Source organism: Amblyraja radiata, chromosome 9 (genome assembly GCF_010909765.2).
Source record: "Amblyraja radiata isolate CabotCenter1 chromosome 9, sAmbRad1.1.pri, whole genome shotgun sequence".
NCBI lineage: Eukaryota > Metazoa > Chordata > Chondrichthyes > Rajiformes > Rajidae > Amblyraja > Amblyraja radiata.
The window spans coordinates 72,908,849-72,980,937 of NC_045964.1; the positions used below are offsets into that span (position 1 = coordinate 72,908,849).

General features: G+C 43.1%; 1 protein-coding gene across 1 annotated transcript; it reads left to right on the top strand.

Moving 5' to 3' along the window:
* The first annotated feature begins 3,423 nt into the window (after positions 1-3,423).
* Positions 3,424-59,929, top strand: asb2 (ankyrin repeat and SOCS box containing 2). The gene is made up of 10 exons (XM_033027728.1): positions 3,424-3,548; positions 12,206-12,475; positions 14,077-14,175; positions 15,492-15,658; positions 31,187-31,342; positions 32,587-32,832; positions 34,903-35,074; positions 39,686-40,241; positions 55,867-56,020; positions 59,086-59,929. Exons 2-10 carry the CDS (start codon positions 12,225-12,227, stop codon positions 59,229-59,231), a joined length of 1,947 nt encoding a protein of 648 aa, XP_032883619.1. The 5' UTR covers positions 3,424-3,548; positions 12,206-12,224; the 3' UTR covers positions 59,232-59,929.
* Positions 59,930-72,089: the final 12,160 nt, after the last annotated feature.

Here is a 72,089-nt window from a genome sequence, read left to right on the forward strand (position 1 = left end):
CAACTTCAAACTCTAAACATGGCTTAACAAGCTGTCAAACAATTTCTTGTGTTGAGGCTTGTTCTGACTACATGTAGCTGAGAACCCTGCACTGCACTAGGCTTCATTGAATACTTTGCCACATCTGTGAGAAAAAGTGTTTCTCGTCTCCGTTCTAAATGGCTTACCCCTTATTCTTAAACTGTGGCCCCTGGTTCTGGACTCCCCCAACATCGGGAACATGTTTCCTGCCTCTAGCGTGTCCAAACCCTTAACAATCTTATATGTTTCAATGAGATTCCCTCTAAACTCCTTTGCAGATAAAGCTTTATGGTAACGTTTTGGGTCGAGACCCATCTTCAGACTGATGTCAGGGGAGTGGGCGGGACAAAGATGGAATGTAGTCGGAGACAGTAAGACTGGTGGGAGAACTGAGAAGGTGGACGGGATAGAGAGGGAAAGCAAGGGCTATTTCTCTAACTTCCTTGCTTTCCCTCTCCATCCCCTCCCCTTTCCCAGTTCTCCCACAATACATGCATAGAAGCTTTTGTCTCTCTTGCCTGAAGGGAGAGGGAGAAGAGAAGATTGGTGAATTATACTTGATTATGTTGGCTACTGTCCTGAGGCAGCATGAAATGTAGATGGAATTGAAATGGAGGAAGGTGGTTGGCCTGATGGACTGGGGTTCATACAATACAATACACTTTATTTGTCATTTGAACCCCATTGAGGTTCAAACGAAATGTTGTTTCTGCAGTCATACACACAAAAAAGAACCAAGACACAACACAATTTACACAAACATCCATCACAGTGAATCTCCACCTCGCTGTGATGGAAGGCAAAGACTTATCTCTCCCCTGCACTCCCCATTCTCCTCCCGATGTCAGAGTCAAAGCCCCCGGCGGGCGATGGTAATTGTCCCGCGGCCATTTAAGCCACGCCGGGTGATGCAAGGCCGCGCTCCGGGTCTTGTTGTTGGAGCCCCCAGCGGGCGCTAGCAAAGTCCCACAGCCATTCCAAGCCGCGCCGGGCGATGTAAGGCCCCGCTCCAGGTACTTTTCAACCCCGCAACGCGGGCGGGTGAAGTCGCCGTTGCGGAAGCCCCGAAAAGCGGTCTCCCAGCAGGGACCCGCGGGCTCCCGGTGTTACTGTCCACCAGACCTGCGGTTGGAGCCTCCGAACTCCGGGGTCAGGTCGCAGCAGCGCGCCACCACCGCTCCTCCCGCTCCGGACTCGGCCAGCTCCATGATGGTGAGTAGGTCCGTAGGCTCCGCGACTGGAGCCCCAGGTCGTTCCTGCTGGAGGCCACTCCACGGTGCTCGGCCCCAACGACAACGGAGACCCGACAGAGAAAAGGTCGGGTTCTCCATGCAGGGGATAGATTTTAAAAGTTCCCCCCACCCCCCGCCCCCCACACACATACCCACACACATACACAACAAAAAATAATAAAAACTACATTCAAACGAGACAAAAAATAATAAAAAGACAGACGGACTGCAGAAGCCGCTGCGACGTGAGTCCTGCCGCCCACGGTTTCATCCACAACTTTGTGCAAATTCACATGGTCTTGGGCAGACACGTTGCTATACCATTTAGCAGGATGCATCACGACATGGTTTGCATTTGGGAACAGCTTCAAGACCATGAGAAATTGAAGAGAATGGTGGATGCAGCCCAGATCATCACACAAACCAACCTCCCTTCCATTGACGTCATCGACACTTCACGCTGCCTAAGCAAGACCACCAGCATAATCAAGGATGAGTCTCACCATGTTCACACCCTTTTCTCCTCTCTCACATCAGGCAAGAGGTACAGAAGTGTGAAAATGCAGACTTCCCGATTCAAGGACAGTTTCTTCCCAGCTGTTATCAGGTAACTGGGCCAACCTAACCCCAACTAGAGAGCGGTTCTGCGCTACTATCTACCTCACTGGAGACCCTCAGATAGTTCGAGGGTCAAACTTTATCTTGCACTGAACGTTATTCCCTTTATCATGTATCTGTAAACTGTGGATGGGCTCGATTGTAACCACGTAGTCTTTCCGCTGACTGGATTGCATGCAACAAAAAAGTGTTCACTCTACCTTGGTACACGGGACAATAAACTAAACTAAGCTAAAGCTATGATTATTCCATATAGAAACATAGAAAAGAAACATAGAAAAATAGGTCCCATTCGGCCCTTCGAGCCAGCACTGTCATTCAATATGATCATCTAAAATCAGTATCCCATTTCCCCATATCCCTTGATTGCTCTAGCCTAAGCCCCTGTCCCACTTCGGAGACATAAACAGCAACCTCTGGTGACCTTGCCCGCCACCCAAGGTTTCCATGAGGTGACAGGAGGTTTTGGTCACTCTCCCTAATGGTCGAAAGTGGTTTCCGCATGGTCGAGGCTTCATCTAGGTTGCTGCTATTTTTTCATTGTGATTAAAACCGGCCTCGACTAAAAATAGGTTGCCGTTTTAAACATAGATAATTTTTTTGTCGCAGGTCTAGTTGAAGCCGGTTTTCTTCATAGTCGAGGAAGGTTTTCACCATATGTGTGGGAGGTGGGAGGAGGTTGCGGGTCACCTCGACCTTGATTTTTTTTTTTGGGTGGCGGGCAAGGTCACCAGAGGTTGCTGTTTAGGTCTCCTAAGTGGGACAGTGGCAGAGCTAAATTTAACTCCCTCTTGTGTGTCTGTAGAAAGTTGTGAGTTCCTTTGCAGAAATGCTGAATTTCCGCGTCTTCTGAGGAAGTAATGGAAACATCTCAACATTTACCCTCAGAAACATAATGCTTCAGTAAGATCACCATATCAAAGGCTACTTCAAGAAGTGAGGGTAGAGACACTGACCACAGCCTTCCAATGTTCCTTCATCTGGCGATGACTCAGTTCAGTTCAATTTAGTTTATTGTCTCGTGCAAAGATCTTATAGCTCCGCTATAGGATCTTTGGTCTCGTGTACCGGGGTGCGGTGAAAAGCCGGTTGCCTGCTAACCAGTCAGCAGAAAGACAATACATGATTACAATGATTTCTCCAGCATTTTTGTCTACATGATTACAATTGATTCATCTACATGATACATGTAAATAGATACATGATGGAATAACTTGTTGTGTTTAGTGCAAGGTAAAGGCAGCAAAATCCGATCAAGGATAGTCCGAAGGTCATCAAAGAGGTGGATAGTAGCTTCTGGAGGTCTGGAGAATTGCAAATTTTTCACCCTTGTTCGAAAAGAGTGCAAGTAGCCAGATCGAATCCACTGCATGAGATTCCCGGACGGGAGGGGTCTAATTAGCTAAACGCGGCCAGAATATACATCCCACTCCACTCCACTCCAGCTGGCTGAAGCGCCTACTTATGTCGCTTTTTACGATTGGACACGCACTTGTCCCGAAATAGAGCAGCTTTTTTTTTTTTTACCGCCCTCTAACCTCACACGGAGGGCAGAGAGAGGGGACAAGCGGACAAGGCAGGACCCACCACCCAAGCGAGCTCCAGAAAAAGGCTCCGGCATTGAAGGTCAAAGGCGGGCTTTGTTGGTGGTGAGAAGCGCCGTGACACTGACAGCCGGTAAGGTCAGGATTCGGGCTGGGGTGAGGATCCCTGCAAACATTGCGTTGCATTGCGCCCACCGCGTACTTGTAATGGGTGAAACTAAATTGTAATGCTAATAACAAAAAGAAAATCAGGCGAGACGGCAAAGATGACAATTTAGATATTATGTACATACAGAGAAGTAAGCAGCATTTCGAGATACAGCAACATTCCCTCATTTTAGCACCGGCTATCATTTCTGACCGGTCTAACTCGAGTGCGATTCACCGCTATCACAGGGCGAGTTTGTCTGGTCCACTGTAAGAGGCAAACTGTGTGGGGCAAACCCATGTGAACAGGCTGGCTCTGTTTACATGGACTTGTACAGAGGGGTCAGAGCCGGAGCTTCACAGCTGTAGGTTTCCATCAGCTTCTGTTTTCATAATCACGCTGGAAAGCCAAGTTGGTCACAGGATAGCCCAGAGGGAATATTCCAGCAATAATATACATCTGAAGCAATTTGTTTGAGTTTCATGGGAACCCGCGTTGCCATCTGCCTTCATCCGGCGGCGCGAACGGTCATTGAACTATTTCATGTAAAATCTCCCTGCTGGGACAGACTTCTTTTTCGCTTCATCGACCTTGTTTACAAGCGTCCCCATCACGTGGCACAAGCACGGTTACATCTTGAAACCCGAGGCAAGAGATGAAGTGCTGACAGAAATGAAGCTTCTGGTTCAAGGAAGAGCCACGTGGTATTTTTGTCGTACTGTATTTCCTTGAGGTATGTCTATCCTCCACTTATTTACGAGGTAATCTTCCAGGACTCCTGCCCCATCCCTGCCGCTAATAAGTACCAGAGAGTCGTAGTGTGAGCCTCAACCCTTCACAAAGCCACATAAGGGACGTCCCATGTTAGTAGGGTGGCTGTTCCAATTTGACTGATAAATTGTACCTTTTAAGTACAGCTCACTCTGAAAGTAAAAAAATTGCAGTAATTGAAATCAGACCTTCCTATTAAGAATCACTATAAGAACTTTCTCTTATTTTACCGAGGTACAGTGAAAAGCTTTTTGTTGCGTGCTAACCAGTCAGCGGATAGCCTATACACGATTACAATCGAGCCGTCCACAGTGTACAGATACATGATAAAGAGAGTCATGTTTAGTGCAAGATAAAATCCAGCAAAGTCCGATTAAAGATAGTCGGAAGGTACACAAAAATGCTGGAGAAACTCAGCGGGTGCAGCAGCATCTATGGAGCGAAGGAAATATGTGACGTTTCGGCCGGAAACCCTTCTTCAGAACGTGAAATTCAGTCTGAAGAAGGGTTTCGGCCCGAAACGTCACCTATTTCCTTCGCTCCATAGATGCTGCTGCACCCGCTGAGTTTCTCCAGCATTTTTGTCTACCTTCGATCTTCCAGCATCTGCAGTTCCTTCTTGAACAAAGATACTCGGAAGGTCTCCGATGAGCTAGATAGCAGCTCAGGACCGCCTTCCAGTTGTTGATAGGATGGTTCAGTTGCCTGATAACAGCTGAAAAGAAACTGTCCCTGAATCTGGAGGTGTCCGTCCATTTTTGTAAAATGAGGTTCTGTAAAATAGTAGGTGGACAAAAATGCTGGAGGATCTCAGCGGGTTAGGCAGCATCTAAGGAGCGAAGGAAATAGGCAACGTTTCGGGCCGAAACCCTTCTTTCGCCTGATTCTGTATAATAGTCTTTCCTTTGTTCTTTTGTTCCTCACTTGAATAAAAATCGGAAAACTCGTGTGCTAATATGGAACTCAAGAATTGTTTTCAAGCGAAATTTCTAAAGGCAGGATAACCATTCCCTTGGCCGTGGTCACCAAGGACGAGCTTGCAGAATTTAGACACGTTGATTTGAGCAATTAGAGGTGGAGGTAAGTCAAGAGGACTTTTGATTAGGAAGAAATCAACTTAAAGTGGACATTCATGGTGATCGGCCAGTGAGACTTTATGGGTGGAACTAGGAAATAAAAAGGGATGATCACGTTGATGGGCCCCCAATAGACAGCGGGAATTGGAGGAAGAAACATGTAGGGAGCTCACGAAAAGCTGCAAGAATAGGATTGTATCGAGGGGGATTTTTTTTTTTTTAATATTGACACGGACTGCAGCATTGCTGCGGCTTGGAAAGGGTGGAATTTATTAAGTATTTCAGGAAATTTTCTCAATCAACATGTAGATTACCCTACTAGAGAAAGAGTAAAACTCAACCTCCTCTTGGGAAATACGGCAGGGCTTGGGAAGGGTGGAATTTATTAAGTATTTCAGGAAATTTTCTCAATCAACATGTAGATTACCCTACTAGAGAAAGAGTAAAACTCAACCTCCTCTTGGGAAATACGGCAGGGCAGGTGACTGAAGTGTTGGTGGGGGAGCACTTTGGGACCAGTGACCTTAATTCTATTTGTTTATAATAATTATGGCCAAGTTCTAAATTGGGGCAAGGCCAATTTTGATGATATTAGACGGGAACTTTGAAAAGTTCATTGGGGAAGACTAGAGGTAAAGGGATGACTGATAAATTGGATCTAAGGGACAACCTTGTCACACAGAGGGTGGTGCGGAAATTAAACAAGCTGCTGGAGGAAATGGCAGAGGCAGGTACAACTACGACATTTAAAACACCTTGGACAGGTACGTGGATAGGAAAGGTTCGGAGGGATATGGGTCAGGCACAAACAACCTCAACATCTCTAGAGGATATGGACAGGCAAGATTTCGGATCGAAGGGGCCGTCTTCACCCTGAAGAAGAATCCCGACCCAAAATCCCATCTGACCATGTCTTCCAGAGAAGCTGAGGCAATCTAGCGCTTTGTGTTTTACTCAATATTCCAGCATTTGCAGTTCCTTGTGTCTCCACCATGGCCTTGTGTACTTTCACTATTTTTTAACATCAGTGACAATTAAATTACATTAAATACTGTATTTAGATATAGAAATACAAAGTAAAGAAAGGAAAATTACACAAAAAACAACCTCAAGTTAACTTTATATTGCAAGCTGTCATAACTATTTAGGCCAGTGAGATTACAGCTTGTGTATTAGCCTTTGCAGGGGGGGGGGGGGGGGGGGGGGGTGAGGTTGGCAGATCAGATACAAGATGTATCTAGTCCCTTGTCTCAACACGATCAAGAACTGCAAATGGACCCAGCACTGAGTCCCGCAGCAGAATGTGAAGTCAGATGCATTGGCATTGAAGTCAAAAACACACAGAACATCAGAGGATGGTGGGTGATGCTGCTCCAGGAAGCTTGATATAGCCAAACATGCTTTCACAGTGTAGTTAATGATGTGGGAGTACACAAAACACTAGTGCTGGTTAGGCTTTCTTCTCCCTCCTAGTTTCGCTGTCAAATCAAAATTAAGAAAACTGAAACTTTTGCAGTCATTATCAAAACCATTAACCCCATTCACCTGCAAGTACATTATCTTAAAAAAACTTCCACTTTTGACTATGCTTGAAGCAAACCAGCTTTATTTTAGTATTAAAATCTGATTTAATAAGTTCCAACTGTTGGTACCACTTTCTTTTATCTTGTCTCAGTGTTGCCATTTTCACCAGTTGGATAGTTATGATCTCAAGTGTTCTTCCTGATCCCGAGTAAATAACATCGTCTGACAGTTTTATGGGGTATGGCAGCATTGTCGGGGGTGTTCACGTGTGCATGATGTGTTAAATTGCGGCTTTGTCCAGATGGGTGTAAGCAATCTCATGTAACTGTCTGAAGTGTTGGGGATCATGACTGGATGTCTCCATTCTTCAACATGTACACATTATCTGGTAATTTAATTCACTGCTGATTATGGTACCTTTTGACGACATTACTAGCCATAGTATATTTTAACAAAATTAAGTGCATTTAGAAACTAATTTATTGAAGTAAAATGCTTTGAGTCATCCTGAGGATGGAGACAGCTATTTAAATGTGCAATTCTTCCACATACAGACAAAATAATTTACCCTGACATCCAGCGGCAACCAATGAATTCATGTACTGTTACAAAGAGATAAACATATAAAAATACACTGAACTCGTTTCACCCTAAGCATATGATTGATGAAGTCACTGAGATATGATATCTCAACTGCATTGAATATCCTCGTATTGCCAATGGTTTTTTATAGTTACAAAATACTCAACAGTCAACCATGGCCAATTGCCACACAGTGAAGTGAAAGATCATGCTGAGGTCATCATTATAAACCAATAAGAAGAAACAAAGCAACTTGTTGTTATAGTTGAGCTGCTTGTTTATTATAATGCAACTCGTCACTTCTCAATTTCCTGCTTCATCAGAACCTTCAAATCTGGTTTCAAATGTCTGCATGCTGCTTATTTTGTGATGTGTAGAGAGAAAGGGGGTAATGCACATTGAAATATCTTTAAAATCATGTATTTAGCAATATGATAGGTTGCAAATTTCCTGGGTTACGTTGTAACAATTGAAATGCTAGGGTTGGACACAAAATGTAGGAAGGAATGGGTGTTGTATTGGCAATGGCAATAGACATAGCAGGAAAGGCATGGTGTCACAGAATCATATAACACAAAAGCAGGCATCATCTCCCGCAGGCAATTCATTCCATCCACCGGTCGCACTCTGGGTGAAATCATATATAACCATATAACAATTACAGCACGGAAACAGGCCATCTCGGCCCTTCTAGTCCGTGCCGAACACTTACTCTCACCTAGTCCCATCTACCTGCACTCAGACCATAACCCTCCATTCCTTTCCTGTCCATATACCTATCCAATTTATTTTTAAATTATAAAAATGAACCTGCCTTCACCACTTCCACTGGAAGCTCATTCCACACAGCTACCACTCTCTAGGTAAAGAAGTTCCCCCTGTGCATGACAATCATTGTGACAATCGATTGTCCTCTGATATTCTCTACATCTCCTCTCCCTTATTGCAAAATAAAAGCATGTATAATTTACTATGAAGGTTCTCATCACCAACGAGCGCTTGCATTAATGCAGTGGTTTGTGATGATGTTATCAAACCAATAAGACCACAATCACAATACAAACTGCTTAAGGATATAGTAAAGGACACGGCTGCAACTTAGTTCACGAATCAGGTTTTGAACGAAGGAAGAAAAAATCAAGAGGCAGATGCGTTAGTGGTAAATTTCCAAAGCTTAGAAATTTACCACAAGTGGAGGCATGCTTGTGAGCAGTGGAATTATTAAAGTTGGAGATATTTAAGGGGCCAGGACCATAAGAATACAGGTCCCTCATCGCACTGTAGAGTTAAGGATAATACAGTGAAAGGGACATGCAAGACCTTGGGTTCCAGCATATTTCAGGATAATTGTAAGTAAAATGAAGATAACTGCTGCAGGAATTCAACAGTTCAAGCAGCATCTTGAAGACTCTTGATGTGGACAATGATCTAAAAACTGGTGCATTGTTTAAATGGTGACCGTGTAGTTCAGCAAGCACAGGTTCAATATTAGAACATCATGCACTCCAGAGTTTTGGATGACTTTCAATTCAGAGAGGGTAGAATATAGAAGACTGAGAATAGCCCACCCTGGAGATAACAAAAGGTCTGTTGGAGGGTTTCATCAGCAGATGAACTGAAGGACAGATGAAATGTAGAAACAAAAGGACTGCAGATGTTGGTTTATACCAAGATGGGCACAAAGTGCTAGAGTGACTGGTCAGGCAGTATGTCTGGAGAAAAAGGATATTTGATGTTTCGGATCGGGACCCTACTTCAGGCTGAAGTCGGGTTTTTATACCTAAAATCAAAATAGACACTAATCATATGTGTGTGGCGTAAAGCTAATCTTGGGGTCAAATATGATGTCTAGTTTGCAGTTTAATTCACCCTCAACTAAGGTGAGAGATAGCATTTGTAGCTATAGATGGGAACTTGTGACAGGGCCAAAGACAATGGCTTCAATCTTCCCAGTGTACTGTTCGAGCAAATCTCTCCTTGCCCTCTTATTCCTTTATCATGTATCAATACACTGTAAATGGCTCGATTGTAATCACGTATTGTCTTTCTGCTGACTGGATAGCACGCAACAAAAGCTTTTCACTGTACCTCTGTACATGTGACAATAAACCAAAATAAATAAACTAATGTTTGGCAAGCAGTATAACAATTAACATCAGCTCCAGTGATTACAGATCCTGATATGTTATTTTTCTATGTCCGGATAGTATGTGTGATTCTGGAGGAGTTGTGAGCAGGGAGGGACTGCAGATGCTGGTTTAAACCGAAGACAGATACGAAAAACTGGAGTAACTCAGCGGGTCAGACAGCATCTCTGGAGAAAAGGAATAGGTGATATTTCAGGTTGAGATCCTACTTCAGAGTGTTTAATCCCCGGCATTGGTCGGCAAACTGGCCAGTCTGCAGACCTGGAGGAGAGGGTGTTTGTGACCCAGGAAGATTCGAGCCCAAAACTCATACAATCAAGCCGAAACTGGTTTATGCACAACCAACTACAGGTACAATGAAAAGCCTCCTTGCAGCAACGTCACAGGCACATAGACAGCTCAGTTGGGACTGAGTCATAATTTACACATATATTCTACAAGACAATAACAAGGAAAAGACTGCAAAAAAAACAAAACGTTAGTGCAAAACACAAATAGAAAACAAATTCATGGTAGTCAAAGAGGTGGCCTGTAGTGTTCCTCTGCTAAGGTAAGATCAGGGTTGTGCAGGTTGGTTCAAGAGTTGTAGCTGCTCCTGATGTGGGGTTTCTGAACCTGGTAGTGTGTACCTCCTGCTCAATGGTAGTGGTGAGAAGAGAACATGGTGACTATTATTGATGATAGATGCAGTTCTTGAGGCAGAGCCTCATGTGGATGCTTTATGATTGGGAGGGGGAGTTCTGCCTGTAATGGACTGGGTTGAGTCTCTCTGCAGCCACTTGCATTCCTGTGCATTGGAATTTCTATGCCAAGCCATGATGCAACCAGTCAGAAGGTACACAAAAATGCTGGAGAAACTCAGCGGGTGCAGCAGTATCTATGGAGCGAAGGAAATAGGCGACGTTTCGGGCCGAAACCCTTCTTCAGACTGCAACCAGTCAGGGTACTTTCTTCAGTGCATCTGTAGAAGATTGTGGAGTATCTGGTGACATGCTGAGTCTCTTTAAATTTCTAAGTCAGTGGAGGTGCTGGCATGCGGTCTTCATGATGACATCAATATGCTGGTTCCATGACAGGTAATCTGAGATGTTAACTTGTTTACCATCAGACTGACTCAGATAGTGCCTGACATGCTGCGTGTTACCAGCATTTTCTGTTCTTATTTCAGAAGGCTGTGGGTTCAGGCTTACTACAGAGACTTACTTTAGATTAAAATCAATTGGGTTTAATTGTCATATGCCCCGGGTATGAACCGGGACAATTAAATTCCTATTTGCTGCACCTTTCAAGGCATGTCAGAAGCATTAGCACAAGGGACTGCTGTGCCATTAGTAATGTCATATTTTGCACCAGATGTTATTCTGCCATTAAAGATCACAACATATCGTTCTAACTAAGACCACCTTCATAAACATGTTTGTTTAATTTCTCAGCAAACATCACCGAAAAAAAATTTCTGGTCCTTATCACACTTGTACGGTCTTGTTATGTTAAAACTGGCTGCAGTATTTTTAAAACTTAAAACTGCAACTATTGCAGGATGAATTTGGGGGAAAAACCTGCAACGAGGTTTTGTGAACAAGTCAAACAGAAACAAGTACCACGTTTACTTTTAGTAATTGCGGTAATTTGCAAAAATAATCAGCAAGCATGGAGGGAGACACTTTAAACTGCATCCCCTACTTCGGTTAATTTTAGAGATACAGGTAGAAACAGGCCCTTCGGCCCACCAAGTCCGCGCCAACTAACGATCACTCGTACATTAGTCCGAAGAAGGGTGTCGGCCCGAAACGTTGCCTATTTCCTTCGCTCCATAGATGCTGCTGCACCCGCTGAGTTTCTCAAGCATTTTTGTGTACCTTAGATTTTCCAGCATCTGCAGTTCCTTTTTGAACACTCGTACATTAGTTCTATCCTACTGGGGACAAGTTACAGAAGCCAATTAACCTACGTCTTTGGAGTGTGGGAGGAAACCGGAGCACCCGGAGAAAACCCACGCGGTCACGGGGCCAACACAAAAAGTCTGTGCAGGCAGCACCCGTAGTCAGGATCGAACCAGGGTATCTGGCGCTGCAGGCAGCAACTCTACCGCTGCGCCGCTGTCTCTATGACATAGCTCTAAATGCGAGATTACAATGGGACTCGTTCCATCCCCTTTCTCTTCTCATTAATTTTTGACTGCCTATTCGCACGGTCTCCGTGGAGTCAGATGTCACGTTTTTTTAAGCAATCGGGGCAAAATATCATAACGTGGTTACATTATCTAACCGAGCGCGCCTGGCAAATGTCTCAGCTCAGCTCAGCTCTGCAAACGGTACAAATTCGCCCAATTGCGACCCAAAAGTAATCACATGCGCGCATCAGACAAATTAGATCGCGTTAATTCCTCTAGAACCTCCCAGATTTTCTGTTTAAACAGAACTGCTCATAAATGGCAAGGAATGCAACGGAACTCTGCTCCTATCACTTATGAAAAAACACCACAAAAACGTTGGCAGGCGGTGTTGTGTTTTTCAAAGCCTGGTTATTTCTTCACCCGCAGCCCCTGGCGCCGCGGGAGGATGGCGATACGAGTCACTGCCAGCCGCGACTCGGGGCGGACATTCGGCCAGGAGGAGTACAGTCTGTACAGTGGCCTGAGCGAGGATGAGCTCATTCAGATGGCGATCGAGCAGAGCCTGGCGGTGGCGCCTTCTTCCTCCGGCCAGCCCCCCAGCTCCACGGTGCAAGCTCACCCCAGAGGCCGAGCCCAGGCTCAGGTGAACCGGCCAGCAGCACAGGGATCTGCAGCCCAGCCATGTCCCAAGAACAGGTGGGTGCAAGTGTGTTGCACTGACGGGGTCAATGGTCTACCACGCACACACACACACACACACACACGCGCGCACACACTCACACACACTCACACACACACACACGCACACACGCGCGCACACACACGCACGCACTCACACACACACACACACGCGCGCGCACACACACGCGCGCACACACGCACACACACGCACACGCACACACACGCACGCACACGCACACACGCACACACGCACACACACACACACACAGGACAGACACCAATTCATTCAACGCTATCCCGCCTCCAGCTAAACCCCCAGAGAGCAACTCAGAAGGGAATGACAGCGAGAACCAAAGGGCATGTGATTGACCAGACCGCTCCGTGTATGGGAGAGATGTATTCTCAGTACAAGCGCCTTATTTCAAGGCAAGTAGGCAACCAACCTCAGTAAAGTCATACTCAGTAGGCAGAACATAAAGAGCCGGCGAGCATTGTTAATAACACTCACCAGGTTCAACCCAATCTCTGAAGAAAGGTCCCGACCCCCAGCAATGTCGCCTATCCATGTTCTCCAGGGATGCTAAGGACACAAGTGCTGAAGTAACCCAGCGGGCCAGGCAGCATCTCTGGAGAACATGGATAGGTGACGGGTTGCGGGTCGGGACCTTTCTCTAAAACGTACGTAGTAGGGTCTATTTTATCATCCAACATTCTTTCCACAAATGGAGGGGTCCAAATCCGACACGTCCCCTATCCATGTTCTCCGGAGATGCTGCCTGACCCTCTGAGTTACTCCAGCACTTTGTATCTTCATTTTTAGAGACGCACCGAGTCTGATCCGACCAGCGATCACCAGAACATCAGTTCTATTCTACACACTAGAGACAATTTACAGAAACCATGAATGTGGGGGAATTTTGGAGGTGGAGGGAAACCGGAGAAAACCCACGCGGTCACAGGGAGAACGTACAAACTCGTACAGCCTTTACCCCTAGTCAGGATTGAACCCGGGTCTTTGGCGGTTGTAAGGCAGCAACTCTACCGCTGCCCCCACTGTGTTCTTTTGTGTAAGGCAGCATCTGCAGTTCCTTCCTACATATTCTAATCTGCCCCACGTGTTGCTGTTGGTGGGTCCATGAGATAATATCAGGCATCTTCTAACGCCCTCTTACCTGTTCCACTCATCTTCCAATCAAACCCACTCACCTGTATCCATTTGCCACTTACCAACTTGCCATGGTTAGTCTCTCTTTGACTTGTTGGTTTATGGTCCACGGATCCGTATCAGTAATGATTAGGTGGGTTGCAAACAGCTTCAGGATGCTGCCATCAATCAAATCCGCTTGGAAGTGACAGGGATCATTTGCCGGTTGCTTGCTCCTGCCCCAGACGTTGTTCGGCACCGCAATGATTGTCCACCATCCATTTGACACAGCTTACAATCCATTGTCTTATATGGTCAAACAGTCTCCCGGCGTTTCCAAGCCAAAAATAAACACGTGCGAGCGCAGAGTGCAGCCCGGGCGCCGGGCAAAAACACTGCCGGGGGATTCAAACATGACGGACTTCTCTTATTCCCAGTACTTCTCGCTCTTTCACCCCCGACCCCCTCTCAGGGCATCTCTGGCCAGTGCTGCTCCCACAGCGAACCCTCCGAGAACAAGCCACTTCAGAAGATACGACGGCAGGCTCTTCCCAGTCTCCAAGCCGGCAGCGTAAGTGTGTCTTTGTTCCCAGCTGGGGTGGGGATCAGAGACAAAAATAAACAGCTCTCCCCACCACCTTTTTGTTTTTCAAAAAAGAACGGGGGGGGGGGGGGGGGTCGAGGGGGAGGGGAGGGGAGGGGGGGGGGGGGGGAGACATAGAACAGCTGGTGTTTAAGCGCTGTGAACGTAGATGAGAATGCATTTGCCTCTGTTAATACAAGTCGTATTGTGGTCGGCATCAGCTTTACTTACAGCACGATCACTTTGGCTTGAGACCCAATACAATTATCCCTCAACCTCATAAAATTGACCTATATCCCGTCCTTCCCATTAAACGAGGAACACCGGGAAACCGTGGAGCAGAAGGATGATGCTTCACAGCTCACTGGCCCAGTGGGTGGGTGGAGGGTGAGACTAACATCCTGGCATTACAGCACAAAGCGACAGTAGGAGAGGGGGAAGTGTGGCGTTATTTGTCAGCAATTGTTTGAATTTCCCTCGGTTTTATTTGTGGAGTTTCACTCAATCTCACTGCAGGTAACAACCTTCCCGGGAGAGCGGGGGGAGGAGGGTAATGGGGAAGAGGGTGCCCGTGAACCAAGCAGAAGTCACCGCGAGGTGTTTCTACAGTTTAACACAAGAGACTACCCGGGCTGCAGTGAAACTTACCCATTGCTGCAGGGGGGCTAGTCTGTGTAATATGGCGACTTTTCTCACGTAGTTATGTAGCTGCTGGTTAAGTTTGAACAAACTAACATTTGTTTTGAAGTTTGACACAAAACGCCGGAGTAACTCAGCGGGTCAGACAACGTCTCTGGAGAAAAGGAGTAGGTGACGTTTCAGGTCGAGACCTATCTTCAGACTGCAGAAGGGTTTTCACACTGCAGTCTGGAGAATGGCCTGGACCCGAAACGCCTGTTCTTCTCTCCAGAGATGCTGCCTGACCGGCTGAGTTACTCCAGCGTTTTGTGTTGATCTTCGGTATAACCCAGCATCTGCCGTTCCTTCCTTCACATTGTTTGAAGTTTGCACACTTACAGCTGTCGAATGACCATCAGGTTATTCAACACTGCGAACTCCAACTAAACTCCGGACTACAAACTGTCTTGATTGCTTTAGGGACTCGGCCGGGGTATTATTTTTGTCTTAGTTTGTTCGTGTTTTTATATATTGAACTTCCCTTAGTTTGTTGTTTATGATGGGGTCTACCGAGTTTATATACGTTTACATATCTGTTGTGCTGCTGCAAGAAAGAATTTCATTTCGAGACACATGACAATAAACCACACTCTCTTGACTCTTGATCTGATCGGTTTATATTCTAGGGAGCCCGATCCTGTCGTCGCTGCGGTAAGTAACGGCGATGAAGAAGCCTTGAAAAAAATGATGCAGTCGGGGAAGAAACTTTCCGTGCCAAATCGGGAAGGCTGGATCCCTCTGCACGAAGCTGTCTATTACAACAAGCCAGGCTGTGTGAAATTGCTGCTGAGAGGTCAGTGAGCGACAGGGCGGGTGACTGTAGGAAGACAGGGTAGTCTGTGACGGAACCTTGTGAAGGAATTGAAAGGTGTATGATTTGGGGGAAATTGCTGTACAACAGCGCGGAACCTACAGTGGACAGTTCAGATAATTCATTATGTATCTGTATCTCATTGTTTCGTGGATGCTTGTTAGGTTGGGAAGTCCTGGACTTTGTTCCAGCTGATGATTGTCAGAATTGAATTGCACAGATTTTCCCTCAAAACGACAATCTTGTATGGTACATATTGATATCCTGTTATATCTTTAGACATGCAATCACATCACTTTGAATTTAGTTTTGACAGTTTTGTCATCAGTTCAAGCTGTTCCCTTAGTAATTTAAAGATAAGGACAGCAATCAGTTTGAAAAGGCTTATCTGAAAATACTGGAGGAACTCAGCGGGCTAGGAGATGGAGGGAATGGAGGGAATGGACAGATCAATGGGCATAATGTTGAGGAAATGTGTAAGAAGGAACTGCAGATGCTGGTGGGACAATGGCCGCGGGACTTTGCTAGCGCCCGCCGGGGGCTCCAACACCAAGACCCGGCCTTGCATTACCCGGTGCGGCGTAAATGGCCGCGGGACAATTACTATCGCCCGCCGGGGACTTTGACTCTGACATCGGGAGGGGAATGGGGAGTGCAGGGGAAAGATACGTTTTTTTGCTTTCCATCACAGCGAGGAGGAGATGCGCTGTGATGGATATCTGTGTAAATTGTGTTGTGCCTTGGGTCTTTTTCTTGTGTGTATGACTGCAGAAACAACATTTCATTTGAACCTCAATGAGGTTCAAATGACAAATAAAATTGTATTGTATTATTGTATTGTATTGTATTACACTGAAGATAGACACAAAATGCTGGAGTAACACGGCGGGTCAGGCAGCATCTCTGGAGAAAAGGTGACATTAGTTCCTCCAGAACGTTGTGTTCTGCTCAAGATTCCATCATTTGCAGTTTGTTGTATCTCCTTTTTATTTTCAATAGAGTAAGGCTTATACCCGTGAGAGTTTAAACGTTTGGGAGGGGATCACATAGCAACCCACAAAATGCTAACAGGACTGGGCAGATTAGAGGCAGGAAGGATTTTCCTGAGGAAGTGAGGCCAGGATCTTGGGTCATTGTCTAAGGATAATGGGTAGACAGAGATGAGGAGAACAGTCTTCTCCCAGAAAGTGGTGAACTTGTGCAATTCTCTGTCACAGAAAGTAGTTGAAGCCAAATCACCACATACGTTTAAAGAAGGAGTTGGATATCGTTCCAAGGGATAGAGGGATCAAGGGATATGGGGAGTAAGCTGGAACAAGATACTAAATTTGGATCAAAAACAAAGTGTGGAGGGAACTCAGCAGGTCAGCAATTGTGATGGAGAAGGACAGGTGACGTTTCCTGTCACGAAGGGAACCTTTGTGCTTTATACTAAATTTGGATGATGAGCCATGATGATATTAAATAATAGAGCAGGCTCGAAGGGTCAAAAGGCCTCTTCATACTCCCTTGTTTAACATTTCAATGTTTACATTTTGTGTGGACCCCATCGTAGATTTTGTTGCCGTGAGTTAGCTTTCTCTTCCCATTGCTCCTGCTGTTGAACATTTCAGAAGAACCTACACTGGACACTCATGGTAATTCATTATTTACCTCATTGCTTCAAGGATGCTTAGCAGGTTGCAAAGTCCTGGTTCAGCTGACGAGAGTCAGAACAATAGCGTAGATAGACCAGGGAAGTCAAAAGCTTTGCCAGATTCATTCCCTTTTGGAAAGAATGTGTTGAAATATATCTTTAAATTTAGGTAAAAGAAAGGGGAAGCTGGCATGAGATCAGTTAAATAGATAATAACAGAATGGCTCAAGTGACAAGGGCATCACTGGCATTTATCCCCAAACACTCATTGCCCTGAACCCAGTGTTTTGCCCAGGCCGTTTTAAAGGGAAGTTTTGTCCTGTTTATACTGGACCAAATCTATATGTGATTCCAGACCACTACATTGCGAGTGATGTAGTCAGGTAATGACTTGGTTTACTTTTCTAAAGGACCTTCAGTAATACTTGGACAGGTACATGGATAGGAAACACTTAGAGAGATATGGACCAAATCCTGGCAAATGGGACTAACTTAGATAAGGCATCTTGGTTGGCATGGATGTGTTGGGCCGAAGGGCCTGTTTCCGTGCTTTGTCTCTATGAACCAAATGGGCTGGTTCAATAACCTGACAACTGCTGTAGTCACCATCACTGATGCTCACTTTTTATTTCAGTTAGGTTTAATTTATTTATTTATTTAGCGAATGCAAAGTCCTTTAGCCAAGCAGTTGCCTCTTGATCTGCTGTATAAAGGGTGACAAGTCCTCCTTTGAGTCTTTGTTGAGGGCATGCTTCAATGATGTGTTGCATTGTTTGCTGCTCTCCACAAGCACACCATGGGGTTGGACTGCTGCCCCATTTGTGAAGGCTGGCCAAGCAGGGGCCATGTCCAGTCCTGAATCTATTCAGCGTCGTCCACTGCTTCCTTGGGAGATTGGTGCCAGGGACCGGTAGGGTGGGGTCTGACACCAGATGTTTATTTGGGACGTCCTTGGACTCCCATTCCTTTTTCCAAGCTGATTGGATGGTGAAATCAGCTGGTGGTGGGTTCTTCCAAATTGGTCGTCTAGATGGAAGTCGAGCAGTGGGTGGGTTGAAGATGTCCATGTGAATTGGCAGGTGAGGGGAGTTTTTGGTCTTTTGGAGCATCCTTTGAGTGAGGACTACTCGCCGGATGTGTGGAGGGGCTATGTTGGATAGGACAGGGAGCCAGGGGAGTGGTGTTGAGCGGATTGTTCCTGTGATGATCCTCATTGTTGAGTTCAATTGGGTGTCCACATGGTGTGTGTGGGATGACCTGGACCAAACAGGGGCACAATATTTGGCTGAAGAAAATGCAAGGGCTAGTGCTGAAATGCGCAGTGTGGGGGCTGCTGCCCCCCACTTTGAGCCAGCAAGCTTACTGAGGAGATTGTTTCTGGACTAGTTAGGTTTAATTAGTTGACTTGATATTCCCCAGCTACTATTATGGAATTTGAACTCATGGGCCAAGGCCTATGGACACCAGTCCATAACATGATCACTTTGTGACTATCATGATGTGCAATTGTCCTAAGCACACAAAAATAACAAATGCTCTTGGTGTATTTCATAAAGAATAACGGGTAAGCCATTCAGAACGGAGACGAGGAAACACTTTTTCTCACAGAGAGTGGTGAGTCTGTGGAATTCTCTGCTTCAGAGGGCGGTGGAGGCCGGTTCTCTGGATACTTTCAAGAGAGAGCTAGATAGGGCTCTTAAAGATGGAGGAGTCAGGGGATATGGGGAGAAGGCAGGAACGGGGTACTGATTAGGGATGATCAGCCATGATCACACTGAATGGCCGTGCTGGCTTGAGGGGCTGAATGGCCTACTCCTGCACCTATTGTCTAATGTCTATTGTCTAGAAAATGTTTGTAACCTGAACCCACTTGTGAACAAGAAGGATGGAGGTCGGAGAATATTGTCCTATTCACATGTTCATAAACAGTACAGTGAAGGAGGCCACTTGATCCATCAAGTCAACGTTTTTAAATGGAATCTGTTAGGGTCACTTCACAAATTATATGAACTTTCTTCAATGCTTTTATACTTGATACAATGACACTATCCTACACACAGAGGCTCGGCCGCGGGCCAGTGGACGACATCATCGGGAGCTCGAGTTCTGTTTTCCGGAGCTCCCGCAACTACAGCTGCGTCCGCTGGACTGGAGGACGGCAGCTTCGGCAGCTTCGACCGCCCCGGGCCGCGGAGTTTGAACCGGCCCGTTTGCGGAGCTCGGATTCAGCCGCGGGACTTACCTGCCATCACCCGGTGGGGTCGCGGCGTCGGAGGCTTGGATTGCCTCAGCGCAGGGGGAGAGCAAGGAGGGAAGGGACAGTGACTTTGGGACTTTAAACTGTGTTGAGTGTTTGTTATTTATTCTATGTTATGACTGCAGGCTAAACCATATTGTTTGTTTTATTTTGTTTTTGTCTTTTGTTTTGTCTCTTTTCTTATTGATTGATTGTGTTGTGATGTGCTTACCTTGTTTACCAGAGGGACTAAAGATGGAAATTAGCTACTGGCTACAATCTTGCGTATTACATGTAAATGTTTATTAATATGCACTGTCCCTATACAAATAAAACTTAAACTAAACTAAAACTAAACAGAGAGTGGTGAATCTCTAGAATTCTCTGCCAACAGAAGGTAGTTGAGGCCAGTTCATTGGCTATATTTAAGAGGGAGTTAGATGTGGCTCTTGTGGCTAAAGGGATCAGGGGGTATGGAGAGAAGGCAGGTACAGGATACTGAGTTGGATGATCAGCCATGATCATATTGAATGGCGGTGCAGGCTCGAAGGGCCGAATGGCCTACTCCTGCACCTATTTTCTATGTATCTAAACCACACTTCAGGACATGAGCGCATCATTTGGCTTGGCAGATGTTAGGGCTTGCTACGTGTTTTTTGTGCATTTGATTAGATAGATGGATTTGAAGGATGAAATGGCTCTTTTGTTTAAAGCAAAGTAGGAACATTGTCAAGCTTCTGGATGTTGTTTATCCCACAACAAACCTCAAAAATAGACTAATTAGTCATTCATTTCAAGAGTGTTCTTTTATGAAACTTGGCCATAACTGTTTTCTGCAAAATTGTTTATTTAGACAAATTGGACAATGAATATTCAGAGTGGAAAGACTTTAATGGGATAGCGGAAGTTTTATTGACATTACACAATGACGATTCAGAGCGGAAAGACTTTAATGGGGATCTCAGAGGCAGATGCAAAGGGTCATGTCAAAAATCTTGAGCAAATATAAGGACTATTTTTACAGATAGATTTAAACCAGCTAAATCAAGGGTATTAATACACATTGCTGTCGTACATGACTTCCTTCAGTCCAAATTTATTATTGTATTCTGCATTATTATCTCAACTAAGATGATACACTTTCCCACCCCCTACTGGATCTCTATGCAACTACAAATTGAGCTCTGATTCTGCAAAGGTTGCACAGAATTGTTCATGGAATCTCATAATTAGTTATTGCATTCTCCACCCTCAGGCTGACATTAAACTAGCAATCGCATCTAAATTAAATTTAACATTGCAGACCCCATTTTGCAGAGTCCATCATGGCACAATACTATTTCAGTCAGGACTGGCACTATTTTTGGACCCTGGATATTTTTGAGATAGACAGGCTTGGTTTTGTGTTCTCTCATCCAAATCTGGTTTACAGATGTTATCTTCACAGGGGACGGTTTGGTGTAATCTTTCAGCTCTTTTGTATATGACTGCCTTTCAATTACTAACATCTTCATGTGATAAGTACTAATGGTGGCACCGGCGTGAGGGCCTGAACATCGGGCCACCCGGGGCGTGACTGCGGGTGCTAGGAAGGCCTAGACCACGAGTGAACATCTGGGAAGAACGGAGTGGAGGCTGGCTGGACTATGTTGCCTTCCTCACCTTGGTGCCACTGTGTTATGTTGTGTCGTGGACTTTCACTGTTTGTGCTTTTTTTTAAATTCTATTTTATTTTTAATATGTTTTATTATTTATTATTATTTATTTATTTATTTATTTTTATTTTTATTTTTATGATACTGCCTGTAAGGGAAATTCATTTCGTTGTCTCTAACTGAGACAATGACAATAAATTTGAATACAATACAATACAATACAATACAATTACTGTTCAGTTGATGGCTGCATTAAAAGATCATACAACTACACACTTCCCTCTTGATTTCCTCATAGTTCATACATACATACATACATATCCATATAGTCAGTGTGTACTAAAGTCAGAAAATAGTGTTGCAATGTATAAAATTTCAGTTAACTACCTCTTCTAATATCTAATACTCCCCAATCCTGGCCATGTTCTGCTAAACCTCTTCTGCACATTTGTGTACAGTTCTAGTTGCAAGACTACAGGAAGGATTGTGGAGATTTTGGAGAAGGTTACCAGGACATTGCCAGGATTGGAGAATATTAGATATTTTTCGGAGAGGTTGGACAAGCATGGATTATTCTTGCTATAACATTGCAGGTTAAGAAGCGATCTGATAGAAGTATAAAAAATTATGTGAGGCATAGATAGAGTAGACAGTCAGAACGTTTTCTTAAGGTGAAAATGTCAAAGAGTGTACAAGTTTAATGTCAGAGGGGGAAAGTTTAAAGCAGATTTGTTAAGCAGGTTTTTCCACTGAGAGTGGTGCATGCCTGGAACATGCTGCCTGAGAAGGTGGTAGAAACAGATACGATAGCAATGTTTAATAGGCAGTTAGATGGACACAATGACAAGTAGGGAATGGAGGGAAGCAAATAGGATCAATTAAACTGGCATTGTGGTCGCCACAGACATGGTAGACTGAAAGACTTGTTCTTGTACTATACCGTACTATGTTCCATATGATTACTAACTTCAATCTGTATGAACTACAAAATGTAGCTGATTCATATTCTTATTTTGTATTCTTAATCCTATATGGAAATTGGGTACAAAATTGGTAGAAATATTGCAAATTATAAAACTTCAGTTAAACTACCTCTCCTCTTGGTTCTCTGGTGACAGCCCAAACTGTGCTCAAACATCTGTTTTTACATGAATCTGTAAAGGATTGGAAGGATCACATGGACCACTGTATCTGAGCTGTTTATTTCCCTTCTTTCCCCACCCTCCTGTCCCCTTCCACCCACATCCCTCCATCTGGCTTTGCATTCCATTCCTTCTCCTCTACATTTCTGTAAAGGGAGTCCCTTTGTCTCCTTTTCCCCTCTAGCCTTTGTCACTTACTCCATCCATCTGCCAAGCACTCCCTCGCACCTGCATCCGCCCATCACTTGCCTGATCACCTCCTTCCTTTACCCATTTTCTCCCTCCCCTCCCCCACATCTGAGTATAGAAGTTGGGATGTAATGTTAAAATTGTACAAGGCATTGGTGAGGCCAATTCTGGAGTATGGTGTACAATTTTGGTCGCCTAATTATAGGAAGGATGTCAACAAAATAGAGAGAGTACAGAGGAGATTTACTAGAATGTTGCCTGGGTTTCAGCAACTAAGTTACAGAGAAAGGTTGAACAAGTTAGGGCTTTATTCTTTGGAGCGCAGAAGGTTAAGGGGGGACTTGATAGAGGTTTTTAAAATGATGAGAGGGATAGACAGAGTTGACGTGGAAAAGCTTTTCCCACTGAGAGTAGGGAAGATTCAAACAAGGGGACATGACTTGAGAATTAAGGGACTGAAGTTTAGGGGTAACATGAGGGGGAACTTCTTTACTCAGAGAGTGGTAGCTGTGTGGAATGAGCTTCCAGTGAAGGTGGTGGAGGCAGGTTCGTTTTTATCATTTAAAAATAAATTGGATAGTTATATGGATGGGAAAGGAATGGAGGGTTATGGTCTGAGCGCAGGTATATGGGACTAGGGGAGATTATGTGTTCGGCATGGACTAGAAGGGTCGAGATGGCCTGTTTCCATGCTGTAATTGTTATATGGTTATATGGTTATCTCCATCAGTGTGAAGAAAGGTCCCAGGCCAAACCATCGTCCATCCATTCCTTCCGCAGATGTGGGCTGAACCGCTGAGGTTCTCCAGCACTTTGTTTTTTGAGCAACAGAATTAAATGGTGCTTTGACATAAAATAATTAACATAAAATAACATTTTGACTTACTCAAACAGAATCATTTTCTTAACTGCAGCCAAATTGTAAGAAAATACTTTTTCAAGTTTGATTGCTTCAAAACCAGAAAATGTAACTTAGAATATAGGCTTCAAGGCCACACCTTATCTCTAAAGTTTTTAATTCTTCACAGCTGTCAAGAAGTTCATTGTTAAAAGAAAACATTCCAATGTCTGAAGTTGAAACTTTAATCTTTAACTCAGTTTTTTTCTCAAAATGGCACATACTAAATTTGAACAAATTAAGACAAAACAAAACATGTCCCTTCATAGAGTTTACAAGCATTGATCCTTGACATGGGTTAGGAGCTCAAAAGTTTGCCAATTTGTAAGGTACATACTGAGATGATGAGTCCACGAACATATTCATTTCTTTCATATCAATTCAAAACCAAAAACACGAGGGAGAAAGAGTTTAAAGTTGGGTATTCTTTTTTCGATCAGCCACAGGATCTGGTTGTCACAAGTAAGACCACTTTCATTGTTCATCTCCAATTAAGTAACTTATTGGGTCATTTCAAGGGCTGTCAGTTCCATTGTTGTAAGTCTGGAGTTACGTATAGCCATTTGGATAAGGACAACAGACTTCCTTCCCTCATGGACATGAATAAACCAGATAGTTTGCAGTTACCACGACTGATACCAGCTTCATATTCCACATTTGTTCAATTAATTAAATGTAGATTTCCTTGGAGGAACTTAAATTTGTGTGTCGGGCTTTTAGACCAGCTATCAGGGTTACGAATCTAGCAATGTAATCATTACGCTACTCTTCCCCTTTTGCTAACATACACCTACACTTATTCGCACCACGTCCTCTGATGGTGGGAAAGAGCTTTAAAAATGGACAGCAGGTTAGGTGTTGTGACCTTATCATTCCAATAATATGGAAATATTCCAGCTACTCAGGATAAATAATAGATAATGAATATTCAGTATCAGTGCCCCAAACAAACACACACACACACACACACACAAAACATTTAGTGTACTTATATTAGTTCAGTCTTATATGTGCATTTATGAATGAAATGAGAGTGTGAACCAGATACTCTGTGTAGGAAGGAACTGCAGATACGGATTTAAACTGAAGATAGACACAAAAAGCTGGAGTAACTCAGCGGGACAGGCAGCACCTCTGAAGAGAAGGAATGGGTGACGTTTTGGGTCGAGACAGAAGGGTCTCGACATGAAACCTCATCCATTCCTTCTCTGCAGAGATGCTGCCAGCTTTTTGTGTCTATCTTCGAGCCAGATTCTATGACGCTTTGAAACTGATTGATTGTGGTTAACATGGTTTGTGTACTTTATACACTTAAATTATTATTTTTTTTTAAAAAAGACTGGCGTTTCTCTTTACTGGACCTTGAGTTTCATCGAAAAATGAGATGATGAGAGGAAAAAAAATAGTGGAGAGGTAGGAAGGCGGTTGCAGGAATTGTGATATTTTGGTACTTTTGCAGGCTACCACAATGCAAACTCTAATCTTTCAACCTCTGCTTGTGCCTCCAGTGTTAAAAAATAATCAACATGCCAAATAGCTAGAATGTTTCAGAATTAATATTCTTAGCACTCTAAGAAGTCAGCCAAATGTTTCTAAATAAAGCAGGGTATAATTGAAGCCCCTGACTGACAGAGCATCGATTTGGTGGGGGGAACTCACTATGCAATCCCCAGGAGACAACAAGGGAACATTCCCATGGCGATGCCATTACCAACTGAAAATTATAACATGAGCAGATGTTTGCTATTTTGTCACATTGTTTGTTTTGGGATATTGTGTGATAATTGTCAAAGTTATTTAAAGTTGGCCCTCGCTTTAAGATCTGTTGGAACGGAGGAGTCCACATTCTCATGCAATAGTTGTCTTCTTTTAAGTAAACAAGCCTTGAAAGAATGAAGCGATTGAAAATGTAGCCGGGAAAAAAAGAAGGAATCTGAAATAATATTAACTCACTAAAACTCCTAGCCATTTATCAGTCTCTGATAGATTTGTTTGTTTAGTCAAAGAATGAAGGGGCAAACTCCCCAAATCATTTGTTCTATATCCCTCTATATCACCATCTATAATGTCTTGTTTCCCTTTCCCCTGACTCTCAGTCTGAAGAAGAGTCTCGACCCGAATCGTCATCTATTCCTTTTCTCCAGAGATGCTGCCTGACCAGCTGAGTTACTCCAGCTTTTTGTGTCTATCTCAAAATCAGTAGACTGGGTTAAGGCATAGAGCGATTACAGTGTAATTAAATGGTGGCACAGCTAAAGGAGGTGAAATATTTACTTATATTACTAAAAGTCCAAGCATAGTGCACCAGAATTGATCAGGCTGGAGAAGATGAGAAAATTCAGCACGGATAGAGATCGGCGGTTAAATGGTCTGATAGCCAAACAGATTATCGAGCAGAGGTGGCCATATTGGCCAGGGTTCAGAGGTCATATAAGGTCATAAGTGAGTAGAATTAGGCTGTTCGGCCCATCAAGTCAACTCCGCCATTCAATCCTGGCTGATCTATCTCTCCCTCCTAACCCCATTCTCCTGCCTTCTCCCCATAACCTCTGACACCTGTACTAATCAAGAATCCCTAATCAAGAATGTACTAATTAATGTCAGGGTTACGAACCTTTGGGAAGATAGAGCAATGAGTCATACATCTCTCAAAGAGTGGCAGGGTAGACATTGGAAATAGGGTGGTACACAAAAATGCTGAAGAAACTCAGTGGGTGCAGCAGCATCTATGGAACGAAGGAAATAGGCAACGTTTCGGGCCAAACCCCTTCTTCAGACTGATGGGGGGTGGGGGTGGGGGGGGGGGGGGGCAGGGAGAAGAAAGGAAAAAGGCGGAGCCCGAGGGCTGAGGGATGGGAGGAGACAGCAAGGGCTAACAAAATTGGGAGAATTCAATGTTCATGCCCCCAGGATGCAGATTCCCCAAGCGAGAGAGGGTGAAAACAGTTGAAAAGTAGAAGCCAAGCACAGGCAGACTTTACTCAGAACTGCTGTAGGTTTGGGAGCAACAGCAGGAGGAGATTATCAAGAGATCAGACTGATTGGCTCTAGCCCGAGTGGGAGGAGAGAAGTGAGTCAGTGCCGGAAAAACAGTTGAAAACTGAGGAATTTGGTTTGTAAATTGGTAAATCAGGCAATTTATCAGTCAATTTAAGCAAGACTGCTCTTGGGGAGCGGCAGTGAGGGAAGTGCCCTGTGAGTAAAGTGTGAGTCTTTGGCTCGAGAGTCTTCAGAGAGGAGGCTGAGGAGAGGAGACCACGCAATACCACGCTTGAGAGGTAGAGACGAAAGAAGATGTCAGGCAAGCTGATTCAGTGCGATGCTTGCAGTATGTGGGAGGTCAAGGACACCGCTGGTGCCTCTGGCTGCTACAAATGCGAGAAGTGCATCCAGGTAGAGCTCCTGAAGGACCGTGTTGGGGAACTGGAGAAGCAAGTGGATGACCTCCGGTTCGTCCGAGAAACTGAGTCGTTCCTCGACAAGTCCTACAGTACGATTGTTACACCTAAGGTACTGGAAGAGAGAAGGTGGGAGACAGTGAGAAAAGGAGGGAAGCATGGAATACCAACGTCCCCGGGTGTTGTACCTCTTGCGAACAGGTTCACCCACTTAGAAGCTGTCGGGACAGAAGACGTGTTTACACTGAGCGGCGGACTGGCTTGCGATGCGAATAGGGCTGTTGAGCCAAAACCAAAAAGGCCTAAGGCAGGCAACGCCATTGTAGTGGGAGACTCCATTGTGAGAGGTACGGACAGGGGTTTCTGCGGCAACAGACGGGATGCGAGGATGGTGTGCTGCCTTCCTGGTGCCAGGATCCAGGATGTCATGGACAGAGTGCAGAAAATCCTCAAGGGCGAAGGTGAACAGCCGGAAGTAGTAGTGCATGTCGGCACAAACGATGTCGGAAAGAAGGGGATGAATATTCTGCAGCGTGACTTTAGAGAGCTCGGAAAAATGCTGAAAAGCAGGACCTCCAGGGTTGTTATCTCCGGTTTGCTTCCAGTTCCTCGTGCTGGCGAGAGCAGGAACAGGGAGATACGGGACCTGAACGTGTGGCTGAGGAACTGGTGCACGGGGCAGGGATTTAGATTCTTATATCACTGGGATCTGTTTTGGGGTAAGGGGGAACTGTACAAAAGGGACGGATTGCATCTTAACAGGTGTGGGACCAGCATTCTGGCAGGCAGGTTTGCCACTGCTACACGGGTGGTTTTAAACTGAATAAGGGGGGTGGGGTGTCGAATGGGATGGTGGAGGATGGAGTTAAAGGGAAAGGGTTTCTTAAATGTGTGAGCGTAGAGACAGAGGGGTGTAAAATGAGGGTAGAAGCAATAGGTAGCAAGGTGAAAAGTAAAAGTGGCAGGCCGGCAAATCCAGGGCAAAAATCAAAAAGGGCCACTTTTCAGCATGATAGTATAAGGGGTAAGAGTGTTGTAAAAACAAGCCTGAAGGCTTTGTGTCTCAATGCAAGGAGCATTCGTAATAAGGTGGATGAGTTGAATGTGCAGATAGCTATTAATGACTATGATATAGTTGGGATCACGGAGACATGGCTCCAGGGTGACCAAGGTTGGGAGCTGAACATCCAGGGATATTCAATATTCAGGAGGGATAGACAGAAAGGGAAAGGAGGTGGGGTAGCGTTGCTGGTTAGAGAGCAGATTAACGCAATAGAAAGGAAGGACATTAGCTTTGAGGATGTGGAATCGATATGGGTAGAGCTGCGAAACACTAAGGGGCAGAAAACGCTAGTGGGAGTTGTGTACAGGCCACCTAACAGTAGTAGTGGAGTTGGGGATGGCATCAAACAGGAAATTAGAAATGCGTGCAACAAAGGTAAAACAGTTATAATGGGTGACTTCAATCTACATATAGATTGGGTGACTCAAATTGGCAAGGGTGCTGAGGAAGAGGATTTCTTGGAATGTATGCGGGATAGTTTTCTAAACCAACATGTAGAGGAACCAACGAGAGAGCAGGCTATTCTAGACTGGGTATTGAGTAATGAGGAAGGGTTAGTTAGCAGTCTTGTTGTGCGTGGCCCCTTGGGCAAGAGTGACCATAATATGGTTGAGTTCTTCATTAGGATGGAGAGTGACATCGTTAATTCAGAAACAAGGGTCCTGAACTTAAAGAAAGGTAACTTTGAGGGTATGAGACGTGAATTGGCCAAGATAGACTGGCGATTGATTCTTAATGGGTTGACGGTGGATATGCAATGGAAGGCATTTAAAGACTGCATGGATGAGCTACAACAATTGTTCATCCCAGTTTGGCAAAAAAATAAATCAGGGAAGGTAGTGCATCCGTGGATAACAAGGGAAATCAGGGATAGTATCAAAACAAAAGATGAAGCGTACAAATTAGCCAGAAAAAGCAGCCTACCAGAGGACTGGGAGAAATTCAGAGACCAGCAGAGGAGGACAAAGGGCTTAATTAGGAAAGGGAAAATAGATTATGAAAGAAAACTGGCAGGGAACATAAAAACTGACTGCAAAAGCTTTTATAGATATGTGAAGAGAAAAAGATTAGTTAAAACAAATGTAGGTCCCTTGCAGTCAGAAACGGGTGAATTGATCATGGGGAACAAGGACATGGCAGACCAATTGAATAACTACTTTGGTTCTGTCATCACTAAGGAAGACATAAAAAATCTGCCGGAAATAGCAGGGGAACCGGGGGTCAAATGAGATGGAGGAACTGAGTGAAATCCAGGTTAGCCGGGAAGTGGTGTTAGGTAAATTGAATGGATTAAAGGCCGATAAATCCCCAGGGCCAGATAGGCTGCATCCCAGAGTACTTAAGGAAGTAGCCCCAGAAATAGTGGATGCATTAGTGATAATTTTTCAAAACTCTTTAGATTCTGGAGTAGTTCCTGAGGTTTGGAGGGTAGCTAATGTAACACCACTTTTTAAAAAGGGAGGGAGAGAGAAAACGGGGAATTACAGACCAGTTAGTCTAACGTCGGTAGTGGGGAAACTGCTAGAATCAGTTATTAAAGATGGGATAGCAGCACATTTGGAAAGTGGTGAAATCATTGGACAAAGTCAGCATGGATTTATGAAGGGTAAATCATGTCTGACGAATCTTATAGAATTTTTCGAGGATGTAACTAGTAGAGTGGATAAGGGAGAACCAGTGGATGTGTTATATCTGGACTTTCAGAAGGCTTTCGACAAGGTCCCACATAAGAGATTATATACAAACTTAAAGCACACGGTATTGGGGGTTCAGTATTGATGTGGATAGAGAACTGGTTGGCAGACAGGAAGCAAAGAGTAGGAGTAAACGGGTCCTTTTCACAATGGCAGGCAGTGACTAGTGGGGTACCGCAAGGCTCAGTTCTGGGACCCCAGCTATTTACGATATATATTAATGATTTGGACGAGGGAATTGAATGCAACATCTCCAAGTTTGCGGATGACACGAAGCTGGGGGGCAGTGTTAGCTGTGAGGAGGATGCTAGGAGGCTGCAAGGTGACTTGGATAGGCTGGGTGAGTGGGCAAATGCATGGCAGATGCAGTATAATGTGGATAAATGTGAGGTTATCCACTTTGGTGGCAAAAACAGGAAAGTAGATTATTATCTGAATGGTGGCCGATTAGGAAAGGGGGAGATGCAACGAGACCTGGGTGTCATGGTACACCAGTCATTAAAAGTAGGCATGCAGGTGCAGCAGGCAGTGAAGAAGGCGAATGGTATGTTAGCATTCATAGCAAAAGGATTTGAGTATAGGAGCAGGGAGGTTCTACTGCAGTTGTACTTGGTGAGACCACACCTGGAGTATTGCGTACAGTTTTGGTCTCCTAATCTGAGGAAAGACATTCTTGCCATAGAGGGAGTACAGAGAAGGTTCACCAGACTGATTCCTGGGATGTCAGGACTTTCATATGAAGAAAGACTGGATAGACTCGGTTTGTACTCGCTAGAGTTTAGAAGATTGAGGGGGGATCTTATAGAAACTTACAAAATTCTTAAGGGGTTGGACAGGCTAGATGCAGGAAGATTGTTCCCGATGTTGGGGAAGTCCAGAACAAGGGGTCACAGTTTAAGGATAAGGGGGAAATCTTTTAGGACCGAGATGAGGAAAACTTTTTTCACACAGAGAGTGGTGAATCTCTGGAATTAACTGCCGCAGAAGGTAGTTGAGGCCAGTTCATTGGCTATATTTAAGAGGGAGTTAGATGTGGCCCTTGTGGCTAAAGGGATCAGGGGGTATGGAGAGAAGGCAGGTACAGGATACTGAGTTGGATGATCAGCCATGATCATATTGAATGGCGGTGCAGGCTCGAAGGGCCGAATGGCCTACTCCTGCACCTATTTTCTATGTTTCTATGTTTCTAATATGAGGTGCTGTTCCTCCAATTTCCGGTGTTGCTCACTCTGGTAATGGAGGAGACCCAGAACAGAGAGGTCGGATACGGAATGGGAGGGGGAGTTGAAGAGCTGAGCCACCAGGAGATCAGGTTGGTTATTGCGGACCGAGCGGAGGTGTTCGGCGAAACGATTGCCAAGCCTCTGCTTGGTCTCACCGATGTAGATCAGCTGACATCTAGAGCAGCCGATGCAATAGATGAGGTTGGAGGAGATGCAGGTGAACCTCTGTCGCAACTGGAAATAGGGTGATGGGAGAAGGAGCACAATATGGATTTGAGTTAACTTCTACATTGATTGAACACAGAATGACCAAATTGAAAATGAGGAACAGTTATGCAACTCGAAATGAAATGTTGATCTCAATGTCTTTAAATAGCTTATCCTGGAACTGTCGACTGTCGGACACTGGCAGAGGAGACTGCTTTGATTTTAGCAACCGCCAGAGGATACCTGGAGTGTATGCATTGTCTGTTGGAAGCAGGAGCAGAATGTGACATCACTAATAAGGCAAAAGAAACTGCACTCTACAAAGGTAAGCAACACCGATGAGGTGGATCTGTTTCAGTTGGTTCCTTGCGTGTGCCTCTACAAAACATTCCCATATCGAGATCACGGCTGATAAAATGGTAAGTGCCCAAACACCATGTGGTTAATGTTGAGAGGAAGGCCGAGACTTCAAATTCGACGGCGGCATATCTCTGAAGATCAGTCCTGAACCCCAGCAATCATAAAGAAGTCTCATCAATGCCTCTAGTTTATTGTCACATGCACCGAAATACAGAAAAGCTTTATGTTGCGTGCCATCTAGTCAGTGGAAGACAGTACATGATTACAATTGAACCATCCGCAGTGTACAGATACAGGATAAAGGGAATAACATTTAGTGCAAGATAAAATCCAGTAAAGTCCGATTAAAGATAGCCACAAGGTCTCCAATGAGGTAGATGGCAGCTCAGGACCACTCTCTAGTTGGTGATAGGATGGTTCTGTTGAATGAGGAGATTTGGTATGTTGACCAATACACGCTTGAACCTTAGATAGACACAAAATGCTGGGGTAACTCAGCGGGAGAGGCAGCATCTCTGGGGTGACGTTTCGGGTCAAGACCCTTCTTCAGACTTCTTCATGGCTAGCCATGCTCTCATTTCACTCCTGCCACCGGGAAGAAGGTATACGAGAAAACTAAGGTCCAGGTTCAGGAACAGCTGCTTCCTTTCATCCATCAGCATATTGAACACCACATTTTCCAACTAAACTCCAAACCACAAACTGCCTTGATTGCACTGGGGACTTGGGGCTTTGATTTTGTCTTTGCATAATCAAGATTGTTTTTGTATATTAAACTTCTTTTTGTTGGTGTCTACTGAGTACTGTGTTTACACATCTGTAAGAATGTTTATTGTTCTGTTTTGGAACATATGACAATAAAACACTCTTGACTTGACATACAACTTCACAATGTGTACCACTGAAACTATCTTTAATCGGACTTTACTGGACTTTGTCTTGCACAAAACGTTATTCCGTTCATCATGTATCTGTACACTGTGGATGGCTTGAATGCAATCATGTATTGTCTTTCCACTGACTGGTTAGCACGCAACAAAAGCTTTTCACCGCACCTCGGTACACGTGAATCTAAACTAAACTAAACTAAGTAGGATTTTAACATGGAAACCAGATGACAGTATAAATTGCTCACGAACCACTAAAACAATACTCCAGATTTTCTCGGTAAATACTAATTTAACTTTGAAACGTCTTTTTTTTTAACAGCATGTGAAAATAAAAGCGCGGAGGTTGTGAAGCTTCTCGTAAAATTCAACGCCAACGTTAATCACCGCTGCAACCTCGGATGGACTGCACTCCACGAGGCCGTCGTACGAAATGATCTGGACATCATTGAAGCTCTTGTCACTGCCGGCGCCAAGATCGAGTCCACAAACTCTTACGGAATCACTCCGTTATTTGTAGCAGCTCAGAGCGGACAAATGGAGGCTGTACGCTTTCTTGTAAAGTGTGGTAAGCCGAACTATCTCTCGATACTGGTTATGTGGAAGTGGTGGTACTGCTGGATTATGAGGGCTTTCTCGTGGTTTGGCAATCACAAGTTGGGAGGCAGGGTGGCACGGTGGCGCAGCGATAGAGATGCTGCCTTACAGCGGCAGAGACTCGTGTTCGATCCTGTCCTCGGGTGCTGTCTGTACGGAGTTTGTCCGTTCTCCTCGTGATTGCGTGGGTTTTCTCTGGATGCTCCGGTTTCCTCCCACACTCCAAAGACGTACAGGTTTGTAGGTAAATTGGCTTCGGTAAAAATTTATAAATTGTCCCTAGTGTAGGATAGTGCTAGTGATAGCTGGTCTGGTGGACACGTTAGGCTGTTTCCACTGAATCTCTAAAGTCTAAAGTTGATGAAAGAACCAGAGGTGAGATGAGAAGAGAGTTTATAATCAGCGATACGTTGCCTGAAAAGCTGGTGGACGCAGATTTTAAAGGGAATTATGTAAATACTGGAGAAGTAAGAACATTCGCTGCTTTGGAAAATTACACAAGCGAGTGGGATTAATTGGAGCTGGTGCAGATGAAATATTCCACATGTCCTTCCCAAATTACAGCAGGGTTACATTCTTGTGAACTATTCATAACCCAAACAGCTCACGTTGGTAATCTGGCCACGAACCGAGTTCCCAGGTGGCAGAAGATGTCTGTGGCCCCACAACAGCCGGCAAATCCATTCCATCGGTCTCCCAAACAGTCGCACGTACACCCAGGCTGTACAAAGATTGCTGTTCGTGACCTGAGAACATTCTGTACAAATTGACCAATGGATCCATGCTCTGCAATGCATTGTTATTTTTACATTATCTGGTGTAAGGGGAATTTTGAAGAATTGCACAGGAAAATATTGTGATCAAGGAAGACCTTCATCATGCATTCCTTCTGTAAACATAGGACCATGCATGAACACAGGGGATATCCTATATGCCGATAACGTCTGGGGCTGGTGGGACAGCTTAATGATGATGATGGAATTAGATGAGGACCTTTTCTCCACAACTTTCTCCTACTCACAACTGCAGGATTTCCCTCATATTAGGCCTCATTTTTGGAGCAGGACTATAGAAGGGCAAGGGCCAACTACACCTGGTCAGATGGCAACATCCACATATCGAGGATCTAATATAGTAACAAGCGTTTTTTAAATATAATTTGATACCAAGTCACCTCAGGAGATATTAGGACAGATGATCAAAATCCAGCCAAGCAGCAGATTTAGAGGGATGATATTAGAGAGGAAAGAGGTGGGACATGGAGGTTTGGAGAAAGAATTCCAGAGTTCTGGAACCAAGGAGCCTGAGGTATGGAGTCATACAGCCATTTTGGACACACTAACAGCATCATGGCGCAGCGGTAGATTTGCTGCCTAACAGCGCCAGAGATCCTGGTTCGATCCTGACTATGGGTGCTGTCTGTACAGAGATCGTACGTTCCCCCATGACCTGCGTGGGTTTTTCCTGGGATCTCCAGTTTCCTCCCATATTCCAAAGACATACAGGTTTGTATTGGCTTAGTATAATTGTAAATTGTCCCTAGTGTGTGCAGGATAGTGTTAGTATGCGGGGATTGCTGGTTGTGGGCCAAAGGGCCTATTTCCGCACTGTATCTCTAAACGAAACTAAAGACTGTCTAAGGTACACAAAATTGCTGGGGAAACTCAGCGGGTGCAGCAGCATCTATGGAGCGAAGGAAATAGGCGACGTTTCGGGCCGAAACCCTTCTTCAGACTCAATTTATTCTCACACTTTCCTATCATCTGTGGCCCCACCTACTTCTGTTGCTATATCAGGGCAACTTACAGTTCCAACTAGTCTATTAACTGGCATGTCTGTGGAATGTGGGAGGAAATCTTACTTGAGAGATGTCACAGGTGGAACAAGAAAATCCCAGATAGACACCAACCATGATGTGGATCCAATCCGTTACATTGTCAACACGATGGGCCGTCAATTTCTACGGTCAATTTTTCAAAGTAATATTGGTCCATGATAGCTGTATTGATGGTATTATGCTGTGCTTACTATCTATCCTCAGGTGCCAACATCAACACCCAGGCCAGTGATAATGCCTCAGCGTTATATGAAGCCTGTAAAAATGAGCATGTAGACATCGTGGAGTTCCTCCTGTCACAAAACGCTGATGCTAACAAGGGAAACAAGGATGGCTGGCTGCCTCTTCACATCGCAGCTGCAAAAGGCAACTCGGAGTAAGTTTGTGACATGCTGAGTTGAAAATAATGTGAAGGATTTAATTACTGTGGTCTTGCGCTCTGAAATTTGAGTTGAACAATTAATATTGAAAGGAGAAATTAGATGGGGAGAGACTTGCTGTGGATCTGTTTAGCAACAGTGCTCATTTATGAACATAACTGCTTGTAATAATTTCAGAATTTATTTTTTTTAGTTTTAGAGATACAACATGGAAACGGTCCCGTCAGCCCATCGAGTCTACACTGACTATCGATCACCCATTCACAATAGTTCCATGTTATCCCTACTTTCGCATCTACTCTCTACACACTGGGGATAATTTATAGGGCAATTAATCTACAATCCTTAATGTTTTTGGAATGTGGGAGGAAAGCAGAACACCCAGAGGAAACCCACGCGGTCACAGGGAAAACTTGCAAACTCCGCACAGATAGCACCGGAGGTCAGGATCAAACCCGGGTCTGTGACAATGTGATGCAGCAACTCTACCAGCTGCACCACTGTACAACCCCTTTGAAAATATTTTTATATCAAAATATTTAATATGACCTTTAAGAACACCCAATATATATATAAAGGCACTATGTTATAAGATGGTGAACTAGGTCAGGTATATTAATTGTGTAGATGATGCTTATGCAATTAAATTATCATGCAGCATTATTACTCAATCCTGGAGACGTCTATGATAGAGCGGGCACTGGAGCACAAACATTACCAATCCAAAGAATTACCACCACATCAATGCAAAATGCCTCATAGTAAAGACTTCCAGATGTTAAAAAAAAAAGCCAAATGCTTACCTATTTACATTGTGCATGCCAGCTGCTTGTTTAATATCTGGGAAATAGATCAACTGCATAGTTAAGGGAATCTCAGCGGGACAGGCAGAATCCCTGGAGAGAAGGAATGCTGCCTGTCCTGCTGAGTTACTCCAGCATTTAGTGTCTACCTTCATTTTAAACCAGCATCTGCAGTTCTTTCCTACACATAGTTAGGGAATCTTATTTATGCCAACCTAGAACCAACTTTGGATTAAACCTTCCTCCTCACTGTCCCCTCCATCTCGGTAGTCGGTGAGCATCGGTGCAGAAGTGCAAGAAATGGAGCTCCAGGATTAATCCATCAGCTGCCTCCCCCACCATGTACTCATTTTGTGAGTTTAAAAGTCCTTTGATCCCTGCATGACCGACGAGAGAATTAAAAAGTGCCCTGAGAGGCAGTCAATTTGAAAGAGGAGCCGAGAAATATTTTCACACAGTACAATAGTTTTGTGTGCTAAGTGGAGGAATTCCATTAAAAACCCCAAAATGGACCTACTGTGTGATTCCCACAAGATGCTGAATTGCCTTAGGGCTTCTGCAGAGATGCCCCTTTGTGCATAGAGACATCAAATGGCATTTAATTTGGATACCATTATTTTAAAATTCGTTTGAGCATATGGAGACAATGATAAGGCCTGCTTCAGCATCAGTTAAGAGGAATTGGGCAGCACAGTGGTGCAGCAGCAGAATTGCTGCCCTACAGTACAACTGGTTCGATCCCGATTACGGGTTCTGTCTGTACGGAGTTTGTATGTTCTCCCTGTGACCGTGTGGGTTTTCCCCGGGTGCTCTGGTTTCCTCCCACACTCCAAAGACGTACAGGTTTGTAGGTTAATTGGCTTTGGTAAAAAATTGTAAATTGTAAATTGTCCCTAGTGTGTAGGATAGGTATATGGTACGGGGATCGCAGGTCAGCATGGACTTGGTGGACCATAGGGCCTGTTTCCGGGCTTTATATCTAAACTAAAAATCTAAGCTAATTAAGAGGAATTGGTCCATCACCATAGAATTTGGGGCCTTGATCCTCTTACAGGTATGTTCAGTTTAGTTTATTGTCACGTGTACCGAGGTTCAGTGAACAGTTTTTGTTGCGTTCCCTTTAAGATTTTAATGCTCATCACTCTCCCCTCCCAGTCCATCGCTGCAAATTTCCTTCTAGCTCCTCACCATCATACTTCAGATTATGACCATAAACACAATCACCTGGAGCAGATTGCATTCTTATCTAGCCATAGAGTAATTCAGCGTAGAAACAGGCCCTACGGTCGACCAAGATGGCCCATCAGCACTAGTCCCACCTGCCTGTCCATATCCTTCTAAACCTATCCTATCCAGGTACCTGTCCAAATGTCTTTTAAACGTTGTGCCTCAAATACCTCCTCCAGCAGCTCGTTCCATATATCCACCACCATTTGTGTGAAAATGTTGCCTCCCCAGGTTCTTATTAAATCTTTCCCCTCTCACCTTATTCCCATGTCCCCTAGTTCTTGATTACACATTCTGGATCTCATGATCTTATACACCTCTATAAGATCGCCACTCATCCTCCTGTGCTCTAAGGGATAAAGTCCTAGCCTGCTCAATCTCTGTCAATAGCTTGGGCACTCAAGTCCTGGCAACATCCTCGTAAATCTTCTCTGCACCCTTTCCAGCTTAGCTCCATATTTCCCCTCCAACCGACACCAGGATCTAACCTTTGAGTTGTTGATTTCTCTTCAACTCCTCCCCAGCTGAAACTCTAACCGACCCTACCTAACCCCTGTCCTCTCTCCACCATGACTTCTTCACATGATCTGAAGGTCAACTGCCAGCCTGCCAATGGCAGAGCTCCCAGTGAAAAAGACCTGTCTTGTCCACAACTTGTGTCAACTCTGCAGCACAAGACGCTTTGAGCTTCATTCAGTAAAACAGTATTGTGGCAGAGGCAGCACACAGCAGCCATCAGTCAGCCTTCAATTCCCCCTCACCACCACTGCCCAGTTAAACACCCAGAACAGCTTCTAGACTAAGAGATACCCAGGCTGTTAAATGCGTTGTGGCATAATCCACTGCTGAAGAAGTTCGGCATGTCCTCTACAACTCTCACCAACCTATACAGATACACCATAGAAAGTATTTTATTAGAATGCATTTCAGCTTGGTTTGGGAACAGCTCCATCCAAGACCGTAAGAAATTGCAGCAAATTGTGGACGTAGCCCAGACCGTCACACAAACCAACCTCCCTTCCATTGACTCCATTTATACCTCGCGCTGCTTTGGCAAGTTGCACCCTGGCCACTCCCTCTTCTCCCCTCCCCCATCAGGCAATAGGTATAGAAGTGTGAAAACACACACCTCCAGATTCATGGACAGTTTCTTCCCAACTGTTATCAGGCAACTGAATCATCCTACCACAACCAGAAATCAGTTCAAAATTACAATCTACCTCTTTGGTGACCCTCGGACTATCCTTGATCGGACTTTGCTTGCATTACCTTGCACTAAACGTTATTCCCTTATCATATATCTATACATTGTAAATGGCACGAGTGTAATCATGTATTGTCTTTCTGCTAACTGCATCGCACGCAACAAAAGCTTTTCACTGTAACTTGGTACCTGCGACAATGAACTAAACTAAATTAAAACTAAACTGATACAGGGGAAGATTAGCCTAAAAATTGTCTTTGGTCTCATACGATGAACACAAAGTGTTTTGCGTTCCATTTTGGAGATGATATCACATTGCATTTTGGAAATGGAGTAGTTCATGCAGCCACAATTGTACATTTACCTTTCTCAACAGTGGTGTGTTCTTTCTTCCCATTGTACAAAGGTATGTCATGTTGATTGAATGAAGCAAATCTTACCAAACCTGTTAAACAGTGCGTTATCTCACCATGAAAAATAGTCTCACAATCCATCTCATCAATTATTTTGCTTATCAAGCCTCAGTACAAAAGGATCAAGATTGGGTTCAGGTGACAAAGGGCTTATTTTACACACCTAGTCTTCCTCTTGGGCAAGTAACTTCAAGACTAAGTTCACTAAGCAAGGAAGTCTGAGATTAATTGATGTGACTGAATGCAGTCACAAGTTGATCACACTCACATTCTGTTGCTGGTGGAATGGAATGGAATACTTTATTGTCACAGTGAAATTCTTTGTTGTATACACAATGTACACAAATAGCGGCCACCTACGGCATGCCAGATCCTTTACTTCACCCCCACCCCCTTCCACCCCACAGCGGATCCCCCATGCTGCGTCCCCATTGTCCATTGTTCTCCCCCCACCTCCCTCACAGCGGTTCCCCCCCCGCAGGGTCCTCCATTGTTCTCCCCCCCCCCCCCTGAAAGTGATTTCTTACAAGAAACTTACAAGAAACTTAAGGGGTTGGACAGGCTAGATGCAGGAAGATTGTTCCCGATGTTGGGGAAGTCCAGAACAAAGGGTCACAGTTTAAGGATAAGGGGGAAATCATGTAGGACTGAGATGAGAAAAACATTTTTTACACAGAGAGTGGTGAATCTCTGGAATTCTCTGCCACAGAATGTAGTTGAGGCCAGTTCATTGGCTATATTTAAGAGGAAGTTAGATGTGGCCCTTGTGGCTAAAGGGATCAGGGGGTATGGAGAGAAAGCAGGTACAGGATACTGAGTTGGATGATCAGCCATGATCATATTGAATGGCGGTGCAGGTTCGAAGGGCCGAATGGCCTACTCCTGCACCTATTTTCTATGTTTCTATGTTGCTATGATTTATGCCTGACAGATCATTGTCAATGTTTTGTTCTTACCCAGCCTGGTTCAGGTATTGATTCCCGTTACGAGTAAGGTCCGTGTGAGACGCAGTGGGATTAGTCCTCTTCATCTTGCTGTTCAGCATAACCAGGTGGATGTTATGGAAGAGCTAATAGAAGCCGGCTTTAACGTTAATGCTCTCCTATCACCTGAAAGATCGCGACTTTTTGAAGACAAGCGCACTTCTATTTTGTACTTTGCTGTTTACAACAACAATATAGAGTCTACAGAAATACTGCTGAAGGCTGGAGCACATCCCAACGTGGATTTGATAACCCCCCTCCTCATTGCTATCCGGCACGGCTCCGTCAAAATTATCCAGATCCTCATGGACTATGGGGCTAACATCAATGCCTATATTCTGACACACCCCACTTCCTTCCCGGCAACAATTATGTTTTCTATGAAGTACCTCAGTTTGCTAAAGTTAATCATGGACTATGGTGGTGACGGAGAATCGTGCTTTAATTGTGACTATGGCAGTTGTCAACATCCAGAGCAAGTGCAGAGAAACCCTGAAAGAGAGCCAGAGAATAAACATCCGAAAGTTGTCCAAGTAAGTTATTCAAACACCTTCACATTTTTAAAATGTTATTCGTGCAATTCTATCCTTTATGTGGTGAATTGAGCATAATTGCAAAATTAATGAGAAGTATTAAAGCTAATTATTCTGTACAGCTTAGTGCAGATTGATAATTCTGGACAAATTGTTCTGGTCTAATTCTGGTCTGAAGAAGGATCTCGACCGGAAACGTCACCCATTCCTTCTCTCCAGAGGTGCTGCCTGTCCCGCTGAGTTATTCCAGCTCTTTGTGTCTAACTTCTTGATAATTAATAATACTGGGGAAAATCACCCATTACCAAACTGCACAACATAATGCCTTGAAGGGAGGCACAAGAGACTGCAGAAACTGGAATCTTGAGCAAAACACAAAGTGCTGTAGGATCCGAGTGATTCAATCCAATGATACTTTATTGTCACATGTGCCTAGGTGCAGTGAAATGCTTTGTTTCGCATACAACCCTTTAAAATCATACAGGAGACCTCACCTAGGCAGCACACAAGTGTTGCCACGTTTCTGGCGCTGACAAAGTTACAAAAAATACAGGAAGAAGGGTCCTGACCCAAAATGTCACCTATCCATTCCCTCCACAGATGCTGACTGACCCGTTGAGTTCCCCCACTATTTTATGTCTTCTCAATGTCTTAAGGTTACATGAGTGGTTCCAAGTTCAAAGGACGTTACAATTTCTAGGTGATGTGAAGGCCCATAAATACTGAAAGAATGGGAGATAAAACAGTTTTAAAATGAACTGAACCAAAATGCCATTGTCTTAAGCAATCAGTCTCGATTACCTTTGCGCAGTGCAGATTTGGAGCCTTTTTTAAGATCCTCAATAATAGTAGCGGTCAGTTGGGTGATCATGATGGAACTCCCCTTGTGGCTTGGTTGGGAACCCGCCTAATACACATCGATGCTGCAGAGAGACCATGCCTCCAGACTACTCAAATGGAACTTGAACTTTTAAATGCCACAGAAATGTACTAAAAGTTCCAAGTTCATCTCAAATTCTAACCTTCCTTTCATTCCCAGCTGTGGTGACTCTGCCCTCCCTTCACTCCCTTTGGTTCAATAATTTCAGGGCCGTAACTCGGAGAGCGAATTTAATCTAATTTCATGCAGAGTTTAAATATACACAGTATTTCAAGATAGTCATATGTTTCTTCTCTTGAAGCCTTTTAAAGTTTGGCCAAAACAGAGAATTCCTTAAATGTTACTCATGTGAACTGCCCCATTGCACACAAATTCTTTAAAGAAGATTCTTTTAAGTCACTGCCGCTCAAAGCCTCCAACAGCCTTCCCTAGAAAGGAGGCCCAAGTGATCTGTTTCAAATCCTTTTTCTATCCTTTTATGAGTTACCAGGATCCTTCAGGGATCTAAATAGCTGCCCTCTAAAATTCAAAACCAAATTCTTGGGTGGCACTGTGGTGCAGCTGGTGGAGATGCTGCCTCACACGGCCAGACACCCCAGTTCAATCCTGACCTCGGGTACTGTTTGTGTGGAGTTTGCACGTTCTCCCCGTGACCATGTGGATTTCCTCCTGGTGCTCCAGTTTCCTCCCACATCACAAAGATGTGCAGGTTTATAGATTTATTGGCCTCTGTAAATTGCTCCCAGTGTGCAGGGAGTGGTTACAAAAGTGGGATAACCTAAAACTAGTGTGAACGTGTGATCAATGTTTGGCGTGTAGTCGGTGGGCCGATTGCCTGTTTCCACACTCTATCTCTAAGTACTAGCAATCATGTACCAACTGTACTAATCCTAAATTGGCCTTATACTCGAGAATTGCTCATTTGTTTGTTTTGAATCCATTACCAGAAAACTGTAGGATTATATGGTGAAACATTGTGGAGAATTGACCAAATACCTTGACAGTTACAATTCTTCTCGACTGTATTTTGACTGGGCAAGCTAACACACCTGTGCTACAAAGCCAATCTATATTTATTTTTAAATGTTATTTACATGGAGGGATATGGGCCAAATGCGGGCAGGTGGGACTAGTGTAGCTGGGACATGTTGGCCGGTGTGAGCAAGTTGGGCCAAAGGGCCTGTTACACGCTGTAACACTCTATGACTCTGGACATTCGTTTAGTGAGTCAGGTCACCAAATTAGTGGGTATTACAACTCCTTCACCACGAGTCCATAATTGCTAGCCAATATGCAACCCTCATCTTATCATGCATCTCCCACCCTACACTAGGTCCCACTGAATCGTAGCTCCCAGTGTAGGGAATCTCCGAACCTAAGTCTGATAGGGTCAACTATGTAACATGTGAGTAGGATTTCTTCTCTTAAACGACTCATGAAGGAAAGTGCTGAATTGGGTTGCTTTCAGCCGAACCCACAGGTTGAGAGGAAGTCCACGAGAACTCCGTGGAGTTTAGTCTAGACTTTTGTAGGAATGTTACTCTGGTTGGCAGCTTTCAGATTCAGTCTGTAAGAAACAAGGAACTACAGAAGCTGTTATTAAAAAAAAAAGTCACAAAGTGCTAGAGTAACTCTGCGGGTCAGATGGCATCTCTGGAGAACACGGATAAGCGGTGTTTCGGGTTGGGATGCTTCTTCAGTTCAAAGAAGTGTCCTGACCTGAAACGTCATCTATCCATGTTTCCCAGAGACACTGCCTGACCGGCTGAGTCCACTGAGTGCACTTAGTTGACTTTTTTTCCAGGTTTGATCTTTGAAAACAGTTGCCTAGTACTATGCGTGAATACCTCAGTGTAGAATGCCCATTGGATTTAAATATGTAAACCTTCTCTAAATGGAATGTCTAGTCTCTCATGAACCAATGGAAACCAAAGTTTTGTCAGGCAAATTCATAGAAGCATAGAAACATAGAAAATAGGTGCAGGAGGAGGCCATTCGGCCCTTCGAGCCAGCACTGCCATTCATTGTGATCATGGCTGATCGTCCCCTATCAATAACCCGTGCCTGCCTTCTCCCCATATCCCTTGACTCCACTAGCCACTAGAGCTCTATCTAACTCTCTCTTAAATCCACCCAGTGACTTGGCCTCCACTGCCATCTGTGGCAGGGAATTCCACAAATTCACAACTCTCTGGGTGAAAATTTTTTTTCTCACCTCATTCTTAAATGACCTCCCCTTTATTCTAAGACTGTGGCCCCTGGTTCTGGACTCGCCCAACATTGGGAACATTTTTCCTGCATCTAGCTTGGCCAGTCCTTTTATAATTTTATATGTTTCTATAAGATACCCCCTCATCCTTCTAAACTCCAGTGAATACAAGCCTAGTCTTTTCAATCTTTCCTCATATGACAGTCCCTCCATCCCAGGGATCAATCTCGTGAACCTACGCTGCACTGCCTCAATCACAAGGATGTCCTTCCTCAAATTAGGAGACCAAAACTGTACACAATGCTCCAGATGTGGTCTCACCAGAGCCCTATACAATTCCAACTAGTTCATTCAACTCATGATTCCCCAACTCAGTTGCTGCACTGAACTGCTTCCCAAATGACAGCCAAGGTATAGTTATAATTGAAATGTATCTTTAAAGTGATATTCCAAATAAATACTAATAACATTGTTCACAGTTTCTTTGCTCAGCGCGCATATTTAAGCTGCATTACATCAGCAGTCAAACATTTGTATCCAGAGTCTCTGGGAGCAAGCTTCATTTCTGGGTATGCACATGGAATTGCATAAAGTATTGTTTTAAGCTCCAGATGGACCTGACCCTATTTAGATTGCAGGACGAACTTCAAAAATGAATTGCTCAGTTGCATACAAGATGAACAAAATCGACTCTTCATTAACTGTAGGTCGTTTGCAAAATGCCAGCCAGAATATTTGTTTTTTGGGGAGTGAAATAATTTGAAACTGATGAAGCAAAAAACTTTGGAAGCTGGAAATCTGAAATAAAATCAGGAAATTGAGTTTATTTTCTCCTATGCACAAGTATGGTGAGATACAGGTACAATGGAGGAACTCAGCAATTCAGACACCATCTGTGGAGGGAAAGGGTTAATGGTTCAGGTCAGTGTAACCCATTGTCAGAACATCTTTAACAACCCCTCCCCTCACCTTTCTCCCCCAGGCCACTCCTATCTCTCTTGCTCCCCCACCCGCTCTCCTATACCCCACCTGGACTTGCGCCTATTTCTAACCTCCTCCCCCCCCTCCTCCTACATTCCAGGCTTCACGATGCTCATCTCCTCAAAGTGTTTATTTCACATCTTCTGTTCTCATCTCTGGCATTTGTTCCAACCATCTGCCTATCAAAAACCTCCCTCACCTGTGTCCACGTATCACCTGCAGCGTTTGTCCTGTCTCTTCTCTTTCTTCATTTTCTACCCGCCACGTCCTCATTACAATCGGTGACAAGAAGGGTCACGATCTGAAACGTCACCTATTCATGTTATCCAGAGATGCAGCCTGACCCGTTGAGTTACTACAGCACTTTGTGTCCTTCTTCATCAGAATTCAATTGAAAGGTTATTAACCTGAACCATTAAAGGGCCTGTCCCACGTACGTGTCTTTGGCACGCAAATTACACGACCTCGTCGTCGCATTGAGGCGTACAGGCATCATGTGGCCGCGCGGGGCCGGTCCCACTGAGGGGTATGTAGTTGTGAGTGACATCGCGCGGGGCTCCGAAATTTTTGTAGCGAACAAAATCTTTGCGCGCCACCGCCCTGTCACGTAACTGACAGCCAAAGTGGGACAGGCCCAAGACCCTGGCATGACGTAACATCTCACCTCCAACAGCAGCAGAAGCAGGCAAACGATCGCCGAACTTGGCCTGGGGCTCACGGCCGTTGTGGTCCGGATCCGCCCCCACTTCTACTCCCAGAGCAGGGCCAAGAAAATTGAAGAGAGACACAAAATGCTGGAGTAACTCAGCGGGACCGGCAGCATCTCTGGAGAGAAGGAATGGGTGACGTTTCAGGTTGAGACCCTTTTTTCAGACTGAAGAAGAGTCTCGACCCGAAACATCACCCATTGCTTCTATGCAGAGATGCTGCCGGTCCCGTTGAGTTACTCCTGCATTTTGTGTCCATCTTCAAATGACGTCATGCGCTCCAGACGGCTGTGCAGACGCATGAAATCGTGCGCGACCTTCGTGGGACCGTCGCGCCTCAATTCGGACTTAGCGTGCCAAGGACACGTAAGTGGGATAGGGGCTTGACTCTTTCCTTCTCCATATGTGTTTCCTGATCTGCTGAATCTCTGCAGCATTGTCAGTTTCTATTAAACTCCAGAAACACTCTGTACACATGTTATACCGTATTGTTTGTGATTCCTGTGGGTAACCAGGTGTCAAGACCAGAATCAAGAACCAAAGGACATAGGTTTAACATAAGGTGGAAACCCGAGGGGTAACATTTTCACACAAAGCGCGGTTCATATAGGTATATGTAACAAGCTGCTGGAGGATATCGTTGAGGCAGGCACATACAACTTTTAAGAAACATTTGGGCAGGTTCATGGATATGATTGGTTTAGAAGGATATGGGCCAAAAGCAGGCAGGTGGGGCACTTTGGTCGGCTTTGGGAAGTTGGGCCGCGAGGCGTGTCTCCACACTGTAAGACTCTATGACTCTATCACTCTTCCATGAGAACTGGGTGTCTTCAGGACATCACTAGGCAATGCAGGCCCAGAGTGTGGAGCTACTTCATTACCTCTCAGTCCCAGTCTTGGGAGAGGTTGCCCAATACTCAGCTCAGTCCAGCCACGGGGTGGGTCTCACCTCCTATTCCTTCCCACAGTGGGCCTGGTCAATAAAACCTCTGCCGGCAGTTCACCCCGGTCACTACTTTCCTGCTGACCTCTGCCCCAAACTCATCCACCCACACGTTCTTTCCCCCTCACATAACCATCATCATCATCATTGTCTCTGTGCCACATTCCTCCCTCCTCGTCCTTTCTAGATTCTGTGTTCACATCATGAGTCAGTGTGAGATGGAGTGAGTGGGCCAGCATTCAGCACTGCTGGCTGGTCCTAGACACTATAGTTAACTCAAACCAAGTCAAGTCAAGTCAAGTTTATTTGTCACATACACATACGAGATGTGCAGTGAAATTAAAGTGGCAATGCTCGCGGACTTTTGTGCAAAAAGACAAACAACCAAACAACCAAACAAACTATAAACACAATCATAACACACATATTCTTTTACATAATAAATAATGGAAGGAAAAACGTTCAGTAGAGTTAGTCCCTGGTGAGAAAGGCGTTTGCAGTCCGAATGGCCTCTGGGAAGAAACTCCTTCTCAACCTCTCCGTTCTCACCGCATGGCAACGGAGGCGTTTGCCTGACCGTAGCAGCTGGAACAGTCCATTGCAGGGGTGGAAGGGGTCTCTCATGATATTGTTGGCCCTGGAGTTACACCTCCTGATGTATAGTTCCTGCAGGGGGGTGAGTGAAGTTCCCATAGTGCATTCGGCCAGACGCACTACTCTCTGCAGAGCCTTCTTGTCCTTGGCAGAGCAATTCCCAAACCATATGGTAATGTTCCCGGACAAGATGCTTTCCACCGCCGCTGCGTAGAAGCACTGGAGGATCCTCGGAGACACTCTGAATTTCCTCAATTGCCTCAATAATACAACATCTGCAATTTTCTTAGAATCAACATTTAGGACTTCCGGTGGCGCTATGGAGGCTTGAGTCCAGCGCCAACTAGCTCCGTGCCGAAGAAATTAAAAACGGGAGAAAATCGGGTCTTACCTGCAGCGATCGCGATCTGAACGGCTGCCTGCGTGACGTCATCAGGCGCGCGACTTTATGGTATGTCGTCGTTACAACGTACCCCCCCCCGTGGGACACAAAAAAAAGCCGGTAAAGGGAAACCGCAGATGGAAGAGGAAGGCCCTACAGAGGCCTCGGCCTCAGTTACACCGACGGCCCAGGAAGGCCCTCCGAAGAAAATGAAACAGAAAAGGTCTGAAATGGAGGATCTTAAAATCTTTCTCGCTGCCGAAATGAAAACCTTTGGAGAGAAGTTTGGAGAGAAGTTTAAAGAGGAACTTGACTCTTTTAAGGTAGATTTTAAAGCAGAAATGCTTTTTACCGTTCAAAAAATGCTGGAAATCTGGAAGAGGACGAGGGAGGAAGAGATCAAGGATCAGATGGAAGTGCTGGAAACCAGGCTCGTTTCGGTGGAAACGAAGGTTAAAACGGAGGTGGACCCCATTCATCACGTACTTGATCAACATAGAACAGCGATAACCGAACTTGAGAAATGGGCGACGACAAGTGAGGAAACTGTAAGTCGACTCCTTACTGAAAACCAATGACTCTCCGATATGGTGATCAAATTAAGTGATAAGTGTACTGATTTGGAGGGGCGTCAAAGACGTAAGAATCTAAGAATTGTAGGGGTGAAAGAAGGAAGTGAGAAGGAAATGGGCACTCGGGATTTTGTGGCAGACCTATTACAAAAAGCCTTAAAATTGGATCACAAACCTTCACTCGGTCGAGCTCATAGAGCGCAGCGACGTCGTACACAAGATGATGCCCATCCAAGACAAATTATCGTAAAGGTGCAATTGGATCATGAATTTGATGATATAATGAAGAAAATTGTTCGAGGCGGACAGCTCCTTTTTGAAGGTGTGAGATTCAGTATTTACCGAGATTATCCGGCAGAAGTCTTCAAGAAAAGAGCGCTGTTCACTGAGACAAAGAGAATACTGAAGAATGTACCTGATTTGAAATACAGCTTGTTTTACCCCGCAAGACTATAAGAGTCTTCTACAAGTCCAAGGAGCACTTTTTTACAGACCATGAAAAAGCACTGGAATATGCCAAAGAAGTCGGTAACATGACCATAGACTGAAGAATTTACATTACTCCTTAGGAGTCAAGCCAGATCTAAAAGGACCTTTAAAGTTCTTTTAAGAGCTTTAAGGACATTCGGAAACCGAAATGGACGGAGGACATTGGATAAAACCGTGATCTTTGTATTTTTGTTTATTAATCAATATTATTATCTGTATATTCATGCCTAACTATATATGTAACAACTAATACTTATTAAATATCTATATTACCACTAAAATTATTAACATTAACATTTCTCATAAAAATTTAATACTGTATATGATTGATAACAATGATTAATAATTAATAGTCTTCGATTAACGTAGAAATGAATTACATACTTATATTATATAGGAAGATATGCAAGAGGTAAATTAGCTTACGTCATTAAAAATGTTTAACGGTTTTTCTCTTTATTTTTCGATTTAAAATTAAATTTATAGATTTAGCGAAAAAATTAATATGATATGTGAGAATAATAACGTTGTGAATTTTTGCTGTTTTTGAACTTTTCTGCAGGGTTACGTGCTTATGTATGTATACATATGGGTATATATATATATATATAGTGTGTAGAGAGGGAGAAGAGAGAGAGAGAGAGGTAGTGTGAGAGAGAGAGAGAGAGAAGAGAGAGAGATGAGGAGATGAGAGAGAGAGAGAGGAGAGAAGAGAGAGCGAGCGAGAGAGAGAGAGAGAGAGAGAGAGCAGAGAGAGAAGAGAGAGTAGGAGAAGAGGTAGAGAGAGAGAGAGAGAGAGAGAGAGAGAGATAAGAGAGAGAGAGAGAGAGAGAGAAGAGATAGAGATGAGATGAGAGAGGAGAGAGAGAGAGAGATAGATAGAAGAGATAGAGAGAGAGATAGATAGAGATATAGAGATATAGATGAGAGATAGATAGATAGAGAGAGATGAATCGAGATATATATGAGAGATATTATATGTATTATATATATATTAGCTATATTAGATATATAGATTATAGAGATATATTCTATATTATATATATATATATATATATATGGTGTGTATATTGTGTGTATATTGTGTGTATATTGTGTGTGTGTATGTATGGGTATGTAAATAAGTTTGTTACTCCCAAAGAAGTTATTTGAATGTTAGAAATAATCTTTTTTTTTTTTCTTCGGGCACGGAGCTGGAATTTTTTTTTTACAAAGGCTACGGAAGTCTTTAGAATTCTAGCCACGTTAGTGTGGCTATCACTAACTACACTAATTGTAGATGTAGTTCTTTTTCTTTCACCCTATACTAACCAACTCTATCACTTTTTTCACTTTAAATATTTTTATAACTTAATGTTTGAATGGAAAAATAAGACTAATACAAGGAGATGTGTTCGGAAGAGCGATGTATATGATTTTAAATTCATCTATTTGAGGTTCGGGAGCAGGGTGAGGTTCTATGTGTTGTACCTTCTGCTCGGTTATAGACCACCTTAGAAACAATATGCAAGATGTTAATATGACAAGAGGGGGTCAGGGAATAACATTTTGTAGTTGGAATGTCAAGGGAATTAATGAACCAATTAAGAGAGGTAAAGTTTTGGCACATCTAAATTTAATCAAAACAGATATAATATTTCTTCAAGAAACACACCTTAAAAAGGAATCTCAACATAGACTTAAAGCTAAGTGGATCGCTGAATCATATCATTCCTCCTTTTCCCATGTCCAGAGGAGTTGCAATACTAATTCGTAAAGGAATACCTTTTAAGAACTCTTCAACAATAGTGGATATTGATGGTAGATATATTATATTAGTTGGAGAGTTAAATGGAGAAAAAGTGATTCTTCTTAATGTTTATGGGCCTAATTTTGATAACCCCAAGTTTTTTAATAAAACATTTAATAAAATTCCTGAATTTACACAATATAAATTAATAATTGGAGGAGACTTCAATTGTACATTAGATTCATACTTAGATAGATCATCAAGGCAAAAAAAAGTAAAATCTCAATCAAGTGTATTTCTAAATTCATTTATTAATACCACTAATATTAAGGATGTCTGGAGAATAGAAAACCCAACTGGACGGGAATATTCATTTTACTCACCAGTACACAAAACATACTCAAGAATAGATTATTTTTTAGTTGACTCTACGTTTATCCCATTTATTTATAATTCAAAATACCATAACATTATAATCTCAGATCACGCACCTGTAACATTCATGATTAAATTAAATGGAATGTCCGAGAAACAAGCATATTGGAGATTTAACCCACAAATTTTGAACGAAAGATCATGCCAGGAATATATTATTAAACAGATTCAAATATTTTTTGAGGTAAATGACAACCCTGACACACCTACTTCTCTTATGTGGGAAACGTTTAAAGCGTATGTTCGAGGTACATTAATTTCTGCTCAAGCATTTTATAATAAAGAGAACAGGATTAAGCAACAAACATTGGAAAGTGAAATCAAGCAACTAGATATAGAAAATGCGAGAATGCCATCTACTTTAAAACATAATAAAATTGCGGTATTGAAATATAAATTAAATAAAATGTATTCAGAACAAGTAATAAAACTTTATCAAAAAACCAAACAATTACATTTTGAATTTGGAGACAAACCACAAAAATTATTAGCACGTCAGTTACGAAAAATGGAAGGGGAAAAAACAATTCATAAAATTAGAACAGAGACAGGAGGATTATTAAAAATGCCCAAGGACATAAATGATAGATTTCTCCAATACTATCATAACCTTTATTCAACTAAAACCGTAGCACAATCAGAAGGAATAGCAGATTTTTTAATAAAATGTAATTTAAAAGGTTTAGATTCAAACGATAGAGAATTATTAGAAAGGGAGATTACAATAAAGGATATTGAGGAGTCTATTGGCTCTTTAAAAAATGGTAAAGCAGTAGGACCAGATGGTTTAGGTTCCGAATTTTATTAAAAAATTTATGATTTGCTTAGCCCACGTTTACAAAGACTGTATGAGTATATATATACTCAACAGAAACTTCCAGACACTTTAAATGAATCAATAATAACACTTATTCCTAAAGCTGATAAAGATCTGGAAGACCCGGGATCATACAGAGCAATTGCACTTTTAAATACAGATCAGAAAATTTAAACTAAAATACTAGCGCATAGATTAAGTACAGTGATGAATAAATTAATACACCCTGACCAAACAGGCTTTATTCAGAAACGGTACTCATATTATAATCTAAGAAGATTATTTAATATTATATATTCCAAGAGAATTATTAATGAAGATCTAGCAATAATTTCACTTGACGCTGAAAAAGCATTTGATCAGGTCGAATGGCCTTATTTATTTTCGGTGATGGAAAATATGCAGCTAGGGGAGAAATTCTGTACATGGATAAAACTGTTATATACAAATCCCACGGCTAGAATATTTACAAACCAAAGGTTGTCACCTAAATTTAGCCTATCTAGAGGTTGTAGACAAGGATGCCCATTATCTCCATTATTATTTGCGCTTGCTATTGAGCCACTGGCAGAAAGAGTTAGGGGGCATCCGGAAATACATGGGTATAACACAAAGGACACAGTGAATAAAATTTCTCTATACGCAGATGATGTATTAATTTACATTACAAAACCAGAAATTAGTATTCCAAACTTATTAAAGCTAATAACCCAATTTGGTTCACTTTCAGGATACAGAATAAATTGGAATAAAAGTGAAATTATGCCAATAAGGGAACATAACAAACAGACAATACAACAATTTCCATTTAAAATAGTAAATGAAAAATTTAAATATCTAGGTATTTATGTAACTAAGATATATACATCATTATTTAAAGCAAATTTCCCCCCATTACTGAACAAACTACATAAGAATATTCAATACTGGAAAACACTTCCTATCTCAATGGTAGGCAAAATCAATGCCATAAAAATGATTTTTTTACCGCAAATATTATATATTTTTCAGACAATTCCGATATATCTGGCAAAAAACTTTAAAAAAAAATTGGACTCTATTGTTAATGATTTTATCTGGGATTATAAGAATCATAGGATAAACAAAAGACACTTGTGTAAATCAAAAATAAATGGAGGCTTGGTTTTACCCAATTTTTTGTTTTATTTCTGGGCAGTTAACATTAAAAATATGAATTTCTGGTTGGAAGAAATAGATCATCAACCAGACTGGTTAAAAATGGAAAAGGAAGATTGTTTACCTTTTGATATCGGTTCCAGGAGTTGCAACAGACTTATGGACTTCGAGGAAATGATTATTTCAGATATCTTCAACTTAGAGATTATGTAAAATCGAACTCCCAAAATTTTCGAATTAGAAATTCAGAAATTCTTGATGAATGTTGGAATAAACATCCTAATACAGAAAAATTAATATCTTATATATATAATAACTTATTAGACAGTGACATTCCTTCGACGGACTTACACAGACAAACATGGGAAAAAGAATTAAATCAAATAATAACGAAAGATACTTGGGAAGAAAGTTTGCAACACATACATCAGTGTTCACTAAACGCCAGACATTCTCTAATACAATTTAAAGTAATACATAGGTTACATTATTCAAAAACAAAATTACATAAAATTTTTCAACACATCTCACCTATATGTGATAAATGTCAACATTTAGAAGCTACATTATCTCATATGTTTGCAAACTGTATAAAAATTAAAACATTCTGGGTAAATATTTTTAGTATAATATCTAAAGTAACCAGCACACAATTGGACCCAGATCCAAAATTAATAATACTCGGAATATTAGAATTAAATCAAACACTTAGAACAACACAAAGAAACTTTATTGATTATAGTTTAATAACAGGAAAAAAATTAATTCTAAAATTTTGGAAAGGCCCTACGGCCCCCACAATCAAAATGTGGATTATAGCAATGACGGAGACCTTAAAAGTGGAAAGAATCAGATTTTCCCTGTTGGACAAACAGGAATTATTCGTTGGAACATGGTCTCCTTTTATTGATTACTTAAAGGGTCAGAATGGTTCCGCACAGGAACCTGACTAGCACGCGGGCTAAAGAATGGATGAAATACTATACTCTGAAATGTACGAATATATCTCGAATGAAGTCTTTTTTATTTTAATAAATTTTTCCATTCTTCTTTAACTATCTTTTTCCTTTTTTTTTTTTTGTTTTTGTTTTTGTTTTTCTTCTCTTTCTTTTCTTTCTTTACTTCATCTATCTCTTTAGTTCTATCTAGTTTAAAAAAAAAAAAAGGCAAAAAGTATTGGAGACAATGTAATAATAATTGACAATATTATCAATTTAAAAATGTAAGACTGTAATGATGTAATTAGGTTATGTACCTATCTCCAATAAAAAATATTTTCAAAAAAAAAAAAGAATCAACATTTACACGTCGACCATTATAAATTGATTTATGGGAAAATAAATGACCATAATCGTTTGGTTTGAATAAGAACTCTCCAGAGTCCCTTAATTTGCCCTGTCCTCAATCCACATCCTTCATCCACTTGGGTGTCAAACAAATGGAGCAGATTTCCCCATACACAGAATACAAATAGCCTCATGGTCATTTTTGCAGATCCAACCCAGATTTAACTGTCGAACATTTACATTACAAACTGCTATTAAGGTTCAATTTGCACAGTTCCTGAAAATTAAGTGATTACAAAGGCTTTTGGTACCAATAGTTATGCTTCACTAAACAGACATTTCTTCTTTCTTACCACAATTTGCCGTGCTGCCTCGGGTTTACTGAGGACTGTACTGAGTATCTAGTTTGATTGGTTATTTAAATGGAATATTAGCAAGTCCAGAACCAGGGGTCACAGTTTAAAAAATAAGGGGGAAGCCATTTAGGACTGAGATGAGAAAAAACGGTTGCACCTGGAGAGTTGTGAATCTGTGGAATTCTCTGCCACAGATGGCAGTGGAGGCCAATTCACTGGATGTTTTCAAGAGAGAGTTATATTTAGCTCTTAGAGCTAGAGGAATGAAGGGATATGGAGAAAAAGCAGGAACGGGTACTGATTTTAGATGATCAGCCATGTTCATATTAAATGGCGGCGTTGGCACGAAGAGCTGAATGGCCGACTCCTGCACCTATGTTTCTATGTTTCTAAGTTCCTGTCAGAAATATGTTGGAAAAGGTTAATTGTTGTTAGTGAAATCCATGAGTTTATTTAGATTACAGATACAGAATGGAACGTGCCCATCAGCCCACCAAGTCCACCTCGACCATCGATCTCCCGCTCACACTAGTTTTATGTTATCCCACTTTACTATCCACTCCATGCGCATGAGGTGTCATTTACACAGGCCAATTAACCTACAAACCCGCACATCTGTGGGATGTGGGAGGAAAGCAGAGTGTCCAGAGCTAACTCACACGTGCACATGCAGAACGTGCAAATTCCACACAGACAGCAACCAAAGTCAGGATTGAAGCTGAATATCTGGTGTGGTAAGGCAGCAGCACTACCAGCTGTGCCACTGTGCCACGCTGTGATGAAACACTAGGTCATTGCCGATCATCCATCACCCTGTTTCTTATCCCACTTACTCGACCATTCCCCACGGATTAGGGGAAATTTTAATGTTGGATAGATAGGAACCAATTTTTCTGGGCATTATATTTCAATTAAAGTAGGTTTGAATAATTATAGGATCAAGATAAAATACCCTTGCATCTCATAGAGTATTTGTTTCCACAGGATGTTAGTGAATAATATACAACATGACAAAGCATTGGTCTAATAACATAGCACAAACCACAAGTAGGCAGATTGGGCTCCTCGAGTTTAGAAAAGAGATGTAGAGCCTTATACAGTAGCTTAATGGATAGTCCTATAGCATCACTATATTTGATAGTGTTCTTGGTTCTTGGTTTCTTGGTCCTCCAAAATATTCCAAATGGAATTTAAACTGGAGGTGGTGGAGGGAGGACTTAAGCCAGAAAGGGTTATTGGGAAGAAAGAGCTACTTTAAATTTAGTTGCATCATTAATGATCCACAATCTAGCGTCTTACATAAAACTAGACTGTTGTCTACTGTATGAATGGAATAATGTATACTAATTAAAATAGGGCATATATATTGAATAACATTCTAGACATTTGCAGCATATGTTAGGGAGATCTGTGATGTCAAGAATGTTGGATAAATCTCCACAGATTATTAGGTAATGTCGTAGACCTTATAATTAGACACATATTTTAATTGCTTATAGTACTAAATGTTACTGACAGAAAGCAAAACCTATAATTTCTCCAAACCAAAATTATCACAATCAACGACGGAATGGATCCCTACATCAATTTCATGACTGCAACAAATAGACAACCCAGAATAATATTTTCGAGAATGCATCTTCACATTATAAATCAATTTGTTGTAGTTTAGTTTTTAGTTTAGAGATATAGTGCGGAAACAGGCCCTTCGGTCCACCGAGTCCACGCCGCCCAACGATCCCCGCACATTAACACTATCCGACACACACCAGGGACAATTTACAATTACACCAAGCCAATAAGCCTACAAACCTCTACGTCTTTTGAGTGTGGGAGGAAACCGGAGATCCAGGAGAAAACCCACGCAGGTCATGAGGAGTACTTACAAACTCCGTACAGACAGCACCCATAGTCAGGATTGAACCCGGGTCTCCGGCGCTGTAAGGCAGCAACTCTACCGCTGTGCCACCATGATGGACCGTAATTGGTACATGTGACAATAAACTGACCTTGAAAGCTAGAACCTTGTAATTGTAATGTTAATATTTCTCAAATTATTTATCAATGTGCCTTTGTGCAATTCATTGATCTTCTAATATGCTTTTCAGTTTTGTGAGATTGTGTCTACACCTGGAATCTGCAGATGGGCTGGGCCAATTATCGATGTGCTACTTGACTATGTTGGTAATGTGAATCTCTGCAGTAAATTGAGGGAACATCTGGACAGTTATGAAGACTGGGAAGCTATCAGAGCCAAATCAGGCAAGTATATCCATATGCACACAAAACCACAGTAACAAACTTCATTGTTTTATCCTGACATGGAAACAGTCTGAATGGTAACATTTGGCATTTACTTAATTTTTAGCATTGATACAAATTGTTTTTATCAAAGAGGTGATCTTTAGGACCGAAGTCTTTGCCATAAACTGTCCTATGGTTTGTGTTCATTAGTTGTAGGAGCAGAATTAGGCCATTCGGCCCATTAAGTATACTCTGCCTTTAATCATGGCTGATCTATCTTTCTCTCTCAACCCCATTCTCCTGCCTTCTCCCCATAACCCTTAACATTCTTACTCATCAAGGACCTATCAATCTCCACCTTAAAAATACCCATTGATAATACTCCACAGCCTTCTATGGCAATGAATTCCACAGATTTACCACCCTCTGACTAAAGAAATTCCTCCTCATCTCCTTTTAAAAGGTACTAGACCATGGGCAGACCCGTTGGGTCTGCTCCCCCAACGCAGCCGTTCCCTACCCGTAGCCCCCACGGGAGACGTGGTCCTCCAACCCAAGCGGCTCAGGAATGAGCAGTGCGGCTGGTTTTAAATGGCGTCTTTGAGGAGAGATGCGGGCGCCAGCAGCCGTTATGGTCGCTGGCCAGCAGGAGGCGACAAAATGAGTGAGTGGGGGGGGGGGGGGGAGAAGGATTTGATTAAAAACGTGTATTTAACACGACGAAATGTAATGAGGAGCAGATACTTAGAAAGAAAAGTGAAATCTCTACCGAAATGGAAAAGATCTCGGCGATTGAGCGTCTGGATTCGGCGTGGCAATGAATCAAAGGCAGAAAGGCAGGCGGCAGCCGGACGGCAGCCACAGAGTTTTAATAGTATATAGATAGATGTCCTTTTATTCTGAAGCTATGACCACTAGTGGAAGCATCCTCTGGTACTATAAATGGTTTTCCAGTGGGGAAACAGCAAACAGCAAACAGCATTTCAGTTCAAGGTCATTCTTCATGTCCTACTTGTTGCAAACTTCCCGAGCTACATCACAAAGTGCTTCCTTATTCACAATTAAGGAATACAAGGTGACTCAGGCCAGGAAAACAAGAAAAGAATAGGGGCCATGTATAAGTAATTACAAAAGATGTACAGATTTTTCTCAAAAATGCAATAGTTATTTAAATGATATTTCTGTGATGTGAACCCCATTCCCTGGATCATGGTCCAAATAAAAGTGAGAGTAGTCTTAAAAAGAACAGCAGCCTCAGCAATCAGTGGCTTAATGTACTATCTTATGGCTAAACCCAAGTCAGATAACGCTACACCCTTTGGCCTTATGGTTTGATCAGTAGGAGATCTCAAATTTATCAGCGTTGACCAGCTGAAGAACACACTGCAATCACACAGCCTTTGAGGTGACTGAAATAAAAATATTGAATATCGGAAATACCTAGCTTGTCAGACAGCATCCATGGAGAAGCAGATCGGGTTAATGACCTTTCATGGGGACTGCAAAATTGGAGATTAAAATGTCTTAAAATGTAAGTCCCAAATGGAGAGGCAGAGAGAGCAATAGAAATGTCCATGATAAGGTGGAAGGCAAATAAATTATATGACAAAAGAGGTGGTGGAATAAGGTCACAATGAATGGATGGTAAGGACACGTAAAGAAAGAGCAAATGGGTCGAGAGAGAATGGAAATTTGAAGCTCAGAATCCATTAAAGTCACATTTTAGTCTCTGATGTAGTCTTCGAGCTGAAACATTAACTGTTTCTTTCCACAGCTGCTGCCTGATCTGTTGTTTCCAGTGTTTCCTGCTTTTATTTCAGAGCTCAGTCTTGATTCTGAATGTTGAATAACGATGATAGTAAAACTATTGCCAACAGTACTATTAGAATGGAATTTAACAGAACGAGCACAACAGTTAACTACCACAAAAAATACTGATTTTACCACTGGCATCTCAATGTTTAATGAATGAAAAAAACTCGTTAGGCTTGCGCTGAGAATTGTTTGTTGGCCTGGTGCCAGAGAGGTCAGAGTGCAAGTGGGATGAGATATTAAGCTTCTGGTTACTGGAAGCTTGTTTACGGACTGATCCCTCTCCCCAACCCCAAACCAGAGTTAACTCTTCATTGTCCCTCACGTAACGTAGCAAGGATTAGTGTGCAAATAGCTGGATAATACAATGATGGTGCTGGAGAAGGCTGCATAACAGCATTTGGTGGGGTGGTGAAGGAAATCAATGCCTAGAACCTCTTGCTTTGTGCATTTAACAGCACATGCTGAATCTGTAAGTTCAGTGGGGTTGTCACATTTACCACCTTGTTCCAGTTTCCAGGACATGTTAAGATTACAAAGTACATAACATGCAGTTTTTGAATCAGATTCCCAAGAAATCCAAAGATATTGCGCTGAACATCTAATCAGTAAATTATTTGAAACATATGGAGCAAATCAATTATAAAAATGAGCAAACTTACAGGGTCAAACTTTAATTAGAAGGATCTATGTGGTTTCTGTAAATATTAATCTGATAATGTATTGTTGATGGGGTTTCCGGAATTGACAGATCTTTAAATTTGTTACAGTACACATCATTTAATTAATTAATTAGATGGCTCCGAACATGATATTATCATAATAATGTGACTGGACTTTTAGAGATACAGCATGGAAACAGTCCCTTCGGCCCAACGAGTCCGCGCTGACCAGCAATCGCCCCGTACACCAACACTATCCCACCTACTAGGGACAATTTACAATTTTACCAAAGTCCACAAACCCACAAACCTGTATGTCTTTGGAGTGTGGGAGGAAACCGGAGCACCTGGAGAATGTACAAATTCTGTACAGACAGCATCCATAGTCAGGATCGAACCTGGTCTCGGGCAATGTAAGGCAGAAACTACTGTGCCACTGTGCTGCCCCAAATGGATTAATGAAGAACTTGGCGTAACATCAATCACGCCATAACCACGGTGCAAACTATTGAGGAACAAACTGCTGAACATATATTTGTTTAATGACATATGTAATTTTCTATTTATTTGTAGATTTTTTGTACATTGATGATTTTATTCTTTGTTTAGAACTTCCAAGGCCTCTTCTTCATCTTTGTCGAATTAAAATTCGAAAGATTTTGGGACGTGAGAGACTAAGACTTATCGAAATTCTGCCTCTCCCAGGCAGGCTGAGAAAATACTTGGACTATGACCTTACAAATGAGTTGGCATAAGCAGAGGCTTTGGCATGGAATGGAAGGATAATGTATTATAAACGTACTTGTGCATTAGAGGGTGCAGTGAAAGAAGTCAGCCCATAATCAGATTAGCAACAGCTACAAATCATTTTTGGATATGTGATGGAGCAAAACGAAATAATGTTTTGTGGAATAATAACACCAACTAACTTATGTGGTCTATGAGTGATTGAGTGAGCACCAGGAGACTGGAAATAAATCAGGATCTTTGGATTTAAAAGGTTCCTAGCAAAGGAAACTAAACCTGAAATGGAAGCATTCTAATAATGCATATCATGCCAATCAACGTGTGAATGAGAAATGGTAGAGTACAATTTGGCTACATCCTTGTCACACGTTCCAATGGAAGGTTCCCCAGAAGACCCCGCCTCTCTTTTTCCAGTGTTGGTGGAAATATTGTGCATGCCCAACATTTTGTATTTTCAAACCAGCTTTCCAACAGATTGCAGCATTTTAATCTGTATATACGTAATATAAAAAATGTACCAAGATTCTCATAGAAGTGGCCTGATGCATCAATGTGTAAGATAAAGATTTGGCAAGCAATTTTTTTTTGGTGAAGGAATAGAAAAGAATGATTGATTAATTAGCATTGTGCAACTTAGACACATTTTACACATGGAACTCCATGAAAAGTTCAATGGAGACACAGGAACCGCAGGTGCAGGTTTACAGAAAACGACAAAAGATACTGGAGTAACTTAGTGGGCCAGACAACAACTCTGGAGAACATGGATAGGTGACGTTTTTGGCCAGGATCTTTCTCCCAACTCGGAAGACACCTATCCATGTTCTCCAGAGATGCAGCCTGACCCGCTGATTTACTCCAGCAATTTGTATCTTCTTTGCATGAAAAATTCAAAGCTAATTAAGGTCAAACTATTATTGGAAGTTCAACACAACAATTAATTTTTACGATTTATATTGAAATTATAAACACAAATCTGTTAGACGTTGTTCTGCAGAAAAAAACTTTACTATTTACTTTTGATAGTTGATGTATAAGTGCTTTGTGTTAAATGGAATACCACAGCAACTGAAGAGCAATTTGTTTTTTTATTTTTCTTCACTGAGAGTAAATAGTTCTTGAAAACACTTTGCAACCCTTTACTTCTGAACTCTCTCACTGTTAAATGCACGATTGCAAGATCAACAAACCCAGAAATGACAAGCCCTAATTTCCTGTCATGCTTTTGGTAAATTACCTCATCTTACTCAAGCCAACAGTTGGAATTCTGAAACAGGAAGCCTGGAGCCTGTGGTGTCACTGAATTTGATTATGGGGGATCTCGAGAACCAATTAAATGATGGTTGATTTGCTAGTCTTTGCTCCAAATCCCTTAATACCCTTGTCTGAAAAATTATGATTAATGTTATGAAATTTTCCTTTGACCCAACCTAAGCCATCGAGTAGGCAGTTTTAGATTTAGCCAACCTTCTGGTGAAAAGTGTTTCCACATCACACTCCTAGTTCTAATTACATGTTTTTCTCTGGGTGAACCCTAACCCCACTGGTGAAAATTGTTTCTCTGAATCTACTTGCCAATAATTAACCACCAGCAATGTATCAGGACAAGATCATAATAGTCAAATATCAACACAGAAGTCAATTATAAAGAGCAATAGATGAAGAAGGATTTTATGGCTGATGTCCTGGGGAGATTTGTACATAAAGACGTTGCTGAACAGATGATAGGAAAACATTTGGTAAAATGAGCGGATTGAAAAAATGTCCTTTGAAATGTTATCTGCAATGTATACATTTGGTGCATTTTAATGGTAATTCCAAGTTTCATTCGGCTTTTGAACTAATTTGATTAATTAAGGAATATTCATAAACCTGAGCACTGTAATGACTTCGACACAAGGACAAAAAGCAAAACTAAAGACCAAATATAATGTCAGTCCTACAGCCAACAGAGTTGATTACAGGAACACAAAAATGCTGGAGAAACTCAGCGGGTGCAGCAGCATCTATGGAGCGAAGGAAATAGGTGACGTTTCGGGCCGAAACCCTTCTTCAGTCTGAGTTTCTTCCAGCATCTGCAGTTCCTTCTTGAACACAACAGAGTTGATTACAGTGTTGATACAGTGTATGTGCGTCTGGATCAGTCATTCAAACTTTGCAACCAGATTGCTTTAAATAATAAGAGATACAAGAGACTGCAGATGCTGGAATCTAGAGCAAAAAAACCAAACTGTTTGGAAAAACTCAGTGAGTCAGGCACCATCTGTGAATAGAAATGGCAAGTCATTGTTTTGGGTCAAGACCTCTCATCTGGATCGGAGTTCCTCTATCAGTTCATTTACATCGATTGTCCATTCCCTCCACTGACTTCAGGAAATGGGGTGGAGTACAACCCCATTGAGTGTATCACTGTTTATGGGGTGGGGATGGTCAAGAATTTCACTTTCCGAGGTTAAATATCACCAACAATTTGACTTGCCCCAGCCACATTGATACAGCCAGGAAACCATAACAACACCTTTATTTCCTCAGAAGACTGATGAAATTTGGCATGATTACAATTAATCTTACTAATTTATATAGATACACCACAGAAAGAACCATGTCCTGATGCATCAAGGCTTGGTTTGACAACTGCTCTTCCCAAGACCAAAATAAATTGCAGAGTTGTGAACACAGCACAAACCAGCCCAGCCATTGATTTACTTCATCTACATTTCCCAATGCCTCAGAAAAGCAATCAACATAATCAAGGACTACTCACATCCTTCTCCTCTCCCCCACTCTTTGTCAGACAGAAGCTACAATACTCTGAATGCACCATATTCAAGATCAACTTTGTTCATGTTGTTATCAGACTCTTGAACAGAGCTCTCATGTAGTAAGGATGAATTCATCTCCCAACCTACCTTGTTGCAGCCCTCACACTTTTTACCAGCACTTTCTCCATAGCTATAAACACTGATTCTGCATTTGTTTTTTTTCCTCTTTTGCTCCACCTTGATGCGATTATTAATGGTACGATTTGTCTGGATGACATGTGAACAATATTTTTCACTGTTTCTCAGTACACGTGACAATAATAAAGCAATTGCAATTCTGAATGCCACCAAACCTTCATATAACAATCTCCTTCTTTGCATTTTACTGGAAATATTGCCCTGCTTTTATTGGGAGAAGTTGCTGTGGTTTGTGACTTCAATGCTTGTAGAATAGGTCTTATTTTCTCAGTAAATTGTCATGGTTTGCTGTGAGTCATTTTCTGCACACCATGTATTGACTGTATTTTAGAGAGTTCTGGACTCATCAAACATGTTTGGAGCAACATTAGGCTGATTAGAGTAAAGCATCTATTGGAAGGAAACACGTTATTATCCTTTCTGTTTGATTGCATTGAGCTCTGGGGTCCAGTGACAATAGGTATGACTTTAAAAACAGTGTTTGGAACTGCAAGCATATTGCAGAGTTAAGGTACTTTGTTGTAGTTTTATGCACTGGAATGTTTTTGTGGACCTGTTTTTTACTCCAAATTTAACAGGAATATTATAATTTTCTGACAGTGATTATAATAAAGAACATGTATTTCAACTAAGTATATGTCATGGTCATATTATCCACAACAAAGTATGTGTAACTGATGTAGAACTGTTTGCTGTTAGACAATAGGAGCAGGAGGAGGCCATTCGGCCCTTCGAGCCAGCACCGCCATTCAATGTGATCATGGCTGATCATCCCCAATCAGTACCCCGTCCCTGCCTTCTCCCCACATCCCCTGACTCTGCTGTCTTTAAGAGCCATATCTAGCTCTCTCTTGAAAGCATCCAGAGAACCTGCCTCCACCGCCCACTGAGGCAGAGAATTCCACAGACTCACAACTCAAGTGAGAAAAAGTGTTTCCTCGTCTCTGTTCTAAATGGGTGTAGGGTTCTTTTAAAAAAAAAAACCTTGTTACTTCACATCCTTTTTGTTTTCAAATCAAATCTTCAAAATAGAGAATGTTACAGGTCAAAACCAGACCGTTTGGTTCTTCTCTGGTCTACACGCACTGTAATCTCGCCATCGTGCTTGTTTTCCTCTTTTTTCAAGAAACCATCCATTTTCCTTGTTAAGAGCCATTGGTGTTGAGGAATATGTTACATTTAAGTTCCCAGGAATGAAAAGAGATTTTAAAAAAAGAAACTAATTTGTGGTTACTAAAGTTGAGTTTTGGAGAAGTAATCCCATTAGCTCCAACGAGCTGGATGAATATTTTAAACGTAACTTCTTCATTTCCCGAGATCTGGCCATCGTTTGCAAGACCAGGATTTAGTGCTCAACTGTAAATGACCTTGGGAATGTGGTGGTGAACTTCTTAACTGAACCACAAGAACTTCCAGTGAAGATATTCCCATACTGTGACTGAAGTCTGAAGAAGGGTCTCGACCCGAAACGTCACCCATTCCTTCTCTCCAGAGACGCTGCCTGTCCCGCTGAGTTACTCCAGCTTTTTGTGTCTATCTTGGGTATCACGTTCCTGGATTTACAGCCAGTGATAATGAGGTTTTTGCAATTTATTTCTGTGACAGGATGTTGTGCAACTTCGCTGAGAATCCGCTGTTTCCATCCACCTGGTACCTTTATTCGTCTTATTATAGAGGTTGTGAGTCCATAAGGTACGAACAGAGTAGACTTGTCATGTTACTGTAGTGCATTTTGTAAATGACGCACACTTTCTGCTGATGGTGAAGGGAAGGAATGCTTAAAATGAACGATGGATTGCCATCCCAACAGGCTGCTTTATCGTGGATGGTGTCAACCTTAATGAGTGCTCTAAGTCAGTGGTTCTCAAATGGGGGTACGCGTACCCCTGGGGGTACGTGAAGGCACTCCAGGGGGTACGTGAGATTTTAAAATATAGGCCAACATATATGTAGGCCTATATTTTTGCGCTGGTTAGGGGGTACTTGGCTGAAAAAATATTTCACAGGGGGTACATCACTGAAAAAAGGTTGAGAACCACTGCTCTAAGTTATGTACTCACCCAGGCAAGTGAAGGGTCTAACCCAAAATGACACCTATTCGTTTTCTCCAGAGATACTGCCTGAGTTACTCCAGCATTTTGTGTCTATCAGGGCTGATCTATGATGTTCTCTGCTCCTCATCCATGCTTGTTTCCCAAAGCCCTCAATCTTTTGGTCACATGTTGCCTTGATGTCAAGAGAAGTCACTCTGATCCAATGAGCTTGTTAATGGAATGTGAGAAGCACTCGTTACAGGGGATATCCATTACCTTGGTGGTGATTGAGACTCAGAGTGACTCAGAGCTCCCATGGATTTTGAAGAAACAGCAGCAAAGAGAAGCAGGAAAAAGCAGTGATTAGCTCTAGCCCGAGTGGGAGGAGAGTTAGAAGTGAGTCAGAGGGGGAAACAGTTTAAAACTGAGGAATTTGGTTTGTAAATTGGTAAATTAGGTAATTTATCAGTCAATATAAGCAAGACAGCTCTTAGGGAGTGGCAGTGAGGGAAGTGCCTTGTCAGGGAAGTGCCTTGTCAGGGAAGTGTGAGTCTTTGGCTCGAGAGTCTTCGGCGAGGAGGCGGAGGAGAGAAGGCTACGCATATAGCTCGAGAGGACGGAGCATTGTGAACACATGTTGGGACAGATGAGACAGTGTGATGCTTGCAGAATGTGGGAGCCCAGGGACCCAGATGGAGCCTCTGGCTGCTACAACTGTGGCAAGTGCGTCCAGCTTCAGCTCCTAAAGGACTGTGTTGGGGCACTGGAGAAGCAGCTGGATAACCTCAGGGCCATGGACAGGACCTACAGTGAGGTAGTCATGCCGAGGATACAGGAAGAACCAAGGTGTGTGACTGAGAGAAAGGGCGGTAATCGTGGAGTGCAGAAGACTCAGGTGGCTGTGCCTAATGAAAACAGGTACGCCCTCTTGGGAACCTTCCGGGGAGACGACGCTTCCAGTCCGAGCGGCAGACACGTCAGTGGCTCCAATCCTAGAGATGAGACTCGACCGGCAAGACCGACATCGGGCAGAGCCCTAGTGGTGGGTAACTCCGTTGTCTGAGGAGCAGACAGGAGATTCAGTGACGGTAGACGAGATGCGAGGATGGTCTGTTGCCTCCCTGGTGCCAGGGTTCAGGATGTCACGAGCCGAATTCAGAACATCCTCGAGAGAGAGAGAAGGTGAACAGCCGGCAGTAGTTGTGCACGTAGGCACAAATGACATCGGGAAGAAGAGGAAGGAGGTTCTCCAACGTGAGTTCAGAGAGTTGGGAAGAAGACTGAATTGCCGGACTTCTAGGGTGGTTATCTCTGGATTGCTTCCAGTACCTGGTGCTGGTGAGGACAGGAACAGGGAGATAGGGGATCTGAATGTGTGGCTGAGGGGCTGGAGCAGGGAGCAAGGATTTAGATGTATAGACCACTGCGATCTCTTCTGGGGTGGGGGTGACCTGTAGAAAAGGGACGGGTTACACCTTAACTGGAGGGGGACCGACGTTCTGGCAGGCAGGTTTACTAGGGCTACACGTGTGGGTTTAAACTAAATAATGGGGGGGAGGGATTGACAAATTGGGAGTTTAAAGATGGAGTTGTAGGGGAAGTGACTACAGGAAAAATTACAAAAGATTCTCGAATTAATGGGAAGGAAAGTTCAAGGAGGGATAAAAGAGTAAGGTCAGGGCCAATTGTGAGCGGTGTGAGGGGGGTCGTGAATACGGAGGTCAAAGTGTTGTATATGAATGTGCGAAGTATAGGAATTAAAGTGGACGGGCTTGAGGCTCAGTTAGGAATTGGCAAGTATGATGTTGTGGGAATTACAGAGACATGGCTGCAAGAGGGCCAGGGCTGGGAACTGAATATTCAAGGGTATACCTCCTATCGAAAAGACAGACAGGTGGGCAGAGGGGGTGGGTAGCTCTGTTGGTGAGGAATTAAATTCTGTCCCTTGCAAGGGGTGTCATTGAAACAGGAGATGTGGAGTCAGTATGGATAGAACTAAGGAATTGTAAGGGTAAAAAGACCCTAATGGGACTAATCTACAGGGCCCCAAACAGTAGCCTGGACATAGGACGCAAGTTGAATCAGGAGTTAAAATTGGCATGTAGCAAAGGTAATGCTGTGGTTGTTATGGGAGATTTCAACATGCAGGTAGACTGGGAAAATCAGGTTGGTACTGGGCCCCAAGAAAGGGACTTTGTAGAGTGCCTTTGTGATGGATTCTTAGAGCAGCTTGTATTGGAGCCTACCAGGGAGAAGGCAATTCTGGATTTAGTGTTATGTAATGAACCAGATTTAATAAAGGACCTCGAGGTTAATGAGCCATTAGGAGGCAGTGACCATAACATGGTCAGGTTTAATCTACAATTGGAGAGGGAGAAGAGTAGATTATGTTGTGGTTTTCCGAAATAATATCTACTATAATCGGAGGTGTCAGTGTTACAGTTGAATAAAGGGGACTATGGGGCCATGAGGGAGGAGCTGGCCAAAGTTGACTGGAAAGTTGGACCCCAGCAGGAATGATAGTGGAACAAAAATGGCAGGTGTTTCTAGGAATAATACAGAAGGGTGCAGGATCAGTTCATTCCTAGGCGGAAGAAAGATTCCAAGTGGAGTAAGGGGCGACCATGGCTGACGAGGGACGTCAGGGACGGTATAAAAATTAAAGCGAAGAAGGAAAACGTAGCAAAGATGAGCGGGAAGCAAGAGGATTGGGTAATGTTTAAAGAACAACAGAAGATAACCAAAAAGACAATACGGCGAGAAAAGAAGAGGTACGAAGGTAAGCTAGCCAAGAATATAAAGCAGGATAGTAAAAGCTTCTTTAGGTATGTGAAGAGGAAAAAATTAGTTAAGTAAAGTTGGACCCTTGAAGACCGAAAAAGGTGAATTTATTATGGGGAACAAGGAAATGGCAGATGAGTTGAACAGGTACTTTGGATCTGTCTTCACTAAGGAGGACACAAACAATCTTCCTGATATAGTAGTGGCCAGAGGATCTGGGGTGGCGGAGGAACTGAAGGAAATCCACATTAGGCAGGAAATGGTGTTGGATAGACTGATGGGACCGAAGGCTGACAAATCCCCAGGGCCTGATGGTCTGCATCCCAGGGTGCTTAAGGAAGTGGCTCTAGAAATCATGGATGCATTGGTGATAATTTTCCAATGTTCTATAGACTCAGGATCAGTTCCTGTGGATTGGAGGGTAGCTAATGTTATCCCACTTTTTAAGAAAGGCGGGAGAGAGAAAACATGGAATTATAGACCAGTTAGCCTGACATCGGTGGTGGGGAAGATGCTGGAGGCAATTATAAAAGATGAAATAGCCGAACATTTGGATAGCAGTAACAGGATCGGTTCGAGTCAGCATGGATTTACGAAGGGGAAATCATGCTTGACTAATCTCCTCGAATTTTTTGAAGATGTAACTAGGAAAATGGACAAGGGTGAGCCAGTGGATGTAGTGTACCTGGACTTTCAGAAAGCATTTGATAAGGTCCCACATAGGAGATGAGTGGGCAAAATTAGGGCACATGGTATTGGAGGTAGAGTGCTGACATGGATAGAGAAGTGGTTGGCAGACAGGAAACAAAGAGTAGAGATTAACGGGTCCCTTTCAGAATGGCAGGCAGTGACTAGTGGGATACCGCAAGGCTCGGTGCTGGGACCGCAGCTATTTACAATATACATCAATGATTTGGATGAAGGGATTCAAAGTAACATTACACAAAGCTAGGTGGCAGTGTGAACTGTGAGGAGGATGCTATGAGAATGCAGGGTGACTTGGACAGGTTGGGGGAGTGGGCAGATGCATGGCAGATGAAGTTTAATGCGGATAAATGTGAGGTTATCCACTTTGGTAGCATAAACAGGAAGGCAGATTACTATCTAAATAGCATCAAGTTGGGAAAAGGGAAAGTACAACGGGATCTGGGGGTCCTTGTACATCAGTCTATGAAAGTAAGTATGCAGGTACAGCAGGCAGTGAAGAAAGCAAATGGCATGTTGGCCTTTATAACAAGAGGAATCAAATATAGGAGCAAAGAGGTCCTTCTGCAGTTGTACAGAGCCCTAGTGAGACCACACCTGGAGTATTGTGTGCAGTTTTGGTCCCCTAATTTGAGGAAGGACATTCTTGCTATTGAGGGAGTGCAGCGTAGGTTTACACGGTTAATTCCCAAGATGGCGGGATTGTCATATGCTGAGAGAATGGAGCAGCTGGGCTTGTACACTATGGAGTTTAGGATGAGAGGAATTCTCATTGAAACATATAAGATTGTTAAGGGTTTGGACATGCTAGAGGCAGGAAACATGTTCCCGATGTTGGGGGAGTCCAGAACCAGGGGCCACAGTTTAAGAATAAGGAGTAAGCCATTTAGAACGGAGACGAGGAAACACTTTTTCTCACAGAGAAGTGGTTAGTCTGTGGAATTCACTGCCTCAGGGGGTGGTGGAGGCCGGTTCTCTGGATGCTTTCAAGAGAGAGCTAGATAGGGCTCTTAAAAATAGCGGAGTCAAGGGATATGGTGAGAAGGCAGGAACGGGGTACTGATTGGGTGCTGGCTCGAAGGGCCGAACGGCCTACTCCTGCACATATTGTCTATTATCTATTGATTGGATGTGTTCCACTTCATACTGTCCACCTCATGCTGACTGGTTCTCCTGAGACTCGGGAGAGTGGCAACAAAAGGAGTTTGGTTTAGAGATACAGCATGGAAACATGCCCATTGGCCCACCGAGTCCACGCTGACCAGCGATCACCCGTACACTAGTTCTAGTCCTAGACACCAGTGAAAATGTTATAGAACACAATTAACCTACAAACCTGCACGTCTTTGGAGTGTGGGAGGAAACCAGAGCACCTGGCAAAACCCATGAGGTCACGGTGATTGGGCGATCAGGCACATCTCAGACTGTAGACTTTAGAGATACAGCGCGGAAACAGGCCCTTCAGCCTACAAAGCCTAAGTCGACCAGCGTCAGGATGGAAACTGGGTCTATGGTGCTGAGTTCAAGTCTAGGAAAATCTGGGCTGGTGACGTTTCTACCAGGTGGTCACTGGGTGGCGCCGTCGCTCTTGCGAGTCCGGTTGTCTTAACTGTTTCAAGGAAAAATATATAAACCGGAAGACTGCAGCGTAGAATATACGGAGAGATTAAATGTATGTAGGAACCCGGCACTCTTGTGAAATGCATAAGAGAAATACAGGTGGAACACCGAGAAAGAGGGCTTGGCTTATCCATTCTTGGCGAATACTGGTCGCACCTGGCATGCCCAGTATTTCATAGTCACACAGTCAGACAGCGTGGACACAGGCCCTTCGGCCCAACTTGCACACACCGACCAACATGTCCCATCTACACTAGTCCCATCTGCCTGCGTTTGGCCCATTGTCCTCTAAAACTGTCCAATCCAGGTACCTGTTTAAAAGTGTCTTAAAGGTTGCGACGCAACTCCATATTTCCCCCCTAATAAAGGTGTAGTCTTCCTACTTGCACGTTATTTAACGCAGTCACCGCCGCACTACCGTAAAAGGGCTTTCTCATTGTGCGACCTGAAGCAAGACCTAACAAGATTTAACATCGTGGGAACCTTCTGCGATAGCAGTACGGCATTCGTGGACCACCGAGGACCTCCGTGGCGCTAACGGCAGGTAGTCGTGTGACTTGGTAAGGTCGGGAGAAAATTCAAACATTTTTGAATTTCTCCAAGAGTGTCTTGAGCAGCGTTGCAACATTGTATGGATGCAGATGCCAGTGCGATATCCGTGCGATATCCGTAATGACACTTGCGAATACCGTGGGAACTCCTGCGAACGGTAAACCCGGAAGCTTGACAGAAGGGACATAAGGTGAGTAAAAGAGGTGGTCTCAATATCGCCAATGGACCATGTGTCCATCGAGGACGTCCCACCTAATTTTCATTGTTTGAGAATCTTTTTCACAGTAAGACTTGCAGAGATGCCTCTCAGAAAATCGCAAAGAAAGGGGTCAAAGAAAGTCGGAAAGTTTTTAGCCATGCAGGTAAATGAGGAGGAACCTCAGCAAGAGAGACAGGTGGAGAGGCAAGAGGAGATGCCAGAGATACCACTGCCTGTGGGCTCCTTGGAGCAGGGAGAGGGTGATCAGGGTGTATTTGAGGTTGCCTCCCCAGTAGCTGTTGCCTCCACAATATTCTCAGCAGACGAGAACATAAAGGTTAGATGGCAGAAGGTAAAGCCATATAACTTCAACAGGGAACAAGAGGGTGAACTGGTGGAGTGGTACCAATTCAATGAGATTCTCTATGACAAATCCAGAGAGGATTATAGAAATAGGGAGAGAAAGCGCAACCTGCTGGAGACGAAGGCTGCTGAGTATCCCCGGTGCTCATGTGAGTAACTATAACAATATATTAGTTTATGTACAGGAGAACAATTTAATGTTATCCATGATTTTAAAACATACAATGCTACAGATGTAAAAGTGCTGTTTTTGCAGTCACCTTTAATTTATCTTATAAGTCTGTCTGTTCCCTGCAGCTGCAATGTAAAAGTAGTGGCAGACAGCTTTTACACCCTCTTCGTTTGAAGTGGGAATCATGTCTCTTTTAGAGCCATATAATAAATTATGCGAATTCTACGAACGGAGGATATTTATATAGCGTGTGAAAAAAAAGTGACATCATTTGTGCCACGTGATTAACTACACTACAGTCCACGATGTTCATTCACGATTAACGGGAAAGATCGGGAGACGGACAAGTCAGTCGCACAAATGACAGAATTGCCGAGTACCGTGGGAACTCTTTATCGTGGGAACACTTTATCGTGCGGAACTCGTGCTGGACCACGACCACTTCACTCGGGTGACATCTTGCTTCAGGTCGCACCGTGAGAACTCGCCATTATTAAAGTAGGACAATTCCAGGATCGGCGACTATGAAGTAATGAGATATTTTCATGTTAGGACAGTTGATAACTTGCAGTCTTCCCAAACACGATCTACACCTGTCCATCCAAAGGTTTGGAGAGTTCTGGCGGCATGGCCATGTGGGGAAGCGAACATCTTGGTTGGAGATATGAGTGCCAATCCAGTGGACTGTTTTGTCCTGGATTGGCTTTTCTGACTTTATTCGGAGGTCTTCTTGCCCAGGCTAATTGGAAGTATAGATCCGTGATGTTTTAGTTTAGTTTAGCCCAGCGATCCCCGCACATTAACACTATCCTACACATGCAAACGGTCATGTATATTATCCCAAGGAAGCCGAAGATTTCGTACAAAACCCACGCGGGTCACGGGGACAAACTCAGTACAGACAAGCAGCCCGTAGTCAGGATCGAACCCAGGTCTCTGGCGCTGTGAGGCAGTAGCTCTACAGCTACTCCATCGTGTAATATGCTGAAGAAGAGGGATTTACTACGGGGAAAGCCTCCTAGACAAAGAAGACGATATACAGAGCGATTATGATGATGTCGGGATTGACCAGAGAAGTAGAGGAAGACAAAGTGTTGCAGTAACTCCGCGGGCCAGGCAGTATCTCGCGGGGATATGAATAGGCGACGTTTCGAATGGAATGGATATATATATATATATTTACCTTATTAACCTATATATATATATTTACCTATATATATATATAAAGTAAGCGGGATTGGGATCCTCTTTAATGGGGAACTGGGAAACTTTGCCCATAGTGTACCTGAAGATGTACCATCTGACTAACGCGGATCAAAACCCAGGTTGCCCATGCCAAGACTAAATTCTGCTACGTATCGGCGCAATGTCTGAACATAGAAACATAGAAACATAGAAATTAGGTGCAGGAGTAGGCCATTCGGCCCTTCGAGCCTGCACCGCCATTCAATATGATCATGGCTGATCATCCAACTCAGTAT

Excerpts from the sequence above, each read along its gene's own strand:
- asb2 (XM_033027728.1), top strand. The coding sequence starts at position 12,225 with ATGGCGATACGAGTCACTGCCAGCCGCGACTCGGGGCGGACATTCGGC. Across the intron at positions 12,476-14,076 it reads CAGCCATGTCCCAAGAACAG|GGCATCTCTGGCCAGTGCTG; the intron begins GTGGGTGCAAGT and ends ACCCCCTCTCAG. Across the intron at positions 32,833-34,902 it reads ACGCTTTCTTGTAAAGTGTG|GTGCCAACATCAACACCCAG; the intron begins GTAAGCCGAACT and ends ATCTATCCTCAG.